Source organism: Zonotrichia leucophrys, chromosome 1A, assembly GCF_028769735.1.
Source record: "Zonotrichia leucophrys gambelii isolate GWCS_2022_RI chromosome 1A, RI_Zleu_2.0, whole genome shotgun sequence".
Classification (NCBI taxonomy): domain Eukaryota; kingdom Metazoa; phylum Chordata; class Aves; order Passeriformes; family Passerellidae; genus Zonotrichia; species Zonotrichia leucophrys.
Window position 1 is genome coordinate 56,549,700 of NC_088170.1, and position 72,089 is coordinate 56,621,788.

Sequence of the window (72,089 nt, forward strand, 5' to 3'; positions counted from 1 at the left end):
CAAGATTCCTCTGGATGGCATCCCTTCCCTCAGGAGTAACAGCTGCACCACTTAACTTGGTGTCATTTGAGATGAATGACCTACTCTAAACTCAGACACTGAGGAGAGAAATTTGGCTTTAAACACTGTGTTGTTTTTTAGATAGGTAGTAAATGGATCATAGCAATAAACTTTGTAAGTTGTGTTACCTTCCTGCATTCTTCTCATTTGACATTGTGAATTGTACTCGTTACATAATGTATTATTGTTCCCAAGTTAACTACAATTGCAACCTTTCCTGTGGCCTCTCTAGACCTGTGAATAAAGTGAGGTGTTTTTACAACTATGCCATTTCTCAGGATGTAGCCCTGTGATGGGACATCTTTACCACCAAGGCAATAAATCCTGCAATTTACTGGCATCACTGCATCCACAGTAATGTCCCCTCAGTGGTAATTACAGGCTTAGGTAATAAGTAGTAAAACAATAATTGATGTGTGTGCTTTAGTCTACTAAGTCAGTCGTCCTTTAGAAATTATTTCTCTGTTACAACCAGGGAAGAAAAACATAAAGTACTAAAACTGACTGAAAATAAAAATATGTTGGCTCAAATTTGACCTTTACTTTTTAGAGACAGATGCACATGTTGATATTTAGGGATCTACCAGAGAGTACCAGAGCAGATCCAACAAAGCAAAGGTAAGAATTCCTGCAAGACATTCCTGTAGCAGCATGGAGTACCCCAAATCTTGGGCTCCTCAACGGGAGACAGACATGTTGCTCCTGGAGCAGGCCAAGTGGAGGGCAACAAAGATGATGAAGGGCCTGGAGAATCTCTCTTATGAGGAAAGGCTGAGGAAGAGGGGCCTTTTCAGTCTTGAGAAGACAAGAATAAGAGCAGATCTCATTGATGTATACAAGTATCAGAAGGGTGGGTGTCAAGAAGATGGAGGCAGGCTCTGCTCAGTAATGCCAAGCAATGGGACAAGAGGCAACAGGCAGAAACTGATGCAGAGGAAGTTCCACCTGAACATGAGGAAGAATTTTTTTACTGTCAAGCTGACCATGGACTGGAACAGGCTGCCCAGAGAGGTTGTGGAGCTTCCTTCACCAGAGATTTTCAAGAACCATCTTGATGCAATTCTATGCAATGTGCTCTAGGATGGCCCTGACTCAATAGGAAGGTTGAACTCGATGACCATTGTCACCCCTTCCAATCTTAACCATTCTGTGATTCTGTGAACAAAACACTAAAACAGTGTGCAAGGAAGAAAGAAGTGGTCTTTTCTTACCTAAACAAGTAAGAAATGTGGATGCTATTCCTGGTAGTGGTGCTGGTACACTTTAGTAGGCATCTAACAAACCAGAAAATATTTTATCACTTTTGTATCTTACGGTTCAAGACTTCAGCCTTAAGTAAGAAAAAGGATTTTTTTAAATTAATAAGAATAAAAGGAAACCATCATAGGCAGGAATGGTAAAAGGAATGAACTTTTTACTTCTTCAGCTAACATGGATCACAGTTCAAGAATATTGATTTTGGTGACTGTAGGCTATAAAAGATTAGATCTACTTTGCCCATTGGAGAAATGATAAATAAGTACCCCTGTGTAATATCTTTAAGATAATAGCTTTGTATTAGTGATCCATTCAGTCTTGGACCATGTCTGAAGGGTTCAACAGCAAAAGCTTCCTGTGGGAGGGAGCCCATGTTGGAGGAGGGGAAAGACTCTCCCTGCAGTGGCAGAAGCAATGTGTGGACTGAGTTACCCCCATGCCCCATCTCCCTGTCTCTGCAGGACAAGGAGGTAAAACTGGGAAGGAGGGAGGGGTGGAGGAAGGCGTTTTCAAGGTCTTACTTTATTTCACATTATCCTGCTCTAATTTTCTTAGTAATAAATTCAATTATTATCTCTAATTTGAGTGTGTTTTGCCTGTGACAGTATTTGGTGAGTGATCTCTCTCCGTCCTTGTCTCAATCATGAACACTTCGTTACATTTTCTCTCCCTTTCCAGCTACAGAGAGGAGCAATAGGCTTTTGTGGATGCCTGGCATCCAAACAGGCTCAACCCACTACGCCACCCAAGAGCAAGATGGATGATGAGAGATGACGCAGGTGGCAAAATACAAGGAACCAGTGAGATATTAATGACTGCTCAGAACTGCACTTGGCAGACTATTGTTCACAATGGACTTTTGCAACAAACTTTAACTCTTAGTATAAAGAGCTCTACAGGTGTTTGTAGAGGGACAGATTAAAAAATGTAAAGAACGAAACAACTGACAAAGTATTTCTCAAAATTGTGGAAGTGTGGCATAACTAGGTTTATTCACCAGTAAAGGTGAATGTCTTTTAAGGCTAGAGGAAAGACTCTTGGAATGACTGTGATAGATGACAGCTAGCATTTCTTGTACAGGAAGACTATCTTCAACATGTAACTTGGATGACAGTGCCTAGCTCATTTGTTTTCAGAAGATGAAATCACAGAATCACAGAACGGAATAGATTGGATGGGACATTAAAGATCACCTATTTCCAACCCCCCTGCCATGGGCAGGGACACCTTTCACTAGATGGGCTTATTCAGAGCCCCATCCAACATGGCCTTGAACACTTCCAGGAATGGGGCATCCACAGCTTCTCTGGACAACCTGTTAAAATGTCTCACCACCTCCTCAGTAAAGAATTTCTTCCTAATATCTAATCTAAACCTACCCTCTTTCAATTACAAGTTATTCTCCCTTGCAAATGTGTAAAGTCATTCCCTCTTGTAAAATGTGAGTGAAATATGCATATATAAGGTTCAGAGCAGAGCTGAAGTGCAGAAGATTTTTCAGCCTGAGAAGATGCAGCTGGAGTGCAGGCCCTGGGCTGGACCCAGGTAAGAACAAGACCAGAGATGTTTTCTGCTAAACTCTGTAGGAAGCACTCAGATTCGGAGGAAGGCTGGTTGCTGCTCTGTCTGGTCTGTATTTTGTTATGATGCTGATGGTTTTACGCTTCAGCAACACCAAGGGGGGGAGGCAGCAAAGAATTAAGAGCTCAATCATAGTGAGTTACTCTCCCTGTATATAAGGCAAACCAAAAACGTTTTTATGTAAAGGGAGGTGAAGTTAGATGGAGAGATTTGTATCACCATACATTTGTATGCACTCATTGCATTTTCACTGTCTAAAGGGAAAGAGGGAAGAGTCCATCCTCACTGACCTAGGTGCTTCGTCGCCCGGCAAAAAAACCCCACGAAAGCAATCCAAGCCCGTACACTGGGGCGTCAGCCCTGGTGTCTCTGCCCGGAGCTGGGGGCTTGGGGCGGGCCGCAGGGCACGTGTCTCTCCAGCGGGCCGAGAACACAAGACGGGCCCGCCGCCCCGGCCCCGGCCCCGGCCCCGATCCAGGAGCCGCCACCGCCCCGGAGCCGCGGCCCCGCCCCGCGGCGCTGGCGTAGCGCTGACGCCGGGCCCGCCCCGCCCGGGCCAGCCGGGGTAGCGGCGGGCCGGGGGCGCCGTTAGCAGCTGCTGGGCTCGCCCCGCGGCGCCCGCCCGTTCCGCCGGGCCATGCGGTAGCGGCTGCGGCGGGCCGGGCTCTCGGCGGCCATGGAGCGGCTCCCCGGCGGCCGCCGGCCCCGGCTCGTGTCCTCGCTGGGGCTGGGGCGGCGCTCCTGGGAGGTCACCTTAGACGAGGAGCAGGGGCGGCTGGCCTGGCGCGACCCCCGCCCGCCGCGCCGCGCCGGCGGTGAGTGGGGAGGGCGGGGGCCGGGGCGCACCTGCCGCGGCCTGGGGCGGGCCGGGGCCCCCGGGAGGCGCCTGCCCTCGGCGGCGGGGAAGGAAGGGCGTCCGCGGCGTCCCTGGTGCCCCGGCGCGGGTGCCGGCGGGGGCGGCCTGCGGCCAGCGCTGCCCTGGCGCCCGCGGCGGAGTCTCCGCGCCCGGGGCTCGCTGAGCATCCGGAGAGCTCCGCCGGCGTGAGCGCTTCCTGCCCTCGGGCGCCTGTGCGGCGCCTCCGGGTTCGGAATCCGACCGAGGGCGGAGGGTGGCCCGGTCCCACACGGGGCCGGACAGGGCGCTCGGAGCCGGGAGATGCAGGCGGCACCGTGCTCGGCAGGGCACTGACACTGCCGGCTGTGCTGGGCGGTGATCGGGCTGTGCCTTCCCAGACAAAGCCGAGAGCTGCTCTCGCTGAGCCGCAGCCCCTGTGAGCGAGCGCAGCCCGTCCCGCGGGTCGGGGAGCAGCCCGGCCGAGCATCCGTGCCCAGCGTGCCGCCGGGCGCCCCGGGGACACACCTGTCCGGGCACAACACACATCTGTTCGGCTACAACACATTGTTTCTTGGCGCCGCGTGTACGGAGAAGCATATAGTTTGTAATGTATTTAAAGCAGCCCTAGCAGTACATAAGAGACGTAAAAAACCTTAAAAGCAAATTTGTTTTTTTTAGTTACATTAAGGCTTGTGGTTAAAAACACTTTCATACTGGGTCAGTGTCTCAGGCAATGACTACTTTTGTTATTTGGGTTGCAGTGTTTTTGAGCTTTTTACAAAACTCTTAGCTTTCTCAGGGGCTTAGTGGAAATTTTACAAAGCAAGTTTAACTTTTGAGATTTACTGGTGTGGAAATATTTAATATAGGTTACTAGTTTGCAGTGTGGTAACAAAGATTTCTATAGTTCCCCTTTTATGCAGTTAGCATAGTGTGAATGAACAAAACTGCCAGTCTGAGAGGTCACTGATGAAAATACCTGAAAAAAATCAGATTAACTTGTGAGAATGTTTGCATATCAAACTTTCTACTGTACTTTTGACAGGTATTTTTTCAGGGTCTTTGACTTCAGTGGTTTCATATAGTAATTATTCCCATTGTTAATGTAGCCATATTAACAAGGCATGGGAACATTTGAAAATGTGTAATGTCCTTTTTTTCACAGCAGCTGCTCTAGAGTTGAAAACTGCTGTCATCCCCACTTTAGAGGTTGCAGGATCTGAGACAGACACTAATAATAGAAAGGCTGACTAGAAGCTTTATCTAAAAAAGGTTTGAATATAGATGTTTCTAATCCCTGGCAAGTCCCCAAACTTAAATAGTTAAATGGTACTTCCATTCTTACCATGTACCTTCGTTAAATATTTTTCAGATTTTATCATAATATCCTATTGGCCTGAGGCTTTTTTCAGGAAGGTGAGGGAAAAAGGAGAAAGAGAACTCAAGAATTGTAAGAATTTGATGCGACAATTTACATAACTGAGATTTGGTTATGTTTTAAGTACAACCGTTCTTATTCATAATACAAAAATAGAGTTTGTTATCCTTCCCTTGCTATTGTACAAGTAGTTTGACATAATCTAATGTTCATCAATAATACTGATGAAAAAAGTAATCAAAAATTCCTAAACTTTTCTCAGTTAAAGGAACTTTAGATTTAAGGACAAATTGATTCTTTGATTCTGCTGAACTTAAAACATTGTTGTGAAAAACAGGCTGTATACTTTTCAAAATGATATAAAATTAGTCTAGATAAAGGTACCTGGATCTTAAATTTAATATAGAAAGTTTCAAGGCCTTTTGGGATAATTGCTCCCACTAGGTAACCTAGCCCTTACTTTGGGGATAATATGGTGGGATTGTGTAAAATCCTTCTAAAAATGCCTTTGCAAAGTCACTAGGAGACTGATGTGTTGGCTAGGGCAGTGCCATTCTCCTGTCTGATGAATTCCTTTAGACCAAGCACGAGTGCCATAGACCAGCTCTCTCATGAGCACTCTGAAGTTAACAGCTGCTTGCAGTTGTGAATTCTTACTACTTTTTAAGTTGTAAGTTTTCTTGACTTGCTCCTGGTAGACCAAACAGTGTATGCACCTGCCCTGAAGCATGTTCCCAATGTCAGAATTCTGGGAGTGGTGGAAGGACAGTGGGACACAGTAAATTAGAGTTAAATATGAGTTAGAGATGAGGCAGTTTCTGGAGTAGTACCCAGCTGGAGATGCTGTAAGAGGCAAGTGTGGTTAAAGTGCAGCCACTGTCTTGTAGCACAGCTATTCACAATATTTTGGAAAATATCATGTGAAATGGCAAGAGAAAAGAGAAGAAAAAGAAATGCCTGGGTGTTCTGGAGGCACAGGTATAATTTATGTAGGGCTCAATACAATAGATAATGTACCTTCTCTTCTTTACACACTCATAAATTCATGTGTTCCCTGCATTTGAGCTTTAATTTCATCACAGTTTTGTATTATTGCTGCCCTGTTGTCTTCAAGCTCTTTTTAAGACCAAGGATGATTCATTGTGCTCTCTACAATTATTTTGGAAATATGAGTAGCATACATGACAATATATAAATAAACTTAATAATATGGAAGGTGGTTAGTTAGAAACCTATAATTTCAGAAGAGTTGCTTGACCAAGATTGGTATCTTTCTACCACTTAGCCTTTGACTACATGACTACATTGTGTCTAAATACAGACTAAATTATGGAGTATAAAAGTGCTGTATTTCTTGTTTAGTAGGTAGCTATTACAGTGAACCAGTTGTCTTTAAACTGTAAAAACTCAGCCTGCTTATTTTCAGAGCATTTATTACTGTCTTGAATTTTGGTATATAAATGAAAATTGTTTCATATATGTTTTTTCAAGGTTTTCAGACCCTGACATGTAGAGAACTAGAACTATAGGTAGGTGTAGAAGTTAAAATGTTCACCTTTCCCTGTTGCATCCAAAATCAGGAACAGATAGGAAACAACACAGACTTTGTCCTGTTTTCCAGGAAAATACATGTAGTTTTAGAGACTATGGGGAGATTCTCCTGTTTTCTCATCTCTGTACAGTGATATTTATATGCATACATGTATATATATATGTGTGTGTTTGTGTGTGTGTGTATTTAAATCCTATTCTGTCAAAATGCAGAAGTATTAATCCAGGCCAGTTCTTTTTAATGCTGTTATTTGGAAGATACCAACAACAACAAAAACATCAAATGTTTGTTCAACTCATGGTGTGTTTTTAAATTCTGAAATACAATTTCCTACTGTTAGACTTTAACAGCATCATAGTTTAAAGTTCTCTCTTCAGCTTAATCAGGTTCCTGTTTCCTGTTCTTTGATGGTTAGACATGTTTGATGGAAAAGTTTGACCTGTAAATTTTCGTGTGTTTCTCTGTTACTTTCAGCTGTGCATCTTTTTTTCCTAGGGATGCCTTCATCTTAAATTTTTTTGGATGAGCTATATTTTTCAACCTTGTTACATTTTTCCATGAGATTCAGTCATGAATCATAAATAGCATTTGCAAAGCTGGTCAGCTGAATTGTTTTATTATTTCCCTCATGTTGATGGCTGAGTCAGGTTTTTCTCAAGTAACACATGATAAAACTTTTTGTACCAAATTCATAGCAGAGTGTATATTGTACATATATACTTAGAGGTATTTCAGAAGCATTGACTAAGGTTTTATTGTGCCTGGTACTAAAAGCATTACAAGTGCAGAATGAGATTCTCCTGTCATTTTTCTAGGATTTTTTTTCTTTTTTTTTTTGCTGAAGTACAAACATGAAGGGGCTGACCAAACTAGACCCTCAGCTCTATGCATTCACTTACAGTGTGTGCTTTCTTTTAGCCTTTGTATTTCAGAATTCTCTTCCATGTGTCCTTTCCAAAACAACCGCCTGAGGAAACCTCAGTACTGGTGTTCACAGCACTGCTGTCATTCTGGTGGATTCTAAAGAAAGCTCAGTTTGATAAACAGGGCACTTAGAGAGGGTGGGCCAGCTTGGCAGCAAGGTCTGTCCAGCACCTGGTGCCTGCAGAGTGTTGGCACATCCGTGGTCAAGGTCATTTGTCATCAGTCATTCCCAGCTGGCAGCGGGCGTGTGCAGAAATGTGAACCGCGTTTCTCAGTAGGCAATGCCACAACTGCGTTGCACAGGGAGGATGTGGGGAGCAGTTGCTGCAGCTGGCATTGCCTCTTTGGAGTGTGTTGTTTTCTGGGAGATACATTATTCAAATATACTCCATTAAACAATGCATGTTCTTTAGCATACACCTTTCTGCTGGGTTGTTCCCCCCCCCCCCCTTAAGTGCATCTTACTCCCTGCTTTATAATTGAAATATTCGTAGTTGAGCAGGAAAGTTTTTATTTGGAAATGCAGAAGAAACAGTGGGAAGACATTCAATAGTATGATTTAAATATTCAAGTTGACCCAAGTTCAAATTGCTGTGCTTTGATTCAGATTATGTGATGTGAAGTAGCTGTGTGATCATAGTAGAAACTGGTCTCTTAGTTTAAAAAGTACTTGAAAGCTTATTTTAAAATAAAAGACGGAAATTTCTTTGTACAAGGCTGTACATGGTGAAATCATGGTCTTTGGATGTTTGTCACTCCTCCACAGAATTCAAATCAATTGTGATACCTTTTTTCTTCCCCCTCCTTTAGGATGTGAATTGTCAGTAGTTCTGCTCAATATCCTACCTTCTCTTATTCTAGTGTTTATTAAACCCAGATTTCTGTAGTGCATGATTGGTATAATACAATGTACCTTCTGATAGAAAGTATTCCTGTTCTCTTGCTTTTAGGTGAAGGCAAATGTTAAACCTGAAAGCTTGACCCTTCGTGTGGGCTCTAACAGCAAGTTAACTTTCAAAGTGACTGAAAATATACTTTTTCTTTAAACCTATATCCCAGCTTTTTCCTTGTTGATATTTTTAAGTCATGAGAATATGCTAGTAGTTTAAATAAATTCTAAATGCTGCTGCATCTGTGGGCCTCAGCTGAGTTTTAAGAATAAACCAAATGCTGTGATCAGCAACATTTTTGTGTTTGTGCATGGGTCTAGGTAGCCTTGAGCTGACACATTTGTGAGGGGGAAGTTTGGTCTGTAGGATACGTAGCTGGCAGTGATGAATGAACAAGTCTTGACTGGAGTTCTGAGTGAGCGCTCATAGACTCAGGAAGTGTTCTGTGGGAGTGGCAGACAGCCCTGACACACCGAAAATCTTTTCTTAATGCAGAAAAACACACTTCCCAACTGCTGGCTGCATTTTGCACAAAGAAAGCCCACTGTTAATGTGCTTACCTTGGTATTGTTTCCGTGGGGTGTTTTTTTCACCCTCTCCCACTTGCTTAATGTGAGAAAAGTGTGCGTCTAATCCAGCGTTCCGCTGATTTATCAGTTTGCTTTTAGGAAGAATGTTAAGATTAAGAGCACTGTGACCCAGAATGAGTAATGACTGGCACAGCCAGAGTGCTGAGAAGACTGTCACCTGTTTACTGTGTATTTTGTTTGGCTTTTTAACTTTTTACTCCTTTTTTGCCATACCCTTTTGTCCACCTTCTGTGGATGGTCAGCTCTCTGTCTCTAATATGCTAACCATTGACCATGGTGAAAATTTTGTCTAGAAGTTGTTGTGTACTGCTTGGCTGAATAGATTGGACTGAGCCAAGTAAAGTTCTTCATTTGATATCGTCTGAGCCCGTATTTCAAATTTTTTTCATTAATGTTGATCTTGTAGTACTGGAATAAGTAACTTTTGTGTGTGTGTGTTTTGTTAATGTGGCAATAAGGTTTTCCATGTTTTGGGAGAAACACATTAAGGTGAAGACCTTTGAGTGAACACCTTTATGCTATGTTAGTGAAACAAATGTCTCATGCTACTTGATAATACGGTAAATGCTCCAAAAGTAGCTGTGGGGAAGGACTGTAATTAGTGAAGCTGTATAATATGTGAAGCTTCAAGAGAGGCTGGGTTAGTACTATATTTTATGGGGCAGGTTTTGGTGACTAAATGGCAGATGAGGGCATTGTGTTCCTGGGAACTGGACTGTTGTGCTCCTACTGAAGGTCTCTGCTTCACATTGAAAGCTTCCTCCTTTCAGGGAAAAGGGGGTGGGGTGGGACTAAGTAGTTTGTTTGCAATGTGATGAAACAATATTCTGTGTAGCACTAAGTCAAACAGTGATAGAGATATTTGGACTGATAGAAATTCTTGAGTTCTATTCAAGCACATTAGAATTTGTTGTTACAAGCAGTAGGGAATGTTCTGAATACACGTTACTTGAGACAGCTCTGCATCTTTCTGGCCATCTGCAATTACTGGGTTCAGTAATGTGTGATTTCTGACTGCTCAAGATTGGAGTGTGCTGTCAGGACAGTGGAGTTGCTTGGTGCTTTTATGTTGCTGTGTAGTACTGAGGGATATAATCAACAGAGCTGGTATACGCACAACAGAAACTCCCCAGACTTTCACCAAAGCCAAAGGTTTACAGATGGAGAGTGGGATCTGTTCTTCACGTTTGTTCCTTTGTTTTTTTCCCCTCCCATTTTTCAGGAATCTGTTTTTCAGATTTGTAACTCCGGTGCCATAAGATTAAAAAAAATACATATAAATTAAGAATATTTACTTTTTGCCTTTTTTTTGCCATGTCTCTGAAGAGATTTGCTGGAAAATCAAAACAGTCATGCAACTATCAGAGGGGGAACACCAAATTAGGAGAGCTTATAAGTAGTTTCAAGGTTAATATAAGCTGTGTAATGTGTGCTGAGGTGTATACTCCAAAGAAATGCTTTCAGTGATACAGATTTGGAAGTACTTTAAAATCGATTAGCTATCTGTACAGTTGGACAGCTTTATTATATAAAAAATGCCTAATAAGATAATTATTTCACTTGCTGCTCCCAGCATACATTCTAATAAGTATGCACTATATACAGCTATTTCCAAAAATGTATTTAGAGCACTGTCATTTAAATTGTGATCTATATATAGTTTCTAAGATTTATAGCATATCTTTGAGGAGTAACAAAACAAATTAGCATTTGAATGCAATCTTCATAGATACAACAAGCTTTTTTCATATTTTGACATATGGATCAGTGGCAGAGCCAGTAGAAAAATAAGTAGAAGCAGTTTTGGAAAAGAAAGATTAAAAAATGTACTTCCTTTCCTTTATTGTTCCATCTCTGTTCTGTATTTCTTTTTCTTTGGATAAATGTATGGGTTAATCATATTAGCAGATTTTTTATTTGTTAGGAAGACCAAATAACTGTTACTGTCCAGTACTAGATATAGTTTTAGTATGTACTTACTGTATATACTGTGTATATACAGTAAGTGCATACGGAATCATACATCTCAGAGTTTATCTCTGCTCTTGGATCTTTATAACAACATTATGTGACTGCTGCACTTCCCTGTTGTGCCTTGAGTATAGTAAATATTATAAGCTGTGAAATGTGTTTTTAAGTTGAAACATTCAAATACAGCCAGATTCCTAAATGACCACAGAGTAAAGTTTGAAGGTTACATTTCTTTTGAATTATGCTAAAAAATTCAGGGAAGATAAAATTTCAAAATGGGTATAAATCACGTCAAATACCAAAACCCCTTGAGTGAGTAGTCCACCAATTGTCAATACATGTGATGATATGTAAAGACTCTTTTGACTAAACCAATTAAATAGTGGCAAATGAATTGCAATAATCACTCTGAAGAGGTTAGGGAAACTTTTCACTCATTTTGCATTTCTCACCACTTCCACTGTACTGCTGCAAGACAGTGAGGAAAATGAAATGTAGAATAAACCCTGGTAACAATGGTATTATTGTCTGTATTTTATGTGTCAAATATCTTGGTATCGCTCCCTTTGTACGTGAGAGAAGCAAGAATATTATAATTCTTATTATATAAGAGATTATTTACATAAGACTATATTATTATAATAATATAAATCTTTTATACAGGTGTACGCATACAGAGGGTACTTGCTTGTACATAAATACAAAGCATATGTTAGAAGTTTCACTTTTTTGAGATGAAGTAACAACAGAACAGTGTTGAAATCAGTAATGGAAATGAGACAAAAGTGTTCAATTTGACAGGAGTTAAGAAGTCTGAGATGATGTTTAGGAACTATAGGAGAAAAGAGAATGAGGTTGGAGGAAATTATTTCATAGTCTGAGAACAAGAGGCCTTTAGTTCTGAAAAACAGTAGGTTTTAAGTTGATGCGAGGAAAATATTTCACACCACATAAACATAACATCTAGAATTCTCTTCTTAAGAGATACTAAACTTTAAAAGCTTAGTGGGATTTAAAATCTTAAGAATTCATATGAATCCCCTTCTTTCATAAGCCAGATACTTACTTGACAATAAATAGCCTTTGTAGTCTGTGCTCTAGATTTAGTTGCACATTCTTTGAAATAGCTTGTGCTGTTCACTGTCAAGTATCTGGACTAGGCCTCACAGAAGGGGCAGTTTAATTACTCTGAAATCAATGTTGCTGGATTTTGGCTTCATGCAAAAATATTTTTATACATCAAATACCTTATTTTCTGAGAAGTCATAGGCATTTAAAATACTGTTTTGGGTAGTTGGTAGGTGGTGATGGATTATGTGCTTTGGCTAAAGACAATTCAGAAAATTTCTAGTTATGCTCTTGGTTGTGCTTATTGAGCAACTGCTCTAATCATATATCTGTATCATATTAGTTATAGTAATAATCATTCAGGTGATGTTTGAAGATTCTAACATGTAAGATCTTGTGTTCATACAGAAAACTGTTTTGTACCCATCTCTGAGATCATTGCTGTAGAGGAAACTGAGTTTAACAAGAAACAACGTAACATTGGCAGATGGCAAAAAATGGCAAAGCTACATGCTTTCACAGGTAAGGCAAATAAGTCTCTGGATGCTTGTGCTTGCCATTCTGTGAAGGTAGTTTAAGGAAGACTCAAAAGGAATTGTCAAAGTTTTGGAGTTTTTTTAACAGAAATGATGCGTTGAAAAAAACTCCACATCCAAAAAACCCAAAGAAAACAAAAACAACACCCAAAAAAAACACCATAAAAGAGCCCCCCAAAAAATTTTACAAAAATCCCCAACAAAATCCCAAACTGAAATAAACTCAAGCAAAAGTACCACAAAAGACAAACAAAAGAAACCCCACCAAAAATCTGTTGGTTTATATTTCAAGATCCTTATTTGGAAAATAGAACTCTTCCTTTAAGATCACATGCTGTGTTTAGCTATTTTTTAATGAATTTAAAATTAATGTCTGAATGTTCACCCTGGAGTCTTTCTGCTGCTGAATGACTGCTGCAGGACACCTGCTTTCTACTTCTTGACCAGAAGATTGAGAGAGGGTGAAAGAATGAGTCCTAAATGTTTTTAAATTACCCCTAACCATCAGGATGTATGCCTGAAAGTTACTTTGTATAATTGGCTGCATTCTTAAAACAAAGTGCCAGAAATATGTGTCTGGTTTGGGAAAAGACTGATAACTTCTGTGCTAAAATGATGTCATGCCAGAATTTTATGCTGTTCTTTCCTCACCTTTAGTTCTCCAGTAAGAGTGATTTGAGATACTGTATATGAAGTGTAAGTATAAGGTTTTAATCCATAAGAAAACAAAATATTTTTTTCTCAAATTCCAGCTTTATAGAATAAATTCACCCTGTTGGTTACATGAGAGTTGATGTCAGCATGGCTTATCTTCTTAAGCTTGTGGCTTTTTATGTAGATTTTGCAGACTTTAATACAGATAATATGTAAACTCACTGAACTTCTGAACAAGTCTGTCTATAATAAGTTGATGAGACATGGCTTCTTTAAAAAGAAGTCTTTGTTTGGGTTTTGCTTGTTAGCAAGTGTTTTCATTTATGTTTTCATTTGGACTCTACAAATATGCTGGTCATACTCTGAATACTTCTGTCATTTGTAGAAGTGTGTAGTGGAGGTTAATTACAGGTCAGTATTTTGGAGATCTTTCTGAAATGCAGTTTTCGTTTCACAGAACCATCTCATTATGTTGGGTTTTTTTTGTTTGTTTGCTGTTTTTTTGAATTTAAATAGTGCATTATGTGAAGAAAGCCCGAAATCACCGCTGGCGGTGCAGTGCTGCGACGTTCTGGTGTGTTGATGAGCACTTATGTAATCAGTGGACACAGGCACTGAAGGAACTACTTGAAATGCAGAGTAAGTTTGAATAAACTATGAACATTTGCACCATCATTTTGGAGGCTTGTACATCGATCAGTGTTATTTTGAAATATCTGCTTTTTTAACTCTTAAGAGCAGCTTATGCTCAAAAATTGAGGGAGCCAAGAGTTGAAGTGTTTCCTTATCACTACTTAATCTTATGTGTTCACTGAGTTTTACTGAGTGCTTTAATCAGTCAAGACTGTTTGTGTCATACAATTTTGCCCAGATATAAATTATTTTCACAAAATAAAGTCACATTGGAAGCTTAGCATAGGCTTGAAATGATTGTAGCTTTGGAAAAAGTAATGGGCAGATGTGAGCTCAGGGATTTAAGGTACTCTAGAGATTTGAGGTCAAGGACTGTAGCAATTGGAAGATTTATGGGTGTGTTTCACCTTTCTAGACTCTGTCATCAAGAAAATGTGTTTTACGTAATAAGAGTTCCCATTAATAATTTCTGAGACTGTTGGGCATCTACTTCATGGGAGGTTAAAAGTAATTTTGAAGGCATTATTCCTGAAAGAGATACCTTGAAAGATGTCAAGAAGCAGCAGGAGCAGAGAAACTGACAGAAATGAGGTCAAGGCTGATCATAGTAGAGGCAGTGCCTTGCTGACCAGGGTCCCACTGTATCTGAGCAGGGATAGGGATGGATACAGGTCCAGTTTACAGCCCAGGTGAGATAAAGTAATTGGGTCCATCCAGGGAGGCTGGAGTGGAACAGCTGGAGCTGGACATGGGATTAGGGATGAGCTCCCTACTACAAGGTAGGTCTGAGGCCCATCTGTGATACAGAGCTGGAGAAGGGATTGGATACAAGTACACCTACAGTGGGACTTGAGCAAATATTCAAGGCTTACAGAATTAAAATGAGTATTTTAGAAAAACTGTTTTGAACAGGCAATGGAAGCATTATTCATGGTTTGGTTGTTTTTTTTTTGTACACATTACACAAGGTGCATCTGTCCTTTTTAAAAAATGGGGTATCTGTACCCATTCAGTACACGTGTGAGAAATGTGGCCTGAGCAGTCAATTCATTTGAATGCAGTTGTTCATTTTATTGGTAACAAATTCTTTTAGGAAAGGGAATATTTTCTCAGATGGGCAGAAGAGTGCTTTGAGTGTACAGCAGATTTAAACCACTCAGTCATTCTAGCTTGGGTGGATTTGTTGTAAAAGTGTGCTGATGTAATAATCTGATATTCTTTCCTTTTAAACTAATAATCTAGAATGCCATTTGAGGAAATATGTTAATGTTTTTGTCTGCTTCATGAAAAAGAAGGTCTCTCCGGTGCAGCAAGCATTACTGTTTTGTATCTCTGTTAATACAGAGGTGTAATAATTGTTTTAATTCACACTACTAATGTAAATCCATAACTGTTTGGACAAATTTGAGATAGTAATATCAAAGGTGCTTTTGGAGGGGGGAAGGGGTAACACTTTGGGGCAACTGACACTGTAGGACAAGCACTTACTGTGCAGCATGTAGTTTTGTGAGGCGTTCTTAGTGTGACTTGATCACAGAAAGGAAATGGATTTTAAACCATGTTATTAAAAAAAGAAGTTTAAATAAATTTATGTGAAAGTATTTTTATGTATGCTTCACTTACAAGTGGCTTTGTTGTTGCTGCCCTTTTTGTCTTCTATGCCCATAATACTCATGTAATTAGAGTAACTTGTGTAGTGGGAAGGTACTGCAAGAATGACAAATAACAATGTAAGATAGGGAGTTGAAATGATTCTGAATTTCATTGGCTGTCTTACTAACAATTTGTTAAATACTGTTGATACCAGTATAATAAAGAGAGCAGATGAGGCAGGTTTTTATAGCTCTTTGTTAAAGAGTTACAGGTCTATTAGGCTGTGTTTGCTTTGTTAATAGGTTGGGTTTGTATGGCTTGATGAATTTTTTTGTTTGTGTACAAAAGCAGTGCACTATGGTTTTCCTTACTGCAGAGTCTAGACCAAAGCAGCTGCTTGTGTATATTAATCCCTTTGGAGGAAAAAGACAAGGCAAGAGGATTTATGAACAGAAAGTTGCTCCACTCTTCAGTCTGGCTTCTATATCCACTGATGTTGTTGGTGAGTAATGAGTACTTTAATTTCTTAATAAGCACAGTTTGAACTCTGAAACAATCCTGAGTAGCTGAAATTCTTTCTGTTAGTGACCTTTTCTCACTAAGGAAATGAAAGAAAATGGTAGAGAACGCCATTTATCTGGCTACCTGTGCTTTACTTAGGAAACAACCTTCTATCAGCTCCCTGCTTACTAAAATAAAACTTCTTGTGGTCCTGAGCTATTTGAGCTCTAAATAAAAGATTCTGCCTTTCTCCTCTTTTTCAGTTTCACTGTTAAAACTAATAGATCATTTGCACAATTTTTACTGAAATATTTTTCCATATGCACTATGTATGTCTCCTTAATTCTTTCCCTGGCAAAAATCTTTTGAGACACATCTTATGGACAGGCTGCTTTATAGTCACATTGGTAATAGAATCATGGTTATTAATGAATTTATTTTTATAATTCTATATTATGTATACACCTTTATAGTAGTTTTTGATAATAAATTCTAATGTGTTTATTTCTTCACAGTAACTGAACATGCTAACCATGCTAAGGACAACTTATTTGAAGTTAATATTTATAAATATGATGGGTAAGTAAATTTGCTTGCCTTTTTTTTATTATTTTTGAGCCAATAATTATGTAATTGGTCTGTTCCTGTCTCTAATTTAAAAGGGTAGCCTTCATTACTAATACATTTATTGCAACAGCTGAAAGTCCTGGGGCATGTTCCTTTTTGTAGGAGATCCACATTTAGGAGTATAAAAAGAAAAGTAAACTGTTTCAGTAAACTTGTTCAACACAATAGATTTGAGCATAGTGTAACAATGTTTGCATGAGATTTGTGTTCAAAAGATGAATGTTAGATTAATTCTGCTCAGTTGAGCATTCTGTTATAGCTCAAGAGCTACCCAGAAATGTTTAGCAGTCTTGACATACTTGAGTTCAGAACCCTGCACCAGTAGCATTCAGCCTGTGTGTAAAAACATGGACTGTTCAGAAATGTTTCAGGTGGTTCCTCTTGCTGTATATGACTGTTCAATAGTGCCTGCAGTGTGGCTACATTTATTTGCATTTCTTCTGTTTTAAAGTTATTGCTTTAAAAGAAGGTCTGACTGAATGGTGATCTTACATTCTATTATTAAGTCTGCTGTAGAAGCAGAATATTTTAATACAAATGCTATCGTAATTTCAGTTTCCAGTCCATGACATGAAAGTTACATGTCTGAAAAAACATGAAAATATATGCAGATAAGCTCTCATAACTACAGTATTTTAGAATTCTTTTTTGTGCCTGTTGACAGGTACATTTAAACTGCTAAGTTGCAAAACGAAAACACATTGAGTCTTTTCAGAGTACTTTTGCTGTGGTACTTTGCTGCATACATTGTGTGTGTTAGGAAAGAGTGTTAGTATGAAATGACATTCGTAGGCTGAGTTCCCAGACTTCACCTGCTTTAAAATTACTTGCCTTCAAATAAACAGTTTTGTCTATAACTGATTTTTCTTAATTTTTCAAAAGTTCAAGGAAGGGAAGCATTGATCCTAGATAAACCTAGTTAGTTGTTATTTTTCCTTTTCATTTGATCTGTGATTTGACATAAATGTACTTATGGTTGGTGAAATTTCAATACAGAGCAGAAAAGGAGGCAAATGAACCCATGTCCACTCCTAGCAAATTGTTTTTTACAGGAAGTGGCAGTGACCAGTTGTGGTAGTATCTGAAGTGGTTTTGGCAGATTCAGTCTCGTGTTGTAGAAATTTTTTTCCTTTGGGTTTTTTGTTTGTTTGTTTTGGGAGTTTTTTGGGTGTTTTTCTTGGTCTCTCTAGCAATCCAAGATGCTCAATAGGCCAGAACTGCATCTTTTTAGACTCTTGGGATTCTTCTGTTCCTGAGTTAGGCCTGAGTGGCAGTTTGCTTGGGATCTGCAGCCTGTCTTTCCAAGCCTAACTTTTGTCCATCACATGCAACTCTTTTTCTGTGGTCAGCAGTGATGTTAGGAAGGACTTCCTGAATTAAAACTACTTTTTAAATAGCTGATTAAGTGGTTATCTTGAAAATTTAGAAATGGTTGAACCACATAAATATGTGTTTCTTCAGGTTTGACTTTCCTCACATAGAGTAAAAGGTTCTTTGGATTCCTGCATCTAACTGGTGTTCAGCTGTCCTTGTAGACTGGTTCTGATGTGTGGCTTTCCCTTCATTCAGTGATGAATTTCTTCATTTCATCTCCAGATTCTCTATTTGGCAAAACCATACATGGAATTCTGCAAGTAGATACAGGATTCTTAATGATAATTGCTTTGCTTCTTTTCAAATGTTTTACTTTAGACAGCTGATTTAAATATCTTATGTGTGTTTCCTGTTTTTTCTTCCTATTTTACCTTATAGGAATAAGGTATTCCTATTTTGCCTTATAGGAATTTCTTACAGTGTAGTCACCTAATAGCTCAATGATAGAACAGCTTTTCTTTAAGCACAGTTATTTAAAGTACTCATTTGGTTACAGCATAGCAGGGTTTTGTGCATCACTGTGCAGAACAATTAGAACATACTGTAATATCATGCAGGTAACAGCCATGTTTGGAAGCAGTGACACATAGCACTGTGCTTTCTTATACACATATATATTTGTTATATATACACATATATACACACATATATTTGTTCCACAGGCCTTTGTGAAATTGTTTCTGGTTGGGGTTTTTTCCCTACTTTTTGAGTTAGTTCATAGAATGGCTGAGATAAGAAGGGACTGTAGTTCTTTAAAAACTCAATTTACTTGTGGGTTTCCTTCTGAAGTCCTCTAGCAGATGTGGTTTGCTGTTGTCATCTATGTAAAAAGTGAAATGCTCTCCCTCTAGCAAAATAAAGCCAACAAGAAACAATCACTCTAAGAGGCTTCTTTCAGATGTTCTTCACTAGGGCCCTTCACATGCGCAGTATATGTCTGACTTGTACATTGGTCTTCTGATATTTCCTGTGAATTTGGTTGTGCTGTTACTGCATATGTGAAGTTTTTATCAAATTTACCTTTGGTAGATATAGACATTGATATAACTGTCCCCTCTGAGTCTGGATATAGTGTTTGTTATAGATGATCAAAGGGCTGGAACACCTCTACTGTGAAGACAGTTTGGGAGAGCTGAGCTTGTTGAGCCTGAAGAAGGGAATGCTCCAGGGAGACTTTAGAGCACATTTCAGTACCTCAAGGGGACTTCAGAGGAGGCTGGAGAGGGACATTTTACAAGGGCATATAACAATAGGACAAGAGGGAAGTTTTAAACTAAATGAGGGAAGGTTTAGGTTAGGTTTAAGGAAGAAACTCTTTGCTGTGAGAGTGGAGAGGCACTGGAACAGACTGCCCAGAGAAGTCATGGATTCCTTTGCCTGGAAATGTTAAAGGCCAGGCTGGATGGAGCTTTGAGCAAACTTCTACTGAAGCTACACTGACCTTGAACTGACATGGAAATTTTTGTTTCTTTTGCCCATTTTTTTGAGTCTGCAGAGCAAGATAAGGCTAAAATTCAGGAATAGTATAGTTAAACTATTTGATGAGAAAAAAATTAGAAAAATTGAAAACAAATATCCTTTTATTCCTTCTCTCTCAGTCTCCTAGGTCTTAACTTAGAGTTGGAGAGTTCACACTTCTTAAGAATGTACTCACTGTTAATGGAAAAAAATTACTGGTTTTGTTTTCATTGTTTAATGGAAAAAAAATAAGAGTTTTCCATCTGCTGAAAATGCAATAATAACTAACATTAAAGTCAACTATACTTAAAAATTAGATTAATTTGTCTTGCTCATTCTGCAATATCTGTTGCTGATGATGTGAAAGAGTATTAGTTTATGAGTTGGAAATTATTGCTATATAGATAACAGTACACATTGCTAGACTTGTGTGCTAGGAACTACATATGTAACTCCAGATTTCTCATGTGTTCTTTAAAGTGTATTTGAATTAGTTTGTTTAGTTAAAGAATGTTTATGCTTGCTGAATGCATTTGATTGTTGTTCATAAAATGCATATTGCTGTAAAAGAGTCTTTTTACTTCCTAGTATTTGCTTGGATGTGGACTCTGTGCTGAGCTTTAACATATTCAGGGTCTGTGCAGCTGCTGCACCAGCTCTGACCTGAATTAAACTTGTGAAACAAAGTTTTGCATGTGGTAACATTTAGAACTCTGTCCCCTTATGAATGGTTATGTAGATATAAATGACTTCTGTCAATTTGATGGGATCTGAGCATGTTCAAAAGAAGATGCAGACATTCACTTTTCTGGATTTTCGCTTTCATCTAATGTATATTCCTGTTAAATAGTGTAAACTACACTTCTGCCTGAGGTGGCAAATGTTAACTTTTCCCTTTGTAGTATAAGTACCTTATTTCCATTATGTGTACTTAAAAGCTGTATGTACAGTCCCGTTCAGTGTTTTATTTGTATAGTGAATTTCCACTAATATTTGTTTGTCTGCACACAGTAGTAGAGGATAAAGATTTTTGCAGGTTGCATTTCAACATTTTTTCCTAATGTTACACATACATCTAGGTGCATTTGCAGTTTTGTAGCTTCAATTTTTTTTCTTGCTTTTTGTTAATTGCCTAGTTGACTGTGGGTTACTATATCCTGTACAAATGAAGGAAGATAATAGAACAACTATTTTTGGTGTGCCCAGTGCATGCCCTAAGTAGAACACTTGCCGTGTTGTTTATTGACTGTTAGTGTGCATTCTAATTTGTGTTTCCTGGCAGTGTTGTTTGTGTTGGTGGGGACGGCATGTTCAGTGAAGTGATGCATGGTCTCATTGGAAGAATGCAGAAGGACTCTGGCATAGACCAAAATAATCCCAAAGCATCGTTAGTCCAGTGCAATATAAGGATTGGCATAATTCCTGCTGGTAAGAAAGGGCTAACTTTCAGTTTAATTTATTCATTCATTCTTGAAATTTTTTCCTTATTCATAGCTTGATTAATTTAGTCCTGAGTGTAAGATCTGAGCAATGATATTCTATCAAGACATTAACAAAAGCTGTTTGTATCCATATAACAGTTTTGATCACGTGCAATTTTTTTAGGAAGAATATTTTGTAAAGGAAATCAAATCTTAATGTAACTTCAGAATTTAATAACTATCTTTTTTAGTGTCTTACTGTGTGTTAGTATGAGATAAGATGTTGACAGTAGTACCCTTCTAAACATTAAGGAGTGGAATTTACTAAACAGAAATTTACCTGATAAATATTTTTCCAGTTCCAAATCAACTAATTGAGTTAGAATTATAATGAGAACTTTCTGCTGGTCTGGCAAACTCCAAACAAATGCTAAGATTCCTGGACTCTCTTTACTTCCATTTGTTCTCACAACAAGTACAGGGCATCTACAACTGAGGAACAGTTCTCATTTTCCAGACCAAGTTGCAGGCTCTGCCCCTTGTTAGAGGGGCTACACATTCACAGTTGTCAATTTCAGCCACTTTTTCAGGCAGTCCTGACTGCTGTCATTTGAGAGAATTCATTCTTCAAACTGAGGTTTTTCTTGATATGATTGTTGTGATTATTATTGACCATAAAGGTATTCTTTGGATCAGTCTTACTGTTTTCAGTCTGGTGTCCCAGCTGTTACCTCATCCTTTCCCTTTGGTCCTCAAAGATTCCTTCAAAAGCAGATTAACATATTTGCTTTCTCTTACAGGACTGAATTAACTGTTTTAACTCTTTAACAGGGAACAGTCCAGTATCTTTTCTATGCTGTTCACTTTTCTTGTCTGATGCTTGAGCTTTGAATTAAAAAGCTGGGCATGAAATAAACATTGTAAGCTTCTGGTTAGAATTAAAATAAAGGCTTCTGAGAAAATTTAGTTCAGGTTATAAAACTATACCAAGTGAAGTACAACATTTGTACTCTCAAGCTATGGGTGACTAATTTTATGTTCCTTTCATCTTTGTGAAAAATGTATCCAGACCCAAATGTTCTGAATTGTTACTTGCAAGAAGCTTAACCTTTTCTGCCTGCAGTATAATAAATGTTTGGTATGTAAAAGTTGCAATGTGAATATCCCCTTATGGTTTTTCACCCTCCTATTATATTTAAGTATATTCTGATTTTATTTGTTACAGCTTTGTATTAAAGTCAGTATTTATAATGAACTTCACAAGAATAGAATTCAAAGTGGTGTTCTTCTCATCCTTTTTCTTGCTTGGGCAAATTTCTTGAACTAAAGGTATTTTGCTTACATGACTGGTTTTAGGAGATTTTGCCTACTGGAGATATGTGACCCTAAGAAGATACAATTGAAAAACCAGAACCTCAATATTAAGAGCTATTTCTTTGTCCTCAGGAAAGATTAATCTTGCTTTTTCAACATTATCTTAAAGCATTTTTTCATTGGGTGCATTACTTTTGCACCCAAAAAGTATGAACTTCATTGACATTTTAATTTTGTTAGCATGTATCAAGTCACTTCTCTTACATTTTTTAATGTTTTGTTTTGTTTTGTCCACTGTATCCTTTTGCTATTTGAATGTGTACTTTATGTTCTATTCCTAGATCTGACATGAGGCCTTGTAATCAATGCTATAGTTCAAATATTTTCTCCAAGTTATTATTCAAATCCCTCAGAAGTTTTTATAATGATGTGTAAGGAAGCTGACCTTCAAGTTCTTTTAATTAAGTGTTTGGAAATAGAGAGGATAATATATATCCTGATCTGTTTGTTTATTGTATGGTATTTATATATGATATTTAAAATGATCCATTTCTGTGTATATGGGAAAGTGCTTATTTATTGAAAAAGGTTGTCAAGTCACTGAACAAATCTTGACACATCTAGTCATTATAGTAACTTTAAATTGAATATGAGACAGCATAACCCTCCCTCAAGGCAGCAAGGTTTGGGGTTTTTTTTCTGGTTTGTATTTTTCCAGCCCATGGTGAAGCTGTTCTGTATTCATCTTTGCTTGATACAATGGAGTTCTGACCATGTATTGACCCCAAAAGATTCTCTAGCTCTATCACTAGTGCAAGAAGTCTGTTCCAAAAATAAGTGAAATTCTTAAGACCTTTTTTGTTTTTTTTAAAACGAAATCAATAGTCCTGAAATACTAGTCAAAAGTAATAACTAAATACTAATAATGCATCTAATAAAACTTCATCCATTGTGTTCTACTTCTTTATAACCAACCTTTTTAAAATATCCTAGGAACTCATTAATAGATATTGAAAACAAAGACTACCCATAGTTTAGAGATGAAGATCTAAAGCTCTCTTAGTCTTCTGATACATAGAGATGGTTTACTCAGTGATGACAGGAGCCTGGGGTAAGGAGACAGTGGATCAGTGTTTTCACCTTTTTTATCACTTAGTTCCTGATATCATTGTGCTAAGAGAAACATGGCAGGTTGTGGTTTGTGGTTGTGATTAAACAGTTTCTGTATTCAAACAAAACTAAATTCAGCGGATGGTCTTTGCTCAGAGACTGACAATTTAATTGTACAGAGGTTTGAAATTACAAGTGAAAGAGATTTAATGCTAAAACACTCATCTAAATGACTGGGTTTCAGTGATAAGCTTTATTTCATAGCAGAATTCCATTGTGCAGACTTTTTTTTTTGAACGTTGAATACTATTTGTATATCATAATTCTAACTTTCTGTAGCAAGTCCCTGCTTGGCTCTTTTTTTTTTTTCTTGAACAGTTATGTCAGTTTCCCAACAGCCTCTTTCTTTTTGTTTGTTGTGTATTGTTGAAAAATATAATTTATTCTTATTGCATTATCGAACATTTCTATGAAATAACTTGTGGTTCTGTTGACCTGGATAAAAGACTTCTACTCAAGTGGCAGTTTTAACTTCTGAATTTCTCTTAGTTGCAGCCGTTCTTCAAATCTGTCAGTGGAAATTGACTGTTTGCCATTGTAAATGGATTTGCTGTTAGGAGTACTTAGAAGCTGTATTGTATTTCTGAAAACTTCTGTTTAGTTATTTTTTTCCTCTAGGCCTTAAAAGGTAGTTATTTCTTACTAGCCTTAAAAGCACTTTCAGCCATGTGCTTTCACTGCATTCAGACTAATAATATGTGTCCATAGAACTTCAGTGCAGAGAATGATTCCTGATACAGCTTGGACACTGATGTTTCATCCGCATGTTTTATTATTAAAATTGCACCCTCTGGAGTAAGCCAAAGTAATTTGCTGTTCTTATTACATAGAATATAATGCTGTTCTTCACATAGAATAGGAGGACAAAGCTGTCAACTGCTGTTCTTTTTTTAGTTTAAAATTAATCTTAGCAGATAAGAAAAAACAAACCCACTTCACTCTGTTGTTGTACTCTGTTGTATTGCATTCATTACAAAAATCAAGTCTGCAACCCACTGTGGGGGAAAATCTAAGCTCTTGGGAATACTGAGTAAAGTATAGACACAAAGTTAATAGCTATAGTGATTTTAGGTTTCTAGTGTATCCAGATTGGGTTCTGGTGGTCAGCTCTGTACTGTTTAGATTGAAGGATGCAGTATGATTATAATCAGAATGTTGATGTGTCACGGAGGATTCATTCACAAACTTAAAAAATAGATTCAAGTTGTGAAGTGTGACTGGACTCATACTGCTGCCATTTAGAATGTAAAATTATCTTTAAAATGTGTTAAAGCATAGCAATAAAAGCTATCTTTCTTGTTTAATTACTCCAAGTGGTCTGTTCTCAGCCTTCTCAGCTACAAAGCTTGTAATATTTAATGATCTTTGCCATTTAGTTTCAAAGCTCACTATATCCACTTTGAAATCTGAAGTGCATGTTTTATGCTTCTCCTTCAGTACTTTAAATCCATTGAACTTCTTGAAATGATAGTCTTAGGGCTAAATACTGCACTTAATATTGTGGGCCTGTCATGGAGACAAGTAAGTCAATATTACTTACACCTGTAATGTTAATTTCATCTCTAAAATCTGCCATTATTAGATTAAACAATTTTTGTTGTCTTGTGTTACTGAGCTACGCTGAAGTAATTATCTACCAAAAAAATTCTACACCAAAGCCTTTCTGGACTGTTTCTCTTTAAGCCAGTCTGCTGTTCTGCAGATGAAACTTGAGTTCTTGGTTTCTGTATGTTTAAAGGAAGATATACAGAACTTTGAGTACGTACATGGGTTGTAAGCCCAGAGCCTTCATCTCTCCCTGTAGCAGTAGCTTCTCCCCTTATTTTGAACATGCCAGCTCCTTGTCATTTAAGAAGTACTTCTCAGAAAAGTAGATCTGTAGAATTTTTCAAAATATTAAATGCTGCTTGATCCAAAACCATGCAGTTACACTGTCATTAGGGCAGTTTACCTGAAATTTCATCTGTATGATGACTGCATGGATTATAGATTCACAAAAACCGCACAAATATGAGATCCCCACTGAAGTTAGTATTCTACCTTTTTTTCACTACAAATATTGTTCTTATACTAATTTGTCTGAGGATTCTCTAGGTGGCATGGGAGCATCTGTTTCTGTCAAGAGTATCTCACATAGAGCAATGCTCATAAGCTCTAAAAGTATTTCTATTTCTTTATTAAATTCATGGTTTTCCATAGGATCAGCATCTAGCTGACATGCTTCTGTCACCTGCTTATTTTTGTACTTCAATTGTTTGTAGTTTTTGTTTTCCATCAATAAAAGCACAAAAATAAATATATGTACCTCACACTATGTGTGTGTTTTGGTTTAAGAAACCTTACTTGTAAGTTAGTAGTCTAATCATGATTCAGATTATTAAGTCTAGCACTTTGTCTGTCGTTGGTCCACCAATCAATGGCATGAACTCTTCCATACAACTAGCAAATTATCTGAGTTTTGCTTTACTACTTTGGTAGTTCTATTATCAATTTAAACTTTTGAAGTGGTGTCTGAATGTACCTGTCTGCATGACTTGTCTGCTCACAAATATCTATCAATGTTGACATGCAAAGGGGAAATCTGTGATTTGGCTGTAGTTCATTCTGTGTAATGCAGTCCCTCACTTTGCTTTCTTTAATATTGCTTTAACAAAACTTATGCAGAGTACCTTCTCATTCATACTTCAATAAATATCTTGATTGTTCTTCCTTGTGATTGATTAACTAAAAGGAAGGATTTCCTGAATTTTTATATCATTAAATGTATTTATATAAACTATTTCATTTTTCATACTTGCAGAGGAAAAAAACACAGAACTTGCCTGTGTAACAACCATGTGGCTGTATGAGACCTCCTAATAAAAAACAACTTTAAGGAGAATGAGTGATGTGTGGTAAAGATTCAAAGTAATTATACCTACTTTATCAAACACAAAATGTTGTGCCTTTTACATATTTCATGTTTTCAGTGAGTTCTTAACATCAAAGTCTCTGGGATGAAAGCTTTCTTTAGCTGGGAGAATTCAGACATTTAGCATCTGCCTATAGTATGGTGATGTGGCGCCACCATTGTTGAAATGTACTGGCCCTATGCAAGATGACTGTAGTGCTAGAGTAGGAGTTGGAGGACAAGCAGAATAATCTGCAGCACTGGTGGTTGGTTGCATTTTAGGTAAAGGAATTAATATCCTTAAGAGAAGTTTCAGTTTGAAACTGACACGTGAATTTTCATGCTTACATTTGGTGTTTGCATTGAGATGGGCATCTAAACTTATAGCAGAGAACATCTGGTCAAGAGGATCAGCAGAGCCTCTTGATCTTCTGTAGCATCTGCTTGTCACATGCAGATGTCTTGCTTCCCAAGGCCTTTCCCTGAGGCCTGTGTGTGAGTACCTTGACTCAAGCTGAAGCTGCCATCAGCAATTCCTGGCAGTATGTCCTTGACCAGGGCTGAAGCTTTGGCATATTGTCTGCAGTGTAACGTGCACTCATATAGCTATGTGTGTCTTAAACTGAAACTTAATCATTGCTTTGCATGCTGATTTTCTTCTCTGGTAAGAAACCAATGCAATAATTAGTTTCTATACTGAATGAGTTTGTCTTTTTTTAAAGTGAATTAGGACCGAGTTAGCAAGTAGTCCAACTACTTCCTTCACATTTCCATGTAGTTCTCTGCAATCCATAAAAACCTCTTTTATGTTCCTTCAGTCAGGCTGTTGCCCTTAAAAATCCCCAAAGAAAATCTGGCAGAGTATGTGTATAATTTTTCTGTTGGTTTAGTCAGAGTGTACAATACCCACCACTTAACATTAGTCATGCTCTATGGGAAGCTTCTTGCCTGAACTGAGTGCTCTGGCAATCCTAAGATATTAATCATGGGATATTATTCAAGATATATTTACATTCTAATCCTGCTTTTCATATCAGGCTTATACTGATGAAATAACCCAGATTTTGGTGGGTTTGTGTGTCCATCTGTTCAGAATGTTGTGGCAGCAGTTGTAGATTCCACATCTAGTGAAGATTGCCCTGAAGATCTAGAAGTCTTGTTTAGTTAGGTATTCAAAAGAATTCAAACCCTTAGTCATCATGAACATTTTTGTGACCTTTAAGCAAGTACTGTTAGGTTCATGCTTGGTGTGGTGTTATGGCAATTTACATTCCCTTTTCATGTGTGTGGAATGCTATAGTAGTTACATCCATGTAAATAGGTCACTGGTTTTGTTGCTCCATACTACCAGCTCCAAGAGGAAAAAGCCCAACAGTGTTTTGCTGTTGGTATGTCTCCCATTTTAGAATCTCAGAATTAATTTCAGACTTCAGTTTTAATTTTAGACCTTTCTTACTAGTTAATGAATAGAAATGTAAATAAGTCCTGTGTAATTGCCAAACAGATGAATCAGCTTTTAATTGAATGTAGAAGATCACAGGGAGATGGGCCTCTGGTGTTGAAAAGTAGCTTGCACAAATTCCCCTCTTCTCCTCCCATCTGTGTGTAAAACCACTTGGAAGCTCTGTTTGCGTCAAGACAAATGTAATTGAGGTAATTGTAGGAGCAGAACGCACACAGATGTGGAAGAAATGAGAAATGCTGGATTAAGTGTTAGGCTTGTACATTCAGCAGTAGAAGTTTAGGCCAGATCTCTCAGGGATCATTTGTTTTTCTTTTCAAAAGTAGTCAGAGTTTTCTGTTCATGAGCATAGGAGACAATATGAATCTTGGCAGTAAAGTATAGCTTCAGCTTCAGAAGTCCACCTAATATTTTCTTTTATAGAACCTTAAGTGTAGCACAAGATCATCATCTGAGTACTCCATCTGTTGTGATACTGAGGGAGATTGGAGTTCTCTGTCCTGCAGTGGCATATGCCTGTAATGGTTCACTGGCACTGTCTTGTACCTCGAGGTCTGTTTAGTCACACTGATTCTTTTGCCCTGCAGTTCTGTGATATTCTCTTTAACTGGCTCCTGGAGATGCTGCTTGTTCACTGTGGTAGATTTCTGCATAACATTTACTTGGTGAAAGCTTCTGTCCTGCCATTCACAGGCAGGGGAAGTGATGTCAATCTTCTGAAAAGGAAAGGATTTTCTTTGCTCCCATTATTAATTGCTAATGCCCTGGCTATTTCCAAAATGAAAAAGAACTGAAAGTGGTTTTTAAATAATGGTTGCTTGTTCCTCCATTTTTAGTTTCTATTTCAATTTGATAAGGCCTCAGAAATCAAGTACACTGTATTTGAGCTGCTCTTCCACCTAGTGCATTGGTAGGAAATCTGAGAACATGTATGTGGACAAAGTTTCTCTTTTCAGACATCTACCTTTGACTTTAAAGGAATTCAGTTTCGTGGAAGGGATGGGAGAAACTGTAAGATAAATTCAGAGTTAGGTGCTGCAACAAATACACTTCTGTCTCTCTGAATCTGAGTTCCAAGTTCCTGCTGCTGAGCAGAAACCAGATCCCTATGTTAGGCTCTTGTTTTCTGTAGGAACCAGGGAGAGTTGTCCATTTCTGAACAGCATTTAGGTGAAACCTAAAGCTTCCCTGCTTTCTTCTTGTAGGTATTTTGCATCAAGTCTGTAAAGGTACATCTCTGTCCATTTTGTTACCCTATCTAGAAACTAATTCCTGAAAGCAAGTATTTTTACTAATTTTCAAATAATAGACCAGAGCAGAAATTTCTGGTATAAGATGACATCCTGAAATTTAGATCAGTACCACAAAAAACAGCAGACCAGTCAATTTCTCTTCCTTTCATGAGATCTCAATGAGCAAGAAATCCTAAACAGAGGAGAATCAATGGATGCCTGCTTCATTTGATATAAAAGCTATAATGTAATAGTGAAATTTTCCATGTAAATTAACTCCCTTCACAACTGCTACATGTTTATTGCTTATATTGTGAAATTTTTGTACTTTATATGGAGAGCAATAACTTGTATTCATTGGGCGGTGGATGTTACAGTTTAAATAATAAAAATAATAGTACAGTATTCCTGTATTTACTTTTTACCATAAAATGGAAAGGAGCAAACCAAAGGAACATAATGCTTTTTTTGGAGGACTGCACCAATAATACTTGTTTTGCAAAGATACAAATTAATGCCTAGTTTTTTGTTTTTCAGGATCAACAGATTGCATATGCTATTCAACTGTTGGCATTTCTGATCCAGTAACTTCAGCTCTTCATATTATTGTAGGTGGGTGGTCACAGTTTGCTGTGTTGTTACAAAAACAATGGAAGTAGCCCAAAATACATTTTCATTTAGTTCTTTATTTATGTCTGTGAAATGTAATTTGAACATAATGGCTGAGTTGAAATACAAAGTTTTTTTCTGGGATTTAAGTCTCTGATTTGAAATATAGGAGGTTAAAAACTGATTGCTTTCTCTACAGTAATTCATTGTTTTCAAGGGAACAACATTTCAAAAATATTGTGCTGAAGTTTTCATGAATTCTGTCATTCTTTTGAAATAAACATTCTTTTGAAATTGAAATAAACATTATTTTGAAATAAAGTAAATAGCAATAAGCATCAGTTGTTGGACTATCTCTCTATATATATGTATATCTATCTTAGAGAAAAAGAAAAGCTTTGAGAAATGCATGTACACTTGAATGGTACTATTTTGTGCTCGTTGTCCAATTGTCCTGGGCAATTCAATATTCCCTTGCCAAGTTAGAGTTACAATGCCTTCTGATATCATTACTGAGTAACAGCTGCAGTTTTAGGATCTGGTGTTGCAAAGATTTACACGTCTTTCTCTTCCTAACCTGTGGTTTACTCTGTTCAGCATCAGGAGTTAAAGCCTTTAGACTAGGGTTAGAAAGATGTGGCTTCATTTTATCATAGTATTTTAGCTGTGTTAAGTCCCAGAATTACAGAATGGGTCAGGTTGGAACAGTGATCACCTGGTCCAACCTTCCTGTGAAACAGAAAAACCCCAAACACCAAAATACCAAACAAAGCAAAAAAACCCACCCCAACTCCCACCATCACTCCAAAGTTTGCATGACAAGGACCTCAGAGAAGTGGCGTATTCGTTGTTCTTCGGGATTTCCAAGACTTGACTGGATAAGCCCTGAGTAACCTGATGGAACCTCATAGCTGAACCTGGTCTGAGTGGAAGGTTTGATGAGAAACCCCCAAAGGCTCCTTGCAGCTTGAATTATCCTCTGATGATATGCCACAGAGGTTAAAGTAGTACCCAGGAGAAGTACAGGAGATACTGCATCAGTCTGCTTAGGGAAAGGGGCTGTCAAGCATTGACACGGGGTGCCAGTACTTAGAAGACAAGATGTGGCACTTAGGGACATGGTTTAGTAGTGACCTTGAGGAGGCTGGGTTGAGATTTGGACTTGATGATCCCAAAGGCCTTTTCCAATCTCAATAGTTCTTCAACTCTATCCCCTCCTACTGCTACAGGGTAAAGGACTGCAAATTCTTCATTACACATTTTTAGTATACTGAGCCTTCTCTTCTCACTCAGTTTTTAATGCTTTTGAAGTAAGAAATTAAATTAGTATTAAAAATTATATTTCCTTTTCTTTATGTGTAAGAAGTATATGCATTTATTACATATATATTGACATAAATGCAATATGTATTTTTTATTTTTAATGACTTTGCAGTGTTAAAGTTACTGTCATGCTTGCAGCTGCAAATGAAATAAGGCTTGACAAACCCTTGTACTTCTAATCTTCATAGGTGACTGTCAGCCTCTGGATGTCTCTTCTGTACATCACAATGACACATTTTTGAAATACTCTGTGTCATTGCTGGGTTATGGGTTTTATGGAGATATATTAAAAGACAGTGAGAAGAAGCGGTGGATGGGTCCAATGAGATATGACTACTCAGGTAATTTTTTTAGTTACTACATTATTTTGTCAGCATGTAAGCATATTGAAGCAATTGGTTTATTCTCTCCAAACCAACCTTCTTTCAAGCTTGTAAACATCAGAAACATACTGAGCCTGATTTTAAACTCCTTGTAGTACCAAATATATTGAATTACATTATATAAAGCTCTGTAACTTTGGGGTTAACATTGAGAGTGGGCTCAAAAAATTTGTGTTGAATATGTGCCACCTATTGAAAATGGCCTGAAAAGTAATAACTTCTCTGTCCTAATCATTTGACTTTCTTTCTAGTCACTTAAAGAGAGATAGGTACTCCTCTGTATTGAACATTCAGTTAATGGAATGAATTGTTAATTTTGCCCTTATAGAGAGAGATGAGTGATTTAGTCTTGTTACCTAATGTTTGGATAAACCCTATGCTAGTGGAAAGTATCTTTTGCCTTGTTTGATTTATCTTGTGTTAGGGAAAGAAGATGCATGAGGAAAGTTTTAGTGCAGGCAAATTTTAAGATATGTATATAACTAAATATTTTAGTTGGTTTTTAAAGCTGTCAAGTGAAATAATGGCACTTCTGACAAATGTTAAAACATTGGAGCGCTGCTGTGGTATTTTCTTGTTCCTTACAGTCTAAAACATCATAAGAAAAGGACTTCTGAGCTTGAGGAGGGCTATTGTTTTGCAGTCCTTAGAGAAGGAAAGAGATGAAAAATCAAGGAATGTATGCAGAGATATTTGCCATGTGGATTTATAATGACTTCATGCTGCATAATGCCTTTTTTTATGTAGGCTTCAAGACTTTTCTTTCTCATCACTATTATGAAGGAACAATTGCTTATCAACCAGCAAAACACACACATGGATCTCCACGAGATAAAGTGAGCTGCAGAACGGGGTAGGCTAATGTTTATCTCTGGATATTTGGTGTGAACTATTTGAAAAGGCCTTTACATAAATAGAGGTTACAGAACTGCTGGTTTTAATATCAAAACACTTACTCTAAAAGAGATAAGCTTGTAAAAACAATAATTGACTCATTAAAAAGAACTCCTCATTTTATCAGATCATTAAACAAAAATCTAATAAAGTTTTGTTAGCTGGTTCTCCTCCTCCCTCAGTTTTAAGTAAAGCAAAATATAACAGCACAGGACTCAGTTACAAGATGCTGAGGATACTATGCTGTGTTCCTACTAAGAAATCAAAAATCTGGATGGGTTGTAGCTTCTAGAAATGGAAATAATAATTCAGAAATTCTCAACTGTTCACATCCTAACTGCATCTAGAAATGTTAGCGGTTGTTTTAGTGCCATAACAGTTGGCATGGCTTGTCCTGAGGACAAGTCCTCTCAGGAATCAGCCTATTTAGCCTGTTTCTTTGTATACTACTATGATGCTGTATGAATTCCTTCTGATATGCTTCACTTGTTTCTTTAGTCAGGGGACCTGCCTTAATCTCCCAGTGCTCCTTCCTTTCTCTTTGCTTTCACCTGCTTGAAGTTATGCAGTAGTATTGATTATTCCTCTTTATATATGGATTTAACTATCAGACATAAAGTACTTGTCACAGCACCAAACAGCACAGCAGGATACAGAGAAGCCACAAACTTTGTCCAGAAACAGTAAGACTGCTGTGCCAGTGCTGTGGCACACTGGGGATCAGACTCGAGTATCAGCTGGAGCAGCTATCCTGACCCATCAGGTGCCTTCATGCACCAGAGGGTGGGGAGGCTCCAGAGGGAGAGAGCCGTCATCCAGGTTTCCATCTAGGTTTCAGGAACGGAGTAAGGAATGCTGGTGCCTCACAGGCATTCCTTATCAGTTATCAGTTATCCTTCCTGATAACTGCTGAAAGGGCAGTAGGGCCAGGCACAAGAAATTTAGGAGAATCCTGGGGTGTGGTAATGGGATTGATCATGCAGGTGATTGACAGGCTGGCTAGAACAACTGCTCTGCCAGTCTTGTTACAGAAGATAAAAAGTGGGGGTGTGATGGTTGAGGGCAGTTTTGGCAGTGGTGACCATGAAATTATAGAGTTTTAACTTCTGAGAGAAGTAAATGAGACAAAAAGTAGAATTGCAGCCTTGGACTTTGGTTTATTTGCATATCTTGGCAAGATTACATGGGAGATTGTCCTGGAGTACAAAGAGGCATAGGGGAGTTAGTTGGTACTTCCTCAGAGTTCAAGAATAATCCATTCTGATACTCAGAAACTTGATAACCAGAATAGAAAAGCAATTTGGATGAGCAAGGACAGTTGTGAGATGGGGTGTCTCCAGTATGTCAGTGTCTTTCACTGTTAGAGCAGTCAGATGTTGGAACAAGGTGCCCAGAGGTCTGTGGACTTTACCCTCACAGATCCTCAAAACCTGACTGAATAAGAAGACACTGAGCATCCTGGTCCTGTAAGACCAACTTTGAGCTCTCCTGTGAGACCAGCTTTGATCACATCAGAGATCCCTTCCAGCCTGTGTGGTCTTCTGGCTCTCTGCTGCTGTTACCTCTGACATCCAGTAATCTTTAGAACTGTGCTTAAATAACTGCACTGCCTGCAGGGCTATGATCATTCATGCCACATGAGGATTGTCAGTGCATCTTGTGGTGGGGGAAGATCTTGTAATGACTGGGTAAAATAAAAAAGTTGAAATGAATAATAGTGGAGGTCTTTCAGGAATTGAATGGTATTTTTGTTTTCAGATGTTACATTTGCAAGCAAAGTGAGAAACAGCTGGCAGAACAGAACAAGGAACATGGATTGAAGAAAGAAGGTAATTTATCAAAAGAAAGTAAAATGTGGTAGCATTACACAAATTATTCCTTTTCAGAAGATAGCAGTTCAAGTATGCATGTATTTTGTTTTTTTAAACATTGAGTTACTTGGTAAACCATTTTTTTTTCAGTTTCTGCAGAGCACCTGTAAGTGTCATCACCTCCCTGTACTCATCACTAGTGAGGCCACACCTTGAATCCTGTGGTCAGTTTTGGGCCCCTCACTTTTAAGGATGACGTTGAGGTGCTGAAACATGTCCAGAGAAGGGCAACAGAGCTGGTGAAGGATCTCGAGCACAAGTCCTGCGAGGAGCAGCTGAGGGAGCTGGGGCTGTTTAACCTGGAGAAAAGGAGGCTCAGGGGAGACCTCATCACACTCTACAACTGCCTAAAAGGTGGCTGTAGGCTTGTGGGGTTCTTTCTCTTCTTCCAGGTTATGAGTAAATGACCTCAAATTATGCCAGGGGAGGTTTAGTTTGGATATTAGGAAAAATCTCTTCACAGAAATGGTAGTCAAGCACTGGAAAAGGCAGACCATGGAAGTTGTTTCCTGGAAGGGTTCAAAAGACACATGGATGTGGCACTTGGGCAGATATGGTTTAGTGGTGTTATTTTGCCATTTGGACTCTGATTTTAGAGATCTTTTCCAAACAAAATTATTCTATGACACTGATTCTAAGTAGGTGAAAAACAGGTGTCTTCTCTAGCCAAACCTCAGAAAATTCTGATAAGATTATACTAATTTCAGTGTGTTTAGTTTCTTTTCTTAAACAAAAATAATAGTCTGTGAGCTAGGACAATGGATAAACTGTGAGGTGTCATAGAAGGAAGCAGTTCATTAAGATAACTTTTAGAATAGATCAGGATTAAAAATTTGTGTTCATTAGCAAAATGTCACCCTACTATGAGGCTGTGAACTTGTACCTAGTAACTGATCTAGTGGACTTGAGTATTTCTGTACAACATCCCACCAACACTCACTATAAATGATAAATGAGATTTCTGTCCTCTTTCTCTAGTTATGCTGTCCTTACTCTCTCTTTTATCCCCATTCTAACCCCTGTGCACACTTGTGTAGGGTTTTTTTTCTAATGAGTATCACTTTTCTTTCCTCTTGTTTAAACAAGTGTTAATAAATTCTCTTCAGTCATTCCCCCAGTTGTATCTCTTTATGTCTGGCTGCTACATCCTAATGGGAAGAAGTACTGATATTGCTACACCTGGGGCCTTGCTAGAGGAAGATAATGTAGATTCACTTGAGTTTTGCCTCCAGCTTTGGTTCATCATTTTGGATAAGCCCCTCTTAAAGAGTAGGCAGACTTCCTGTGGGTGCTTATTTCTGCCTTTACTTTGTTTTTATTTCTTATTGTAGAGCCCAGTGCATACAATTATAATTTTCTTGACAAGCATTTGGTCCTTATGACCTACATTGTCTTACAATTGCAGGTTTTTTGTACTGTGACTGTACCAGGTTCTAGGCATTTGTTAGCCAAAAGATTATGATACTGTGGAGATTCACTGCTAGCATAAAGATTTCTGTGCAACTTGAATTCCCATTACACTTGTTTTGTGCTTTCATCCTAGCTGATGCTTTCAGATCTTTGATATAGTCAAGAGATGGTCAAATCAGACTATTTCTTGGATTGTTTTAATCTATGGCCAGATTCGGCTAAAGACATTTTTTTAGAGTATAAACAATCCATAGAAATAATAATATAAATATGACAGTGGGTTTTTTGGTAAAAAAAATTGTCTTTTTGAGAAATTATTGTAGTTATAATTGCCAACCTTTTTTCTTTGCTTTGTCAGGGGGTTTATGTGCATTTTTTCATGTTTGTGTGTGTTGTTTGGTTTTTTGGTTGGTTGGTTGGTTGGTTAGTTTGGTTTTTAAATCTGCCTTTTTGTTCCCTTTCATCTAGCAAAGGAACTAATAGAAAGCTACAGGTTAGTTAGCAATCAAGACAGTTTTAGCCTACATTGCAGGTAGCCTACATTGCTGTATTAAGCAGCTGATTATGTAGGATATTGTTTACTTTTTTCCATTCTACTTCTGGTAGCTGACTTTCTTTGCAGTCTATTCTCGTATCCATGCAGTACTGGTGAGGAGCAAATACAATCAGCTACTTTTGATTCACTATAGAAAGGATGTTAAATCTCCACTTCAGAGAAGCTTTTCACTCAGCAGGGTGTCTTGGCTGACTCTTTCATTGTGCCTACCAGGTTTGTGTGTGATTCAGACCAGTTTAGAAGGATGCTTGATTGGCTGTTGCTGAACATATTTCTTTGTATTGTGCAGGAGTCTCTGTGCATGTGCTGAGTAAATGTTGACTGTTAGTCCTTTATGCTGATTTCAGCAACTTGCAGTGTTGTGTACACAATAGGCCACTGATGAGTGTCACTTATGCACTCCCTGCTTATGACTGCCCTACTGTGGGATATTTTGAGCAAATAATTAGTGCTGTTACAGTGATACACACTGCAAAATCGTTATAAAAAGAGTTGCTTATTTAAAAGGTGATTGATACCCTGACTTCATTCTTACTTTGAACAGTGAAGGTGTTCTTGGGTAACATGCTGAGATTTATACCAGATGAAAACCATCTATTACAGTAACATAAAGAAACATTTTACCTTAAGCATACTTAAAATGTTAATACCTATCTAGACACACTGATGACTAAATTACTAATGCTTCTCAGAGAAACAGCAAAAGAATTTATCAGTAAAGGGAGATGTTTGCATTTTGTTGTTTGTGTATTTTACGAACATCTCAGAAAATGTCTACTGTTTCCAGTTCCAGTAGTTTATGTTTGGTTCAGTTACCTTCGTCTCAGAGCAGGGTCTTGTCGTTTGCCTGCAGCCTGAACTGTCATTCTATAGTCTGACATTTAGATATGTCTCAGCTCTCTTAAGATGCACATTTTGAATCTGATTTAAATTGCTTCTTTTGGTAATGTCATGTTTGAAAGCAACATAAAAAGATCAGCAGTAAAGCAAGCAATACTAAAAAGCACTGTGGCAAATTAAGCAAAAATGTTGAATTTTAAAAGCCATGGTTTTTTCTTGCTATTTCTGATTTGTTTCTCAGGATGTAGAGGGGATAGTCTAGATGGAAAAGTTATGATAAAGTTTTTTGTTTTCCTTAAGTCTTTTGTCACATGGTTTACATGGTTTTTCCTGAAAAATTGTTTTTCTTGTTCTGTTACTAGAGAGTGGATAGTAAGAATTTTCAATAAATTCCAGAAAACAAGAGAAGTTCAAAGAGTGAACAACTGCAAAATACTTCAGAAACATTTTCTTTTTATTTTTCCCGATGCATAGAGCCTGGAACATGTTAATTCAAAATGAATGCATCACAGACTTCAGGTTCAAAATAATCTAGACCATTTTAATAATGATTCTCTAAAGTAAATGTGAAGTTCCTAGAACTGAGACAGTAAGGAATATCAGAATTTCAGGACATACAATATAGAGCATAAACATCATCTGTAATCTCATCAGAAAAGCACCTTGAAAATCACTGTAAGTTAACCAAAATGTGGGGAACTGAATCATGTTAGATGTTCAAGTCCATACCAGTTAACATTCCTCAAAATCTCTACCTTGTATACATAAATAAACTTAAGCATTTTTTGTTCACTCCTTAATTTTACCCCTAATGGCACTTCACTCGTCCCAGTCTTAGAACAGCATGCATGTCCATAGTCTGTTCTGCCATTCGTTACTTCTGTGGAATTGTTCATTTGAAATGAGTCCACTTACATTGGTAGGAGAAAAACAGTGTTATGGCTGCTTTTTGGCTTTTTCTTATTGTGATAAGGAAGAAAAATATGCTTAATCTAAAAATAAAAAGGCATTTTTAATATATTTTATCCATATTCAAGAGAAAACAGTTTTGGCAACAACAGCTCTGCATTGCCTGCCAATGCTTCTTTGTTCTAGAAAATGTCTCTGCTTCCTGGTAGTATCAATGCCAGCACACATTCAGTTTTCATGTAGTCTCCAACAGAGTTTCAAGGTATTGAAAAGAGGCTTTGTGTTGTTTTCCAGAAATCTCTGAAGATTTGCAAAGGAAGGTTTAACTCTGTTAATAGTTTTAATTTTGGGGCATTTGGCGCTGGAGTGGAAGCAGACTCCTGGTGTGCTGCCTGCTGGTCCTTGCTGCGCCCTGAGTCATCCCTTCCCTTTGACTTTTTAAAAATATTGTTGCTGCATTGAGGCAGAAGAGGAATATTACTTCAGAAACCAAATACTAAACTACAATCCTTGCATCATTGTTTATTTAAGATTAACAAGTTGAAGAGCAGAAATAGAATTTTAAAAAGTTAATCCCTCTGAACTTGGCCACTACAAGAGTTGTCACTTGCCTGTCCTTTCTTTTCTTATGGATTTGCAGGTTTCCCCAGATAGCACTGACCCTGAATTTGACATGCATATGCCAGAGCAGGCAAGCAGTTATGGGAGGTAGTCACAGTCAGAAGGGAGAAAGCAACTTTCTCTGTTCGTGCATGAAAAACAGATACTTAAAAATATTATTTTTAAATGTAGTTTATTTTAGATATTTATTGACAGTACATGAATATGGCCAGGGAAGAATTTTAAGTTGCCATTGATTGCTTTTTAGTGTTATTGTGAATAGATCAAATGATTACTTGTCTCCATGTCTTTATTGATGTGTTTCAGAAGGTGAAGAAGAATGGAAAGTTATAAAAGGGAAATTTCTAGCCATCAATGCAGTAAATATGAGCTGTGCCTGTCCACGAAGTCCCAAAGGTCTTTCACCAGCAGCTCATTTGGCAGATGGTTCAGCAGACCTCATCCTAGTTCGGAAATGCTCCAGATTTGATTTTCTACGGTATCTTGTCAGGCACACAAACCAAGATGATCAGGTGTGTATTCCTTTTGACAGTGTCCATCAAAGGTGTAAATATTGGTATTCTTATAGGACAGAAATAATATCTATAAAGCAGGTTTGGTTTTTTTTTAATTATGCATTTTGCATGATGCAATCTCAGCATGTGTATCATGGGGAAAAAAAGCAGCTCAAAACACTTTACCAAAGTCAACTCCTTGGCCATAGCATTTTAACAAAATTCCACTTTTGCCATCTGAACTCAGTTTTGTAACATTTTCCATGTATTTGCTGTTTGAATGACATTTCAAGTTATTTTATCACAACTGTGCCCTCATGTAATTGTCATAAAAAACTGCTCACAGCATGAGAAACTACTCACAGCATGAATAGTTGAGGTAGATGTGGTGAAGAATTATAAATCACTTTTGAGAACTGTATAAAAATGTGTTTTAGAATTAAGTTACCAGAACTGCAATTTGATTGTAGACTGCAGGCTTTTAGCAGTATTTTACTACATATTAGTGACCAGGATGAGCTTTATGCGTTCAGCTTGAAAATTATTTCTTGCATGTGTTGTAGCTGTCAGACAGGAAGATTCATCACTGCTTTAGATTCTAATATCTCTTGAAACCAAGTTATGACTGTGACTACACATATTTAATATTTGTCACAACCTGATTTTATTAACATCTCTGGAAATTACCTGAGCAATGGACTAATGTCATATCTAGTGCATAAAAGCAATAAAAAATTGCTTTTATCCCATTTTTCTCTGGGATTTGGTGGTTTTGCTGTGAGATTAAATGCAAGGTTGTACATATGTCCCAGGTTAGTGTCCACCATAAAAACCCTTCTTGGGAAACCCTTCTTGAAAACTTAAGAAAATGTGGAAGAAAAACCAAAAAGAAAAGGATGACTGTACATCACTACAGATTGGTTTTCACATTTGCTTCCCTGTCATTCCCTTCCTGTAGACACGCACAGACATACTCCATGGCCTTTGCTAAATGACCTGTCTGTATTCCATGCAGCTTGCTGAATAGTTAGCTCTGTATCTGTGAAGTTGCTTTTAGGGCTGATGGAGGCATCCTCTAATGTATTGTCGCTTCAATTGATGATTCCTGTATTAAAGCATTTGTTCAATATTGTAGTGTAAATCTGCAGCCTCAGTTTTAAGAGCAGCCTTCTAAGTGACCTGCTTTTCCTAGCTGAATTAACTAGTTAAAATTATTCCTAGTTTTTTGGAATGTAATGGGAATGGCAGGTGGGAACATCCAGGTGTGTCCCCTGAAGGGGGCAGGTGTGACACTGCCCCCTGTAAGACTGTGGATCTGTTGCATCATTTTGCATTGTATGTAGGGTCTGGGACCCCTTTGAGGCAGCCTTTGATGGGCCATGACACCCCCTCTGCTGTCCCTCATGTGGATGTCCCTTGGATGTGAAGGGTGAACCTTTCCAGGGTGAAGGCCCCTGGAGCTCCTCTGCACAGCAAAGGATGGGCATTCACTGATTCTGACCAGAGGCTTTTTCAGCACACATCCAGATCCTCTTCTCCTCTCTGCTTTGATGTGGGTCTGCTGAGCCTGGCAAGTGATAGCCCGGGGTTGTGGTCTCCACCCCAAAGATGCTGGGCATAATCCTCCTGTGCATGTATTCTGCTACCCCAGCCCAGACCTGAGTCTCTTATCTCCATCACCTTGCAGTCCAGGGCCTCAGTCAGGAGGCAAATCTAGGGTGGGATGGTCTTCCATGCAGCTTTTATTACACCATTTTGCTATAAAAGGCATTATACATTGACCGTTGAGAAGTAAGGTTTCATTTTGGCTTTGTATTTTTTTTGACTTGTGCAGTTTTTCAAAAGCAAGTATCACTTTATACTCAGGTAAGCTTCTCTAGAAAATGGGAATGGACAGACTTTCCTGGAGTACAAAATGCTGAGTGGCATAATGTATTTAATTATAATTGCCTGATTTGCTTTTTTTTTTTTCCTTGTAGTTTGACTTTCCATTTGTAGACGTTTATCGGGTTAAGTGTTTTCAATTTACATCAAAGCTTTCAGAAGACAATGAAAGCAATGTCATGGACGTTGGAAAGAAACGTTTTGGCCAGTTCTGCAGAGATCATCCAACCTGTTGCTGTAATATTGTTAATAGCACCTGGAATTGTGATGGAGAAACTCTGGATAGTTCAGCAATTGAAGTGAGGTGAGCATTGATTTTTCTGTCTATATAGCAGAACACATTGAGTCTTCTCATTGATTTTAAGGATGCTTATAAAGGCATCCCAAAAAGATGTCTGTGCATAGCAAGTTTCAGTCTTCTGATAATAAACCTTAATATTTTTGTTACCATTTTGAATCCTTTCCAGAGAATACTGCAGCCATGTATGTTGTAAATGATCACTCTGAGTGAGATGTATGGCCCTACCTTTGAAGTCATACTTACTTCTTAGGAACTGTTATTATGTGATTTAAGTGCTGAAAGTGAAGATGGTGTTGGAAAGATTCTATTTAAATGTGTGGAATGCCTCATTACTCTGAGCAATAGCTTTTCCTATTTGCTTAAGTAAGCATCTTTGCCTGACAGAAATACTGTGTCCCATACTTTGTGGGTTTTTTTGCACACAGCACAGTCTTATCTCCAATCTTCACATATGGAGAAAGAATTTTGCAGTTGTGCAAATAATCAAATTAGGAAATAAGTTTGTGAAATTTGAAAGGTTTTTTTGGTTAGTTTTTTTTGTTGTTGTTGTTATTGTTTGGATTAGTTTTGGTTCCTTGTTTTGTTTGTTGTTTTAGAACAAAGGGAGCCAAACCCATAATGTTTACATACAAGTGTTAAAATATAATCCCTTAGCAGTCCAAAGGGGAGTTTTATAAATGCTGTATATTATACAAGATTTACTCATCTAGGTGCCCAAAGAACTACTTGTGTGGACAAGGGGCATAAAAGAGGACACATGAAAGCATCCAGCCCTCTTAGCAGGGAAGGATTGTAACTAAAATGAGGGCGTGGTTTCTGCAGTCAGGTGTAAGAAACTTTGTCCAGCTGTTTGAAATTAATGGACTATTAGAATTAAATTACTATAATTAAAAATGTTGTACCCATTTATTTCTTACTATTTTCTGTATTTTTCAGGGTCCACTGCCAGTTAATGAAACTGTTTGCGAGGGGAATTGAGGAAGACTGTAAAGAGGAAGCTGCCCACAGCCAGAGTAGCATTGAACAATTACTATAGACGTTGTTCCTCCAATGCGGAGAAGAAAAAAATAAAAGCTCAAGGAAATTGAGTAAATATGCATTTTAGTCAAATTGACAAGTATTTTAAACTTCTAGATTTTTTTTATGGCTTCACTATAATTTTAGACATCTTACTATATTGTGTCTTTTTTTAAAAAACATTGTAATCATTAAAATATATATTGGAGCAATGTAATCTGTTATGTTAGAAAAGATGAGATTGGCTTATATCTGTGTATTCATGATGACTGATAAATTCTCTTTGCTTTTCTAGAGAGCTAATTTAGTAGTTGTGTTGCAATAATATCTAAATGTTATGAAACATTGGACTTCCCACTGGCACCAAGATAAGACATTTTCAGTGTCTGAGAAGATGTTTTCTGCTGGGAGTGTTATGTAATTTGTGTGGCTTAAATGCTGGACAACATTGTTGTCATTTGCTTTTTTTTAGTTAAAATATTTCATTTTGTAAGTCTGACAATACCTTGCAACTTATCAATGCAATTCAAACACACATTCCTGGCTTTAAGTAATAACAATAGTAGTATACAGATATTTGAAAAATAAAAGCACAACTATATACAGGTTACACCTCATCCTCTATATTCTGTCTTTGAAGGTTTCCTTGCATCATGCTTTTTGGGATTATAAAAGGTTTTATGACTATTTGGATGATACCGAATACCACACAGTGCAACTGAAAAGTCTTGCAAGCAAATTGCAGGAGTACTTGTATAATATCAGGAAGGCACAGGAAAGGAAAATATAAATAAGTTCTCAAACACCAGCAGGTTTTAGGTTTTAATAATATATGATATTAACATATTAAAAGCTTCCCTCTTCACAATTCTCTGGACATTCTACTCCATGTGTTAAAATGTCTTTGCAAAATAAGATGGTAAAGTGTTAAGTTTAGAAATATGATTTGATGATTGAAAATCCTTAAAATAATTTAACTAAATGTGAAACAAAATAATCTGCTTTGTGAAGCCAAGGGAAGAAACTGGCATCTGACAAATCATGAATTCACTGTGCTGATTTGTTTTTATAACAAAAAACATGAGACTGTCATATAGAGCTATGGAGTGATTATTTTTAAGTTGTATATAGTTTTGTGTATTGTGGTACATATATGTTTTGTGTCCAGGGTTGGGGCTAAATTTTGCTCTTCTTGTACAGGCTTATTTCTGTGTGAGGACAGAAGTCAGCCACTGTTCTATTTTATCTTTTTAAAAGTGTTTCTTTAAGTTTAAAGTTCTCTTTAAAACTGACTTCATCTGAATTTTTTTTGCATCCAAACAGCTGATGATTCTGTATTCATGTATATTTATTGGTACTTCTGTCATACAGTTTGTGTTAGTTTCATGTCTCTCATATATGTGATTAATGTAAGCCATGGTGATTGGTCATTTCATTACTGAAGCACTTGAATATTATTATAAATGGCAGGTTATTTTTTTCCTATTGAAGTTATTTACATTCCTACTTTGTGTATTGTCACAATTGTGTTCTATATATTTGCTACAAAGTATTATTCATATTGCTTTATATGAAAAAAAGCACTTGCAAATTATATTTGCCTCAAGTACAATCATACAAAGTTTAGAATCTTTATTTTGTTATATAGTATTTCAGGAAAATACTTGAATACTTTTCCACAACTACTGCTCTTTGCTTTCGTTATTACTGCAATGAGTTGAAATGTTGATCCATCCAATGTTTTTCTGACACTTCTAACACAGGTGTTACATATACTGTATTTTTAAAGCCATGTTTAATAAGCAAAATAGTACTTTTGAACTAACATCCCACTGAAAATGAAATTATGCAGTTCTACAAATGTGAATATTTTTTGAAAGTGTCATTTGTTAAAAAATGTCTATGGTTATTGTGGTTAATCCATGAATATTGTGAGAGTACCCAGACTTTGAAGTTACAGTAATTCTTGTTCAGGAGGTAATGGTGCACACTCAGCTTACCAACAGTGAGGGAGCTGGAGGCATTGCAGCTATCCAGAGCACATTCTCATCAATGAGAACTGGAATAAATACTAACCAGCTTTTTCCATTAGTTTACTAGCAAGTCCTGAGACCCCTACTTGAAAAATAGAGACTTAATCTCATAGTGAATGTATATTGAAATGCTTTGAATATTTGCGTATCTGCAACGGAGTGCTTGGTGTTTCCAAAGAAAGCCACAGGGAAGGTCTCCTTTCTAAGAAAAAGCCACCAGAGAAGGATGAAAGATCATTGTGTAGTATGGTAAGGAAGTGTGAAGTAAATAATAAAGGTATTGCAACATAATAAAATTTAAAGGCCATAGGTCATAGAAAAGCTGCATAGTTGCATTTAAATAATTGTATTTGTAGCATATTAAAGTAGCAAAGCACCATATGTGAGTTGTATGACATGTCCCGTTTATTTTTAAGAGAGTTGTGTAAGTAATTTTCTTACATTTTAATTTTAGGGATTTTTTTTCTCTGAATGTAATCTTAGTATGGAAATTATATATAGGAAAACCAGCTTTGATTTTTCTTTTTTCCCAATCTTGCTGGCTTCAAGATTAGAAAATGTGTTCTGTTTTATGACGCTAGGGCATTTCATTAAAGAAATAAAACTGCGTTGTACGACAGCACATTGGTGTTCTTCTTTTCACAACTTAATTTGAAAAAAAGTCTCACTTTGACAGAAATCTGGCAGTAGCATGCTTAATGTAACCACTGTAAGCAGATCAAACAAAGCGAAGATCAAACAGAGGGAAGCAATTCATAACCTTCCAGTTGGGTTGATGACAGCTTTGTGGCAAGTGTGAGTGAACAAACACTGAGAATGGAGGAAAGCAGCTAGTGAAGCTGGACTGAGGCTAATACTAAGCAACTCTACAAGGGTAAACTGAATATGAAACTTACTATAATGCAGGTATTGAGAGTTGTAATTGCTGTAGAAATAAAAGAAACTGGTGTTCTAAGATGCATAAATATGTATAATACTATAAATAGTGTGGTAAATGGAAGGGGGATCTAGAGTTTTGTTGCAATAATTGCCACAGATGAAGTATGTATTCTAAGTAAAACATGTTCATTGTAGATAAACAATGGACACAGAAGGAGAGCATGCTTTTCAGCACTGCAGACACTTCTGCTTTTGAAATGTAGTGGTTTTGTGTGGCAAGGCTTTGGGGGATGCAGGAGGGGAGTTATGGCTGAAGGCAGCAGAAGATGCCCCTATGTCGGACAATCATTTCCCCAGCCACCTCCAAGATGGACCTGCCACTGGCCAAAGCTGAGCTCATGGGATGGCATTGCTAAGAACTTCTGTGATAAATAAGAAAGGGTAAAAAGTGCTGCTTAACAGCTGTGAAAGGAGTGAATGGAAAATAAGCAGCCTGCAGACATTTAAGATCAGTGAAAAAGGGGAAGGAGGTGCTCCAGGCACCAGATGTGATTGCCCTGCAGCCTGTGGAGCACCTCACACTGGAGCCAGGTGGATGTGCCCTCAGGAAAACTGCAACTCATGGAGGGCCCATGCTGGAGCAAGTTTCCTGGCAGGGGCTGCAGCCATGGAGAGGAGCACATACATGAGCAGGTATTTTTCACATGAACTGTGGACCGTGGGGGATGCTTTCCCCCTCCGAACGGAGAAAGAAGTGTTGAACTCACTAAAACCCCCACTTCTCCATCTCCCTGCACTGCTCAAGGCAGAGGGATGAGGTAGAAGAGTCAGATGTAAAGCTGAGCATAGGAATGAAACAGAGAGGGAGAAGAGGTGTTGCATTTAGGTTTGGGTTATTTGTCTTACTTCAGTATTAATTTGCAGTAAATTATATTAATTTTCCCCAAGATTACTTTGTTTTGCCCCTGACTGTAATTGCTGAGGGGCCTCCCTGTCCTTAGCTTGACCCCTAAGCTATTCAATCATTCTTTACCCTGTCCTGAGGAGGACGATCTAGACTCAGAAATTTCTCTTGCAAGAAACACGTCTTGCAATTCCAGAATTAGAATAATAGGACCTTAGAACCTTTTAGGTTGGAAAAGACCTTTAATATCTTAAAGCCCAATCCTTAAACCAGCACTGCCAAGTCCACCATTAAACCATGTCCCTAAGGGCCACATCTGTGTGTCTTTTAATTGCCTCCAGGGATGCTGTCTCAGCCACTTCCCTGGACAGCCTTTTCCAATTCTTGATAAACCTTTCCATGAAAAAGTTTTTCCTAATACGGAGTCTAAACCTCCTCTGTCACTGTCGGGTTTTCGGCTGTTTGAAGGGCCTGGAAAGGCCTGGAGTGGCCTTGGGACAGCCCGCGTATCGAAGGACGAGAAGAGGCTTCAGTTCTTCTTTCGGTTTTTATGTTTATTAATTGTTTATCTAAAAGATTTTCTTTCAGCCCGACAGAGATCTGCTCAGCAGTCAGCCATGAGCACACTGTGCTGCCCTCCGTACAGCCACCTATCTTTATACCCATGGTTACGTGTACAATATTTATCATTTTTCCCCAATATAATTTATTCTTATTGCTGGGTGCACTTTTAGTAATGGCCAATCCAAAAGTGCCACCATCACCAAAGAAGATGGAGGAGAAGAAGAAGAAGAAGAAGGACAGGACACGCCCCAATTCCTCCATCTTACTTCTCTAAACCCCCCTGTACAGAAATCCTAAACCCTGTGTCTCACCCTCTAATTAACTAATCCCTTCGCCATTCACCCCGGTGGAGTCCTCTTATCTTCATACAGGCGTTGTCTCCCGTGTAGGGTCAAAGTCCTGCCACCAGACACTTCTGGCAACATTCCAGGAGTCCCGAGCCCCCCAAGGGTGGTCCCGGTGGCTCGGCATCTCAGGACTCAGATCCTGAGATCCCACATGTCACAACTTCATAGGAACTTGAATTGGAAGAGACTTCAAAGATCAACTTGTCTCTACAGCTCATACTGGTCTCAACTTGAGGCCATTTCCTCTATTTCCTCTTGTTCTATTGCTTTTTTACAAAAAAGGAGACTGACCCCCACCTGGCTACAAGCTCTTTTCTGGCAGTTGTAGAGTGTAATAAGGTCTCCCCTGAGCCTCCTTTTCTCCAGAATAAACACTCCCAGCTCCCTCAGCAGCTCCTCACCAGACTTGCACTCCAGACATGTCCCCCAGCTCTCTGGACATGATCCAGCACCTCTTCTAATGAGGGGCCCAGAACTGAACACAGAATTCCTTTCCCTAGAATTCCTGCCTCAATCTCTGTGAAGTAAATGAGTAATAGGAGTTCATTTTTATTCTCATTAGTGACTTTGTTCTTATTTCAACTTTTCAACAGGAGAGTGAAGTAATTTAATAGATTCTAACTGGTGTTTGAGTTGCAGTAAATGAGTTCTGTCCATAATGAAGGAGCAGTCTTCCCAGACTTTTCTTACCCACATGATCTACATCTCACAAAGGCTTATGCATGTTCTTGATTAATACATGACTAGTCCAATTAATTAGAAAGGGGTGGGATATTCATTCTTCAGTCATTCCTTTCAAACACTCTGCAATGAGAGGATTAACTATTTTTTTAGTCAATTTCCTGCTGTTGAGAAATGATTCCTAATATGTACCTACCAAAATTACCAATGAGGTTGTCTACAAAAAAATGTTAGCTCCTTTATGACTCTTGCATGTCTGAAAAGATTATTTGCTCTTGTTGGTAGCTATTTTGTCTAAGGTGCAGTCTTCTGGCTTATCTTATAAAAATCCTGCAACAACAAATAAAATTAGCAGGTTTTTATGTTATCATCTTATTGCAAAAGTCTCATATGTTCTTGGTGATTTCTCATGGGCAACTCCTTACAGCACTGACTCCTTCTTCTTCACAGCACAGCCAACAAACACTATCTAGCCCACTCTTTTATAGCACTCATCCTCATTGGACACAGCTGAGGCCTGTTAAGGGCAGGCCCGTTCCTAATCTTTGGTAATTAATACAGCTGCAACTCCTCAGGAGTGAGACTACCTTCTGCACTATTTTCTTACATTCTATCCTTTCACATTTTTAATCTTTTTTTTTCAATATTTCAGTAGTATAGGAGAGGAAAAATAAAAGTGGAAAAATAGTTATTCATAAAGGAAAAACACTGAACAAATAACAGAAGTGATGCAAATTTTAAAATCCATGACAATTGAATTCTGGAAAGGATGAAAGAGATCAACTGCAAAATAAATATTAAAAAAAGAAAAATAAAACAAAAAATAAAACAAAATACAAATATTTTCCCCATTTTTTTCTTCTGGACAGCTTTGTCTGGGTACATGTACCATAACTGCACAATAAAGCTAGCTCTAAAGGTTTGAGTAGATTGCTAGAAGTTTGACTATTTACAACTGGTAGAGAGAATAAAAGCTTCATCACTGTTATGAAGACATATTTCTAAAAAAATGCTGTGTCACCCTCTGTATTTCCACTCACAAACTTTACCATAACAGCAGCATAGCCAGAAGAGCTGCTAAAGGAGAACTGTAAAAGCACCTTCATGGTTTCCTGAAGCAATATGAAACATTCTGAAATTACTATTGAATGTAATCTTGTTGAACTATTGAATGTAATATCGTTTTTCATGTTAATATTTAGCAGCTGTATTTTAGGAAAGGGGAGTTTGGACAACAAGAAGAAATGCTAGGTTAGTGTTTCAATGCTGCTGAGGTCAAGGTGGTGGGATAGCAACTCACCCCAGCTAAGGCTCTGTCCCATAGGTCTTGTAACATCAGGGGAAGTCCCCACAGAAAATTCTTCCCTATGAAATACCTGTACAGTTCCTAGAACGTGTTTGTGTAATCTGTTCTTTTGAGCTTTCAGTGGTGGATATTCAGCAAACCCAATTAGCTCTCAAAACAGATTTCTTAAAGACTGTGAGTTAGAAACTCTTGGTCGTTCACTTAGCTGAGTCTCCCTTGCTGTATTTACCCGTGGGCACAGAGAGCAGCTTGTTGCCTTTGGGGAATTCGCTCCCTGGGCTATTCTGTTGGCTCTCAGTCTCCTGTTCTTTGCCTAGACAGTATTACTATTCAGACAGAGAAGGAAAAACCCTACAATATCCAACTACTTATTGATAAGAAAAACCACTTGAAGCTGATTTTTGTTTACCACCAAAGAAGGGGCTCTGTACAAGAGAGCTGGTACTGACAGGACTGCTCTAGAATAAGTCGTTGCATAAAGTCTTCAATCAAATCAATTTCTGTTTAGTACCTAGATACCATGCTTTCACAGAATGCTGTTTAAAGCTCTGATGGATGCATTTAATGTAGACATTTCCCCTCAGCAATGCCTATCAGATCAAGTACTGCTCTGAGGATTGCTCTGCTGGTAGATGCTGCCCTGCCCCTAGACCAAAGAACAACCCAATAAGTAGCTCTCAGATAGTTGGAACCTCTTATTTCTATTGTGTCTCAGAGTGTTTGAATTTTCTATGGAAAACAGGCAAAACCTGAACACCTGGATGTTGCTGTGGTTGTAATTTTCTAGTAAGGACTTTCAGAAAATCCTCAACACATTGGTAGTAGGGTTGGGAAAGAGTAAACATAGGCGTATTCTTTCACCAGAACAGCAGATAATACTATTTGTTCTCCTCTGTGTGCAGGCAAAGCTTTGAGCCAACAGAATTTGTATTTTTTGCTGCATTAAAGACTTTACAGACTTTACAGACTTTCAGTGGAAGAAAGTGAGGTGGGAAAGAAGCACAAGGTTGCTACTTCCTGTGCTCAGGGAGTCCATTCTGAAGTTTTGTGGTGGGAACAGCAGGCACTAATGCATGGACCAGTGCAGAAGAGGGATGCAGTGAGCAGGAATATCCAAAGATCACTGGCTATGCAGACTTGGTAGTCCAAACTCACCCACACAGTAAATAAAGCATTGTACTGTACCTGTGTCACTTGCTCAGATTTGGGACTGTAGGCCATTGCTGTCTGCCCTGCCTTCATTTGTTGGAGGAAACACTGCTATAAGAGAGCACAGCAGGAAATTATTAGCAAAAGTGACTCAGTTCAGTGTTTTCACTGAAGCTGAAATAGAGGAAAAAGGAGGCCAAGAAAGAGTTGTTGATTCACACTGCCCTTACTGAAGTAACTCAACACAATGCACCTCACATTGCACATGCAAGGGGAGTGGGAGGCTGTGGCTGCTTGCATGGGTTTCTACCAGGAGTTCTGGTTTCTACCTTCCAGCAAAGCTACTGAGATACCATAATTCTGTTCTCCACTTGGCATGGGCAGTGGTAAAGGGAGTGAATGTTATTCCCATTTAAAGGCACAAATTCTCTTTTTGAGCTTGAATTCTCTTCAGTTCCAGGACACTGCATACATCCTGCAGTAGTGACAGACAGAGTTTCCTGTGGAATGGAAAATGCCTTCCTATGCGGTTAATGCAAGATCAGTGGAAAGAAATACAATTACTGGGGGTTTTGTGTTTTTCATGAAGCCACTCAGGCGGGGATGCATCTCTGCTGTATTCAGAAAGATTGAGCAACTCACATTGGTCCATAATGACCCCTGCTGTGCCCTTTTTTCTGACATCCACTGATGCCTTCGACAATACCAACAGGCTGTGGGCCACATGAAGGTGTAATCAGCTGACATCCATCAGGAAATGAGGTGGTATTATCTTTGAGTTGGGGCCTCAGACATTTTAGCAGAAGAGTTCATATTGTTGATGACTATGCAGCTGTTGTCTTTCATACACATTGAAATGTGTGCTGGGAACCCAGGAGGAAGAGGTGGGTATCTCCATGTGTGGGCAGCTGCTGTGGGTGAGCAGGGGTGACCTGTAGCCCTCAGAAGCACCAGTGTGGAGAATTGATGGCAAAGGAGCTTGTGCTAGGATGTGCACAGCATTGGTGGCTCTGACACAAGCCATGCTCTGCCTCCACAATGCCAATGTGACACTGGGAGCAACAACCAACAGGGACAGACAGAACAGCTCCTGGGAAACAGAGCAGAGGGCAGAGATGGTGTTAATGGACTGGTGACTGTGCCCTGCAGTGCAACAGAGACATTACAGAGTCTGCAATGGACTGGTGACTGTGCACTGCAGTGCAGCAGAGACATTACAGGGTCTGTAATGGACTGGTGGCTGTGCACTGCAGGGCAACAGAGACATTGCAGGGTCTGTAATGGACTGGTGGCTGTGCACTGCAGGGCAACAGAGGCATTGCAGTGTCTGCAATGGACTGGTGGCTGTGCACTGCAGTGCAGCAGAGCTGCAGGGGCTGAACACAGCCAGCTCACTGAAAGCAGTGAGGCCTAGAAGCCAGTGCACTGGCAAGTAAGGACTGTCGCAGACATTTTTTCATAGAAACCCTTTCTTTCACATTTGTCCATCTTCTGGGAAGCAGAGCCCCAGCAGAAGAATGTAAACAATTGTTATCAGCTGCTGTGAAATGTAGCAGGTGCCCCTGTGATTGGCTCATCTTCCATGTGTATCATTAAAGGCCAATCACAGGAGCAGCTCAGGGACAGATTCCCTGGACACAGAACTTTGTTATTCATTCTTTCTATTCTATTCTTAGCTGAGCAGCAATCTGCAACTTGTCTTCTTATTCTTTTTAGTATAGTTATAATGTATTATATATCTTACATGAATAAATCAAGCCTTCTGATCAAGAAACAAGATTCTCATCCTTCTCTCACCACAGTGACCATCTAAAGTCGCTGTAATAAAGGACTTGATCTACAAATAAAGCATTTGTAGGTGGGTATGTTGTACTACAAAGGCTGAAAGGTCCTGAAGCAAGTCCTAGATCACATAGTAAGCCTGATCTCATGAGTGGTGGCCACCAGCAAGTTACTGATGCTCCATTGTTTAGGTAATGGCTTGGGCAGCACGGCTTCTGAGATGCTCTGGGGCACAGCATGGAGGCTTTTTTACCTACCCAAAGCTCTCTCCAAGCTCCTGTTTGCTAATTTGCCTTTCTCTTTTCGCAGCCAGCTAGGCCTTGAGGAGAAGCCATATGAGGAGTGGCTGAGGTCACTTGGTCTGTGCAGCCTGGAGGAGACTGAGGGGAGACCTCACTGCAGTTACAACTTCCTCATGATGGGAGGAGGAGGGACAGGCCCTGATCTCTGCTCTGTGGTGACAGTGACACTGAGGGAGCAGCCTGATGTTGTTTTGGGGGTGGTTGAGATTGGATATTAGAAAAAGGCTCTTCACCCCACGGTCATTTGGGCACTGGAACAGGCTCCCCAGGGCAGTGGTCACAGCACCAGCCTGACAGAGCTCAATGCTCTTGGGCACATGGAGTGACTTGCAGGGATGTTGCTGTGCAGGGCCAGGTGTTGGACTTGATGATCCTTGTGAGTCCCTTCCAACCCAGCATATTCTGTGATTCTGTGAGTACCAGCCTGTTAAAACCTCCCAATGAGCAGGAAGAATACTGACACTGAAATGTTGTTGCATCATGACCTTTTTCACAGGGCAGCAGGGCCTATGGGGTGCATAAGAATTCAGGTGGAAGAGCATAGCCTTGTCATTTGTGTTTGTGTCACACGCCAGGTGACACGGATGTGTCATGGAGAGAACTGGTACAGTGAATTGAGTGACTGAAGAGCAGCCCTACTGCTGCCACTCCTGTGGTACAGCATATTTTTGACTGTGAATATTTGGAAGCAATTTGACATGCTGAAATAATTGTGACAAAGTGTATTTATTTTTGAGGCCTCTTCATGCCGGTCCACTGGAAGACATGCCTGCATTCTTGGATGTAGTCTGAGGCTTGTAAATAACATCAAATATTTTGCTGTAACCTCATTTTTCTCTGTTCAAGGACCTGTCAAGATCTTGTTTTTCCATCTTGGCTGACACTGCCGACACAGTGGTGTCAGCACAGAGAAGGCTCTTGCCAGCCTGAGCAATGCTAAACATCTGTGAACAGCACAGAGCTCAGATGTCACTGCCTGGCCTGCCTTGGTACAGACGTGTCAGGGGAAAAAGGCTCAGTGCGTGCTGAGGCTAAAGGATAACCCTTGGAAATGACACAGCCACAGAAAACTGCACACACTCGAGTTTTGCCTTTGGGTAGGAGCAGATTATTTTGCATGCAAATATGAGCGGATGGAGACAGCAGAGAGAACTCTGCCTATGGCTCTCCCATGTGCACTGATTGAATCTCTGAATGTGCAGTCTGCAGTTACCATATTGGAAATATTGCCACTATTTTTCAATAAGGGAAGAAATATAGCTTTGTTTTGCTTCTGGAGTCTTTGTATTACAAATCAGTGCCTATAATCCAGGAAAACAGAAGATTGTTTTTCAGTAAAACATTGAACAATGCAATGAGATGCAGTTATGTACGTCACTTGTTTTTCCACACCCTAAGATGCAGTGGAGAGTTCTCTAAAGTTTAAATAATTTTATGATAAAAAACCTTCTGGTACTGTTTAATAATTCTGCATGTTAGCATAAATACTTTTAAATCTACCTTGCTGCAGTGACTGCTATTCAGACTTTTAAGTCTGACCTTATCCTGCAGCTCCCTCTACTGAAAATTAGTTCTCTTGAAAATAACTCCACATTTCAAAATACAGCGCTCATTTTTAAGGTAGTCTGGCAACTCCATTTCCTATGGTTCCCTACAGATGAGATTTGCAGTAACATTATTTCAGTTCAAATTGCATGTCGCTTCACACCAGTGATTTCTGCTTTTAATTTTCTTTACAGGATTCAACATGATCAAACAATGATAGATGCTATGTAGTTGCTTTTCTTCTCAAAGAACTGAACAATTTGAACTATGTCTTTCTTAATAAGGGACAGAAACACCTCAAGCAGGGGAAAGATACAATCATAAATTTTAGCATCTGGGACCCTTGTTCATATAGCAACTTTCTCAACTCAGCTGAATTTGCCTGTGTTGCAGGTGTCTTGGGCACACTATTAAAGATGGCTTAAATGTTTGTTTCCACCAGGTCTCAGGTAGTTCTAGTTCTCACTTTGCTCTGCCCTAAGCAAGTGTGGACAAGTGTCATAAACAGAGAAAATCAGCTGCAATATCTGCTAGGCAGAGACCCTGCAAGGACAGACCAAATGTTGTCATTTCCAGTCAGCACTATGTGGTGTATGGCAGGTGGGAACAAACCTGACTGGATCTGTTGTGGTTTTTCTTTCCTTGCCAGTTCCTGGCTCTTGGACTCAGCTCTGTTTCCTCCTTTTATGGCCATAGCAGTATGTCTGAGCGCTCCTGGTCTCCTCCAGAGTTTCTATTTCCTCATTACTCTCCTCACTTTTCACCATTCCCATTTCTTTGTTTCACTTTCTGGAGTTTGTACCTGTATGTTGGTACCTGTATTACTGGCCTGATAATCCTGCTCTCTGTTCCTTTTGTCTCCTTTTCTCCAACTTTGCACTCCCTCAGTCTGGCTGCCTGCTACTCCAGCTCACAGGCAATCAAGATCTTCTCTATGTTGTTTCTTTTCTAGAACTCTTCTGTTTGATTTTGTGATGCAGAAATATATCTGAAATGAGGGACTCATTTACTTGTACATCTCTGAGAAAAGATGTCTGACATCTGGACATGTCTTTGGGCACCCGAGTGTTTTTCACCTAATGATATATCCAAGCCACACTGATCAGCTTTGGGTTTGTGGCTTTGTGAGTGTTTTTCTGTCTGAGCATTTGAAAATTCTCCAAAACTCCATTTATCAAGGGGAAATACTGATGTATAATAAACAAGTAACAATAGCAATAGGAAATTATTATTTGTTATGTATAGTTCAATTGCAAATAAGTGCATGTTCCCCAAGGGAGCATTTAAAAACCAAGTACCACTGATATGAGGCTACATAACATCACCACTGGGGTAAGGCACTGTCATGTTCACACTTCTTTTCTGTCTAAAACACTAGGTAAAAGGAGCACATTGCTGTGAACCGTGAGCTTTTCTTATTTATTTCTACATTAAAACATATCTCCAAGGAAACAGAACTGCTGTGAGGCACTGCTAAGGTGTTTGTTCCCTCTCTTAACTTTCCAACAACCATCTTTATTGAAAGCATTAAAAAAATAATGATTTCTTTAGCATGTACAAGTATGAACAATATGAATGTCAATATTTATGCTCTACATATTTTTTCCTCTATAGCAGAGCAATGATATATGTGTAAGAGCAATTTTGCAGAAAATAAGGTGGAGTGATTTCAGGGCAAATGTTCCTTGCATTTCTTACTATGAGCTGGCTTGTTTACAGTGGGATCCATAATCCACACAACACTGGATTGGAGTGCATCCATCCTAATGCTTGTAACTGGCTTTCATCAGAAGCCATAAGCTGGAAAATGGCTGTTCCCATGGCTGAAAAGGCTCTGTAGTCTGTGTTCCTGTGGGTACCTTTTAATTCAGGAGGATTAAGATCTCTGGGGCCTGTAGTGGAAAATGATAAAACAGAACACAAATCTACTGAAAAGATAGCAGGAGAAGTACCAATCCCTGGAGGTAGCAGAGGAGGAATACAGAGCAGAGCAAACTAGAAGCTGAAGCCAGACCTCTGCAAACTGAGGTATCCCAGGTCAGGTTACAGGCTGAGCCCAAGTCTCAGCCAGTGGCATGCTGATTACAAAATGCAAACTGACTGTGCTTTGGAGCCTTTGGCATGTGACCATTCCTCCTCAACAGCCCTACAGAAATGTTTTGAAATCAGCTGTCCCTCAACAGAGCCTTTGGCTGTCAATACCTTGCTGAATGCCAGAGGGTTTCCTCCTCTTCTGAAGGGCAAAGGGACAAGATATGAATGGCAGGTCAGCAATGTCCTCAGCTGATGGAAATCATCTCCTTTGACCTTTAATAGAGCCACATCAGTTTACCACAGATGAAAACCTGCTGCTCTGCCTAGCTGATATGTATGTTAAATCCAAGCACATAGCAGGAAGTATTGCACTGAAAATCTGAACAGACTTTGCACCCAAGGGATGACCTCTGAAATTGTGCTCTGTCAGCTCTAGTAATGAAGTAACTTTTTATTCTAATTCAGTGTACTCTGAACCAGAGGAACTAGACTAATAGGAGTGTTAGGTTTATTTCCAGCTGAGTTTTGAGTAAGGCAAATTTGCATTTTCTATTGGATACACAAGGCCATCTAAACAGAGGAGAGGAGAAGACAGTCTATTGACATTATGAAAAGGCGGCATATCAGTTTAAAGGGTTCTGTTTGCCTAGAAGAGTGTGAAGGAGAGTTTTTAATTACCTGTCTAGGGTTGACAAAGATAAACACCCTGTTATTATTCTATGTATTTGCTTGTAACTCAATTAAGGATGTGTACTTAATTGTATCACCAATATAAAGAAATAAGTGTTAAGGTGTTTTGAAAGCCAGAGGAAATGAGATGTCCCTCAAGAAACATGAAAGGTCAGGGAGTAGAGAAGGCAAGGAAGCATAAAATTATGGCATTGGTATTCAGCTAAGATCAGAAGTGAAGGGCTGTGTTATCTGAATTCCCAATTGTAAGGTTGAATTGTGGAGTTAGCAGAAAAAGCAGAACAACACGGCGCAGCAGAATGAACTAAATCAAACACGTCTAGCTATTCTGACAGTGGAAAGGAGAGCTTATGTTCTCAAGTTATTTCAGTAACATTGAATCATCCCTGACATATCTACAATATTTGCTGTCTTCTGTGTACAACACTCTTGAATGATAACATTTAACACATGGCACTGAGTGATCAGCTTGTTTCATTTTTCTGTTTCCCCATATTAATTTTCCCATTAAAAATACAGAAACAACCAAGGAGATGAGTTTAGGTTTTTTTTTTCTCAAATTTAAGATTAATACACAGAACTGTCTGATCATTTTCCTATGTGTCCCTTCTAACATGCTTACTCTTAAGCATGGATTATGACAGCACATACCACATAAACAAAACTGGTTCAGCCCCACCTTCACCCGATGACCTTATCATTTTGCACAGCGAGCAGAGAGGAGCAGGATGAATTTCCCCACAGAGGTGCATTCGCTGGAACTATGGCTCTCAGGAACCTGCTGTTCCTGCCAGCCCCAGCACAGAGGCCTGGTCCTGGCCAGCCGTGACCAAGGTGGTGAGAGGAGGGCTGATGCAACACCACAGCAAAGCACAGCCACAGGCTGGCCCTGTTGTGTGGCCCCAGCAGGACAGGCAGCGCCAGACCAGGATCCATCATTGCACCCCAAGCTGTTGTTTTAGGAGCAGGCTCAGAAGAGTAAGTCATTGGGTGGCTTCTCACCATTCCTGACTCTTTCTGTGGAGTTAAGTGTTCTCATTGGTGCAAGTCTGAGGAGGGCAGGCCGCAGTCAGGGGACACCACTTGGCCGTGTTGGGTGGGATATGGCACTCCTGGGATGCTCCAACAGCAGAGAACTGAGAGAAACAACTTTCCCTTCTTCTCCCCTGTCAGTAAAATATCTCTGTCTAATCTTCCTTTTGACACACCTGACAATTATAAACACGTTCTTTGTAACCCCAGGAGGCTTTTCCAGCTGCAATTTATCATTGAAATAGTTTGATTAAACTAATTTTGCTCTTTACATTTTTTTTTCCCAAATTACCTCAGCACTTTCAGAGGAAAATGTGTGGGTTTTTAATCAATCTGACAGCTGATTGTTTTGAGGTTTTTTTTACAACATCTGACACAGCTGACACCACTGTTTTTATCATAAATATCTGCCACATTAGTTTAAAATGGTGATTAAAGCTGCTCCACATGCTGCTGGCAAGGCAGCTGGACCTGCACGAATTACAATAATAACCACAGAAGCTCCTTCCTGAGAAGAGTGCTGTTTCTGTAGTCGTGTCAGACAAGTGCTGCCTTTTAAGAATGATTGCTCTGCACTAAATGACATTTTTGGCTTTCTCTTAGAAAAGTAAGTTATTTATTTTCCTGTGATTTTAACTAAAGAACACTATCATCCCTAGAGAACAATTTTGTTTTTCAGCACTGGAGCAATTACTTTCAGCTGTATCAAGTGCCTGAAGTATAAAAGTCTGTGGTTTCATGGGTTTGAAAAATGCCTGCTCTTAAGGACTCCTAAGCTAGATTCTCCATGGCCCTTCCCAGACCCACAGTCTCAGAGGAAGAGAGCTGCTTACCACGTGGCCATTTGTGCTACCATTTGCCATTTGTGAGGAAGTACATTCATAACTGGGACATGATTATACTCAGAGCTGGAACAGGAGAAGGATGTACAGGCTTACGATGCCATCATTAAGATAGCAGAACTCTGACTGGAAAATCTGTTTTCATACAGGGCAATAAGCACAGAGTCATACAACTGCCCAGGTTTACAGGGACTTCAAAAGATCATCTGGTTCACCTTTTGTGGGAGAATGAGGCTGGATGACATGACCTGGCATCCTACCCAACTGCATCTTAAAAACCTCTGACAGCAGGGACTTCACCACATCTCTGGGGTTTTTTTTCCAGTGAATGAGTGTTCTCACTGTAAAAATTTCTTTCTTATGTTGTGATGAAAGCTCTCCAGCTCTCCTGGTGCAGCTTGTACCTGTTACCTCTGGTCTACTCCACGAGCTGCCTTGTAAAGAGAAGGGGACATCCATCCTCTTTGTAGCCACCCTTTTAGCACTGGAATGCTTAATGAGGTCCACACTGAGTCTTCTCTTCCCTGAGGATTAAAAACATAATTCCTTCAGTCATTCCCCAAAGGGCAGGTTCTCCAGTTCTTTGCTCATCTTCATAGCCTTGCTTGGGACCCTCTTTCTGTGTCTCTCTTGAATTATTGGGACAGAAGTGAACATGGTACTTCAGGCATGGCTGACAAGTGCTTATGGCATTCACAGACATGACAGGAAAGCAGCACATAGGGAAATCACCAACTCAGAAGGAGCTGGAGAGCTCCTGCTGTGTACAGGGGTGAGACACCACTGACTGCCAGCAGCTTGCATGTCCCAGAGACCACATCTCCCATCTCCCCCCTCTGCCAAATTTCTACCAGTGCATGGGAAACACTTGGTAGGCTCCACCTGTAACAATGCTGGCAGGACTCTGGCATGCCTTGGAGTGTCCCTGCACCTTCTGAGCAGAGAGTGATGGCACCAGCTCCCCTTCCAGCAGCTGGCCTGGAGCATGAGCTGCAGTGCTGCCCCGCCAGAGCAAAGGGGTCAGTAACTTTGGTGACCAAGTTGCGTATGGCCATGGCCACTGCCTGGGTATCACATATATATATATATATATATATATATATATATATATATATATATATATATATATATATATATATATGTTTTTGAATGAGGCTAGTCCCTGATGTTGGAGCAAGGCTGGATACCTTGTCAATGGCAGAGTGTACCCCTGTGCTGGTAGCTGATTACTGGCATGAATCAGGATCATATTGATGCATGATTCACTGAGGGAAAGTCTTAAGAATGCAACTCATAAGAGCAAAACATGTATAAATACAGATCAATCTATAGTTCAGGATTACCAGAGGCATTTTTACATTCAATTCTTGCCCTGTTAAATAATTAATATATTCTTTGTGCTAGAATCCAGAAAATTGTATTAAATGCATAAGACCATGCTATTGCCATCTACTCATGCCAGCATCTGTCGGGGGGAAAAAAGCAACAACTCCCAAATCCAGTAAACAATAACAAAACAAAAAATGATACTTGTAGTAATCTGGGTCTTTCTTCAGTTCTTACAGGTTTAAGACAAAACACATGGTCACCAGCTAGTGTCAACATTCATGGCTTGTGTTCTGCTAAAAATCCATTTGTTGTTGTGTCATCCCATCCTTTAATGGTATTACTCTCCAGCATGAGCCTCCCAGTGTCACAGAGCCCACTCAGACCCAGATGGGAGCAACAGCACTGGGGATCACAGCTTCTTGCAGAGCAGCTGTTTTGTTTGAGACTTGTACTCAGCTAAAATATCAGTCAGCATTGTCTCAGTTTGTTTATGTCACCTGGGTCAGAAAGTATTTGAGATAAAAATAACAGCAAATATTTTTGATAAATAAAATAAATTGGATTGGTGTAAATAAGCAGGTTGGCTGTGCTGCCAGGGATCCATTGCACTGGGGACAGCACTGTGGCTGTGGGGCAGGATGATGGTTTATGGGCTGGTGGGGCTGGCCAGGAAAGGGTGGAGACCTGGGCTGGGGAGCAGGAGAGATTGTACCTGGAGGGACACAGAGCCAGAGACAGAAGACAGGTCCTGAATGCAAGTTACCATGCTTGGCCTGGTGCATTCACCACTAGTTCCTGCTCAGAGGACCTACAGGAGCAGACTTGGGCATTGCAGGATGCTCTTTGGTTGTTAAATCCTATGACTTTCATCTACAATGTAGTTTTCAGGTCTCATGGACAAGGTCTGCATCAAAAACCGTAGGTCAAGCAAGGCATGTGCATTATGCAGCGCCTTTGCAATGGCCTTTAGACAGGCTGTCAGCAGAATTGCTGTCACCACCTCTCCTGAGATGTCTGTGAAACCTACTGGAGCTATTCTGGCCTCTGGCTCTTTTCTGTGCCTGCCCAGGCTGATGACTAGTACTGGTTAGTGCGTGCTCTCTGAGGGAATTTGTGAACGTGCCCTGCAAGAACATCAAGAAACTAATTTGTTAGCACACCCTCTAGTATGAGGCCAAAATTAGACCTTGAGTTCCTTCCCATCCCATTAACCCGAGGCTGAGGGGTGAAAAGGATTGGTGAGCCAGCCCGTAGTTCCACCTTTGGACACTGTGACAACATTGGCCAGCTGCAGTGGCTGGTGGTAGGGCACACACCCCCCAAATTTCTGCTCATGGCTCCTGTCTGGGGCAATCAGTCACAGCCCACTGTCACTGATTCAGTCTGAGTGACAACTGTGACTGCTTCTCCTCCATCAGCCCCCTCCACATAAACCCTCTCTGTCCTTGGCTCCTCACCTCCTCCAAACTCTCTGGCATGGCTCTCACTGCTTGTCTGACAAGACAAGCCAGCCATCTCCCACAGCTTCTGTCCTGGAGGGATCCCCCATCTGTGTAGGTGGCTTGTTTGTGTGCCTTGGAAGGTGAATGCATGGGAACTTCTGCCAAATGGGGAAAAGGCCCAGTGTGGCCTGTAATGGCAGAACATTTCATGATATAGCATAGTGGGGGAAGGCTTGTGAGTCATGCATGTGGGTTGGGGTATGAAGCTCCTGTGTGACTCTGATGCATCTCAGGATGCTTCCAAGCAGGATTTCTGCCTCTCTGGGATTTTCTGTGCTGAGTATGTGTGAGGAGTGGGAAGCTGAGTATGGGAAACTCTTTATTTCCTTCATAATCACCAAATGTCCTCCATATTTTTCTCCTTGACTTCTCTCTAACAGAGTTAAAGGGACAATTCTTCCCTTATACCTCTCCTTATTCCAGGAGAGTTAAAGTTCACAGTGCGCACATGTCCTCATCAAAAAATATGGAAAGCCTGAAAACATGGAAATGATAGCATGGATAATGGACAGGATGCCAGTAACCCAGGCTGGGTTGTGCACTAGGGACTGCGCACCTCTCCAGAGACTTGTGCTGGGGCAGCACTTGTGGCTGGGGAAGGCTGGGAAGTCAGGCAGCCCCATCCCTTGGTCAGGCTTTCCAGGAGATGGATAGCTGTGACAAGGCTCTCAGGTGTGTGCCCAGCCCCATCCCTTGTCAGGCAGCCCCATCCCTTGGTCAGGCTTTCCAGAAGATGGACAGCCGTGACACAGCTCTCAGGTGTGTGCCCAGCCCCATCCCTTGTCAGGCAGTCCCATCCCTTGGTCAGGGTTTCAGGAGATGGAAAGCTGTGACACAGCTCTCAGGTGTGTGCCCAGTCCCATCCCTTGGTCAGGCTTTCCAGGAGATGGACAGCTGTGACACAGCTCTTAGGTGTGTGCCCAGCCCCATCCCTTGGTCAGGCTTTCCAGGAGATGGACAGCTGTGACAAGGCTCTCAGGTGTGTGCCCAGCCCCTGTCCCCCCTGAGCTGGGCACCTTCAGTGCCCTTGCAGCATCAGGAGCAGGGCTGTGCATCCCTCTGGGAGAGGCAGGGGGTGAGAGCTGCTGATGGATGGCACGCACATCTTGCAGTCACTTCTCGGGCACGGGGGTGTGAGCCAGCAAATGAACCTAAATGGGGCTGAGTGGCTCCAAATAGTGTCTGGACATCAGGGGTGTTATTAGCAATCCAGGGGAATTAGATCTGCTGTCTGGGGCAATTGCATCATTACTCAGTGTAAGTGCATACCCAGAGGGGGAAGTTCACTCTCTGAGAGCCCTAACTAGGGCAAATGAAACTCAGTCACTGGGCTTATGGATAATTAATAATGCTCTCAATACATTTAGGCCATTTTTCTCTTTGTCTTTTATTCCAGAAGAGACAACTTTTATTATTTTATTAATTTGCTTGTATTACTTAAAAAGTAATTCACGTACAGAGTAGATTGCTTGTGATATTTCTTCACTGCCAATATACTTGACAAAATGGCTATGAAAGCTTGCCCACAGCTCAGAGAGCAGGAGCCTGGACAATGGTGCTGCCAGCCCAGCCGTGCCATAGGGAGATGCCAGCATCCACCTGGCTTTTACCTAGCCTGGGGACAAATCTGCCCTTTGAAATATATTCTCTCAAAAATATTACGATTATCATGGGCTTTCATTGATTCTGTGAGTCTGTATAAATTGGGCAAATAATTCTATATGCTGCACATTCTACCATGTCTTGAGGGACTGTGCCATTTGAAGGTAAAAGGGTCAGGACTTTACTCCTTGGTTTTGGGTATATTATGTTATTTTAGCTCATCAATTTTCATGACTTTGTTTCTGTTCTTGGAAAAACATTTCATGTGGATGTTTTGACCTCACAAACCAGCAGTCAGTATTGCTCCCTGAAGTGTCTTGAGAGGGGTGGAGGGCTGCTGTTCTCCGTGATTTTTATGGGAGTTTATTACTTGACTACAGTTCATGTCTGGCTAATACATATTTTCTCCACCCCCATCACTTTCAAAGCATCTTTTTCATTTGTTCCCCTTCCTTAAAGCCTGTGCTCAGAGGTTTCTATTTATGCTTTCCATTTCCCACTGACTGTATAGGATAATTCCCAAAATAAGGTCAAACTCCTAACTGTACATAGACTGCACTGGTCATACAGGTGTCCAGCTGTGGGCTGTTTTGTGTAAGAAGCACAATTTATGTTAGCCAAGAAAACACAAAAATGCATCATCATTTTTTAAAAATTTCTAAATACTTTCAGGTGACAGGAACAAAGCAATTATATAACGACACACTATTATAATAACAAAGTAACAAATATTTATAATTAATTAAAACTACGGAAGGAAGGATTAGAATCTAAACAAGAGCTGAGATGCTGGTTGCAGCAGCTGGATGGTGTTCACTGCTCCTCTCCCAGCATGAGGCCCTCAGAATGTGCTGGGGTGTGCATTGCAAGTGCCCCTCTGTGCTGCTCTCCAGGAGGAGGAAATTAAATATGTTGTCAGACACAATTAAAAATAACAAATGCTTATCCTTCTTAATTAGGCTGTAGAACACTTATCACCAACCTCCCCAAAGCTTACTGTTAAAAGAAAATTATTTTGAGAGCATTTTTATTGTAACAGTTCTACAACTTGCTGAAATCTTTACCTCTTCTTTAGTAAGGCTGGTGTCTTGAGACTGACCAGTCGAGCTCAGCCATGGAAGAAGGCTCACACAGAATTTAAACTAGACAACTAGCAAAAGCATTTCAAAGAGAGGCCTTGGCTTCAATCTACACATTCCTTCTTGGTGACTGGAAACTTCCTCCATTGTGGGAGTGAGCATATTAAAGAGAATGGTAATGGGAAATCACATTCAAACTGTGACTGAACTGTTGCTGTATTCTGGTAAATGTAACTTACATTTCTATTATGTTTTCAGTATATTTTATATCACTCTGCTAAATCAGAAATCCTATATAAAATCTTCAAATGGGTGACTTTGGCATTAAGCCTCTCACCCCTCACCCATGGCATATCCAAAAGAAGCTGCTCAGACAGTATTGAACTCCAGCATGACAGTTTAATAATAAGACCATTTTGGTACTGTGTTGTTCATAAGTTTACGTGGGTTTGAGTTTTGTCAGATACTTTCTCATCAGAGAAACTTATTTAAGTAAGCGCTAGCAGCAATGACAACTGGCAGCTCTAATTACACTTGACAGAGTACAAGACAATCTTTTCTCTTCCTACCAGATGCTTCCACTGCTGTGTGCTCCCTCATCTACTAATTCCTGCCCCCGGTAGAACTTATTAAGACATGCACCTGTCATTTGGCGTATCACAAATATCTGGCAAGACATGCAGAGTGCAGCAATGTGCAGCAGGAGTGCCAGTGCAAACAGCCTCCCTCTGTCACAGCAGACTGCCTCCAGAAGTGAGGAATGATGTGGGATAGATGCCTGTCACCAAGGCAAGGTGATGGATCTGCAGTGGAGGCAGTCGAGGGTTTGCATCCCAAAAAAGGTATCCGGGTGTATCCCTGCCCACACTGTTGGGCTGATGTGCTGCTGTGATCCCCACACAGTGGTGTCTGCGCCATCACCACCCGAGTGCTCTCTCAGACTCATGCTTGATTAAGTAGTGGAGGCAGACAGGATGATCTGATGACTGCTGTGGTATGACAGCACAAGGTAAACTGGCTTGATGTTTCTGTTCCAGATAAATCACAGCAAAAACATTCTGTCAGCGTGCACAGATATCTTCTCCCATTTTTCTTCATCTGTGTATGAATTTTTGTTTAATGTCACATTAGTTTGCCTTCAATGTATAGAATACAGTGACCTAATTTTTGCTGCCAGGCACAAGGAGGGCAGAGCAATAAAGGTGTTCTGTGGGGGAAGGAAACATATCATATTTCAAAGATCCTGGAACAGCATTCCTGAAGTGGAGCAAGGCGATAAGAACAAGAAATGGCTGCACACTGATAAGGAGGTTGGTAGTGAAACCTTGCCAAGTCGAAATGTCACGTCATTGGGAAAATGCCCAAGCAATGCCTCATCAGCTAATTGTGAAATATTTTCCACTCGTCCCAGCTGCTACCTACTGCAAATGCTTACTAATGAATTCTGGGAAGCATTGAGATATGCAGATCTATAGATCACATTTGCCCAGTTTTGTATGAATACAAATACACCATGATCTGTTGGGGCAAGAGACACATGTGCTGGTGCTGATGGAGAGGCAAAATTCCCTTGCCTTTCTTCCTTGTTCCTGATAAGCCTACCTCAAACCATATTCAAAATACAAAAATTTGAATTGGAGTTTGAAGCATTATGAGCTGTTGTTTGTTCTGCTTTATACAGAATAAGAATTTGGGAAATCTAGTGGAGCTATTTTGTGCCTTCTGGAGAAGGAACAAAATGTCCTCTTATTTATGTGCGGCAGATAAAAATCAGGATGCTCCTGATAGTTGTGAGAATTAACCCAGTCCATGAGCTTGTTACAGAGAAAAAACCAATCAACCAGAAAACAAAATTAAAACAACCTACTTACAAAGTTTAGGAGAAATCTTGGTAGTCTAGAAGGTGTATTTTTCATATCTTCCAATCTCAAGAGCAAAGAGCTTTTATGATTACTAGTCCAGATATTTTGAGCCAAGAATTAGCTGTAACATTTCAAAAATGGGTTTTATATGCTAGAAAATAATTCATACTTTAAGGGTCAGATTTTTTAAGTCTTATAGAATTGGGAGACTGGGAATTTTTCCTTTCAATTGGCATAAAGGTTTCTATTTCTAGCCATATACAATGTAGTATCTATGGAACAATTAAGTTCTGACATTCCTAGGCAAAGAAAATTTGTCACTGTTGTAGCACTGATTCTTACCTTTCTAATAGCTCACACAGGTACCATTTTATGAGAAACTCTGTGTCTGAAATAAAAAAAGAAGAAATATTAGCTATATGGAGTTGTTCCTATTTGGGGGCTGTTGAAGTAAAAGCTACGTGGTCAGGTTTGAGAAGCAGATAAAATGGTTGAAGGTGTATGACAAATTCAAATATAAGGTATGTCTGTAGGTCAACTCCCCATCTCAGAATGTGCCACTACAAATCATCTATGAGATCTGTGTGTGAGCTCTGGTGATTGAGCATCGAGGGACTGAGAGGCAGCAAACACAAAACTCAACAGAGGCCAATTGGTCTAGTGCAGGTGGGTGGTAGGTCCAGCTTCCCTGTGTCCATGTCCCCACCCTGGAAAGGAGCCCACGGCCCCAGTAAGGAACCCATGGCACCAGCAAGGAGCCCATAGCCCCAGAATGGAGCCCATGGCCCCAGAATGGAGCCCATGGCCCCAGGCCTCACTCCATGAGACTGAGCTCTGGGGGTCAGGTCAGTGCTTTGCCTGTCCCATCAGCACACTGGTCTCTGGAAACTCAGTGAAAAGCCAGGCTGGAGCTCCACAAGATCCATGTTCTTCCTGCAGCCCCTTTGCTAGTTTTTACTAATAGCCTCATCAGTCAGGAAGGGTTTGAGGAACCATTAAGAGCTGTGCCAAAAGGGTCTCTCTGGGTCAGGACTGTGTGAGACTGTACAACACAATCTCTGCCCCAAATCACACCCAAGAGAGCTCAGCTGCTGTATTGATTAGCTGTTTACCCTGCTACCACATGCTTCCTCTGGGGAGGGGGAGGCAGAAAATACATATGGGCTTTCTTAGCATCAGCTGATGCAGATTCCCAGTGATAGAGTGAAATGGTAAAAATTTATTTTGTTGTGCTAGCTTTTGAGTGCTAAATGCATACAGAATGCACCTAAGTTTTTAACTTCGGATAATTAGATTATTAAGTTGCTATGATATCAGGAAAGTAAGTATATAATACTTAAATAGTCATGTCTCCAGACTTTTTGCACATATAAATACAGCCCAGCCCCCCCCAGCTTTACTTTATCTGCATGAACATACTGCTTTTGATGATAATGTACTCTTCCACTGGTTTACATTTCCTGTAGCTAATTTTTCAAACATATAACAGCACTGTAGTGCTTAGGCAATTATTTCCAGTGTCTGGGCATATTTATCAAGTGGAATCAAGTATTGATCATCTGTAGAGAAGGTCTCAGCATTCCTTCATATTTTCCAGCTGGCCAGCTGGAGGGGAAGTTCATTTTTATCAGTGAATTGAAAGCTGAGTTTGTGTTCCTTTTTTCAGACAAAATTCATCAGGCTCTGTGGTTGCAGGTTTGTAACAAAACTCAGTCATACTGCCTGCTTTTCACAACAACTGCCATTGATTTATTTGGCTGTTCTGTTTGAAATTTGGCACATCATGTTTTCATCATACTTAGATCAAAAGAGTTAGTGTGAAAGGAGATAACTGCTTTGTATGACAAAGATTATTTTAAGATTCTAAGACTAAGTACTTAATACATTTTCTGTTCCTTTCTTTTTTAGCTGCATGTCAGCTAATTCGGTCAGAACAAATTTCTGTCACCAAAACATCCCTTGCCAGGAGAATCCTGATGCTTTCAGGAATGAAGATTTCCTTCCCAGCATGATTCGCAGGCCCAGCATCACACCACTACTACTGACCAATGCTGCCTCTGCTCTTCAGTCCTTGCTGCTGAGGTCCTTATTGCCAGAGGCTTTTACAGAATTTTGAATTCTAAAAAATTGTGACTTGTGTCACTCCAATACAACACATGTCTGTTACTATCTCTGCTTTATTGATGAAAAACACAAAATTGAAGGGAAATTGGAAATTTACCTTACTGGATAACCTGTGTGGAAGCCATAAGTCTGTCCCATGGTCTCCTTTCTCTGTGTCTTAGCCATAGGTCCATCATTACCATTTCATACTGCTGCTTATACCACTGTTTCTGCAAATGCCGTATTGAACTCATAGAGGAAAACATTCAAGCTCCAAGTTTTCTCCTTCTGTCCTCTATATTGCAGTGCAAAGGGCTTTTTGGATGAAAAAGCTATCTGAGAACAGATAGCAACAAACTCCTCAGGCCTTTCAAAGGGACAAACCTGCATTTTATAACATGCATTCCATGTGATAATTTATTATATCTTTTCACTGAGAAACCTCCTGTGCAGCAGACTTTTGCATAAATGGAGCATAAAATGCATTAACACAGAGAATTCACAGAAAACTGACATTTTTATACTGATTTCCTCACATTTGTTGTTTGGTTTGTGCATATGTAATGCCAAATGAATATGTTAAGAGCTGGGGGAGTTCATAAGAAGAAACCAGAAGCCACAACAGGGCAGCTCACAGCTGGGAGATGTCTCTCAGCCCCAGAGTGAGTGGTGAACCAGGTCCTCAGCACCTCTTGGGCACTGTTCCTTGTGGATGTGCAAGGGCTGTGCTGCCGTCTCTCAGCCTTGGCCAAGGCACACAAATTCCCCTTGCAGACCACTTACCATATGCACTCAATTACCTCATATTTAAACAACAGAGTCATCCTTTCTGACCATTAAATATCTGGCTGTGTGTTCCTTTCCCAGCTGGAGGGGCTGCACAGGGACAGGGCTGAGCAGCAGCAAGGAGGGCAGTCAGACTGGACACAGCCAGACCAGCCATTGCCTAAACCAAAAGTTGGAAATACACTGTGAGCTTTGTGCTGCTCCTCTATTCTCCATCCATTACCTTACCACATGATGTGTCCAGTCTGCTTTTAAATCATTTCAGAGATGTGACTTCTAACACTTTTTCTAGGGAAGCTATTTCACAGTCGATTACACTTCCTTGTTAAAATTTTGGCTGGATAGTCAACTCAAATCTCCCTTTGCTCACTTTCTTACCTTTATATGCAATTATACCCCCGAGAAGTGCTCTAAACAATCTCCTAATGCCTCCTTGTTTGTATCTCAAGCACATGTAAACACTTATAGCAGTTTTGGATACCATGTGAGGCATCTTAAAATCTTTAGCTCGTAGGTGCTTTCTCCATGGATCATCCCCTCTAGCCCTTATGTTAGGCATTTTATCCTTCTTAAAGTTCTTTATAATTAGTCATCATCTTCCTAGAAAGGCTGGTGCCCAGGCCTGAATGTAAGCTGTAATTTGTGCAACAAAGATTTCATATTCATAATGCTTCTAGGCTGCACATAGTTTTAAATTATGTTCAGTGTCCTACTTTCACCAGTAATTGTATCTCTTTTTCCCTAACCTTATACAGAAAGAGAAGTGAGCAGCTTTTCAGTTTAATTAGTTTGGTTTCTGACAGCCTAAATGGGCAGTGCTGTAAAGAGCTGCAAGGTTAAAAGATTTTCCTGGGATGTATATAACTGCAAAGAAAAATACACACATTTTACTTATGAAATAGAAGCAATGGTATAAGGGATAAGGAAATATTTTCTTCCCCTTAAAGCACACAGCCACTTTAGGAACATGTGTTTGTCATCCTCACTCCTAAAATAAACTATACATAAACATATTCCTAGTACCATCCAGACATTTTTCATGACTGTGTGACAGTCAGAAGTGACAGACAAGACGTTCTCTGTTGGGACTCAGAACATTCAGTGTCGCTGCATGGTAGGAGCTCTCTCTGCATAACAAAATGAGTAAGGTCTCCATAGAAGCTACTTGTAATGTTTTGATAGAAAAGTTCTTTCTGGCAATCAATAAATGCCACTTTTTAGCAGGAAAAAAAAAGTGCATGAATTTATACCAACATCTGATTTCAGTTTCTTAATAGGTCCATGTGAGAAACTGCATGAAAACTTTGGACATTGTGGTAAAAGTGAGCACACCAATAGCCTACGGTATGGTATACCATACCCTTCAGTGTGGTTTAGAGCAGTCAGGATGAAAATAACCTGGGATGATTCTGTGTAATTTTTAATTAGAACAGCTTTCATGAATATGTAGAATATTACTATTATTACAAATTATAATAATTTGAACTAAATTAGGCAAAAACTCAAATTAGAACCTGAGTTCTAAACAAATACAAGATCATTCTTTTATACCTACCACAGAATCACCTGGACTCTCCAATTGTTCTCAAAAAAGAGGAGTTGTTTTTTCCCTTCAGGTGAGCAGCCTTTTTGAAGTAGTCTAAGTACAGCTGGTATAATATCCATCTTCTTGCCTCATTCAGTACAGTGAGATAAAAAATATGAACAAGCATGTGAGGAAAAAATATATGAAAACCAAAGATAATATCTTTTCATGAATAGCATGGTAGAATCCAACTTTTGAAAGACATCACTTTATTAACTTTTCCTACCATACTTTCACTTGATGATATTTCCACCTCAGACCTTTTCAGTAAAATTTTCCTTTCCTCAGTGTTTATTTCCTGGTTTCCATCTAGCTGTTTGACACCCCAAAATATAAAACACTGCCTGCAAGCTCCAGCTCCCTCAGAACTGCTGGTGTGTGTTAGCAATCTCCCTGTGCCACCCAGGCCCTTCTCCACCGGAGTGCCCAGGGTCAGGGCTGGAGCAGGGCTGGAGCTTCCCAGCAGTGCCTGGGATCAGCCATGTGCTGCTCAGTGGCAGCTGCAAGGGCACACTGTGGCCTGAGCTGCTTCTGTGAGACAGTGAATGGGGACTGCAATTTCAGGAGATGGTCTGATTAAAGCACACAAGCCTTTCATCTATTTTTGAATCCTTGTTCTAAGATTACAGTGCACCAGGCTGCTCTGGAAAGCATCTGGACAACAGAGAACCAAGCATCTCTAAGGATCTCATAAAGATGAGTTTAAAGAGGAAAATAAGATTTCCAATTTTTTATTCTCTCAAATGGATAAAAAATAAGCTTCAATTTTTATTTTATTTTTAAAGGAGAGGGGGAAAATATTGACAAAGGACCATAACTCATAAGACAAAGAAGGGATTCACAGATGCCATGTCTTCAAGATTTGATACTAAACAAACCCAGGGACAGCTCTGCTCTTTGCATGACTGTCCCACATGGGTCATACCTGCTCACAAACTGCCAGAACCTGAGCCTGAGAAGACAAACCCTGAATGGGCCTCTAGTGAATAGGGTTACCCAGGAAGCCTTTTTCTGGGTGTTTAAGTACTTTTGAATGTCAAAATAAATTCATTAATGGGAATCATGTCGCAGACATCTTTTTGTGAAAATCCTTTTCTTGGGATTTTTTCTTCCTCAGAAGCTGTGAGGCTTCAAGAACAAAATGTAAACAACGGTTATCTGCTGCTATGGAATGAAACAGGTGCATCTGTGATTGGTCTCATCTACTTGTTTGTAATTAATGGCCAATCACAGCAGAACTGACTCGGCCAGAGAGTCTGAGGCAGATGCCTTTGTTATCATTCTTTCCCATTTTATTCTTAGCTTAGCTAACCTTCTGAGATGAAACTTTTCCTTCTATTCCTTTTAGTATAGTTTTAATGTAATATATATAATAAAATAATAAATCAAGTCTTCTGAACATAGAATCAACATTCTCATCTCTTCTCTCACCTGAAAATCCCTGTGAACACCATCACAGATTCACCCTCAATATGTAACAACCAGAGACAGAAAACTGCAGACAACTGCTGATGCAGTGCTGGCAGCAACAGCAATGCAACCCCACCATTTTTCCTAAGAGATGTGGTGTGAGGCTGGATTCTGGCAAGGTCTGGTGTTCCTCAATACTTGGGCTGGCTAATTTGAATTGGATAAAAAATCAACCATTTCTACAGATCAAAGATATTGAAGTGGTTTTTTCTTTATGTCATATTTGAGTGAATTTACTTTGGCAAAATTCCCTCTTCCTTGTGCTTTCTGTTAACTTCCCAGTTATTAAATCTGGTGGAGGTGTTCAGAGTGGGTTCATTTCAATACCAGTTTTGTTCTATATCAGGTCTTATATCTTACTTCACAGTATCAAACTCAAGAGCTTTCTTTCTCAGAGTGCATGAGGTAACCTGATGACAGTGTCTCTGTCACATTTGCTAGGGGATAGGTGTCTGCAGTGCAGCACGTGATGCTGCTGCACACTCAACACATCCTCACCACTGAAGGGGTGTGCTGTGGGTGACAACTGCTGGGCAGGGCCCAGAGAAGGGGTGTCCCTTTCCCACCCATTGGGAGGGAGAGACCTTCTGTCAGCACC

At 39.6% G+C, this 72,089-nt stretch overlaps 1 protein-coding gene and 1 long non-coding RNA gene across 2 annotated transcripts; one reads left to right on the top strand and one right to left on the bottom strand.

Moving 5' to 3' along the window:
- The first annotated feature begins 3,473 nt into the window (after positions 1-3,473).
- On the top strand, positions 3,474-44,738 carry CERK (ceramide kinase). The gene is made up of 13 exons (XM_064702798.1): positions 3,474-3,713; positions 12,515-12,628; positions 13,813-13,935; positions 15,899-16,024; positions 16,539-16,602; positions 20,765-20,910; positions 29,509-29,583; positions 31,092-31,244; positions 32,034-32,139; positions 33,939-34,009; positions 38,694-38,899; positions 40,861-41,069; positions 42,003-44,738. Exons 1-13 carry the CDS (start codon positions 3,575-3,577, stop codon positions 42,100-42,102), a joined length of 1,632 nt encoding a protein of 543 aa, XP_064558868.1. The 5' UTR covers positions 3,474-3,574; the 3' UTR covers positions 42,103-44,738.
- A 10,504-nt stretch (positions 44,739-55,242) lies between these two features.
- On the bottom strand, positions 55,243-55,754 carry LOC135457966 (uncharacterized). The gene is made up of 2 exons (XR_010442809.1): positions 55,590-55,754; positions 55,243-55,467 (listed from the first exon to the last, which is right to left on the bottom strand). It is a non-coding gene; the product is annotated as an uncharacterized LOC135457966 (long non-coding RNA).
- Between the last annotated feature and the right edge of the window lie 16,335 nt (positions 55,755-72,089).

Excerpts from the sequence above, each read along its gene's own strand:
- CERK (XM_064702798.1), top strand. The coding sequence starts at position 3,575 with ATGGAGCGGCTCCCCGGCGGCCGCCGGCCCCGGCTCGTGTCCTCGCTG. Across the intron at positions 31,245-32,033 it reads AATGAGATATGACTACTCAG|GCTTCAAGACTTTTCTTTCT; the intron begins GTAATTTTTTTA and ends TTTTTTATGTAG. Across the intron at positions 32,140-33,938 it reads AAAGTGAGCTGCAGAACGGG|ATGTTACATTTGCAAGCAAA; the intron begins GTAGGCTAATGT and ends TTTTGTTTTCAG.